This window comes from Coptis chinensis, chromosome 1 (genome assembly GCF_015680905.1).
Source record: "Coptis chinensis isolate HL-2020 chromosome 1, ASM1568090v1, whole genome shotgun sequence".
Classification (NCBI taxonomy): domain Eukaryota; kingdom Viridiplantae; phylum Streptophyta; class Magnoliopsida; order Ranunculales; family Ranunculaceae; genus Coptis; species Coptis chinensis.
Window position 1 is genome coordinate 17,546,743 of NC_141456.1, and position 72,089 is coordinate 17,618,831.

Consider the following 72,089-nt stretch of genomic DNA (forward strand, 5'->3'; position numbering starts at 1 on the left):
TTAATCTGTAATTTTCAAATGGAATTATCTTAAACTCGATCTAGTTTGTATAATAGTTTTATTAGATTTATGATGATTTAGTGTAAATCATCACCGCCATTTCGGCTTATGTACTAATGTGTACAAATCACTAAAACAGATTGATTGTTTCTATATCCTCAAAGAATATACTACTCCCACTTGAAAATATTTATCACATGAGCGTGTTCTACTGAGCGGGCCGTTATATTAAATTATTCTAAAAAAATATTAGAACTATGCATAGCTATGAGATATGAAAATTATATTAATTACTCATTTAAATTTTCTTGCACCACTCTCTATAAAAAAAAGCATCAAACTTTGATAAAACTCATCAACTTTTTTTTTGTTAGGTTTAACAATAGAAGTTTGATTGAAATTTTAATGAAAATGCCCATGTGGCAAAAATAATATTGAAGTTACTTAAGTAGCAAAACATTCTCAATCACAAGAAAAGAATTATGATAAACACTACTTAAAATGCAAAACTATATTTGTCGAGACATTTATTCCTATATATATAATACAAATATGTTTTAGGGTTATTAGTTCAATGCATTTGCATCAAGTTTATGATTTTCTATTAATTATTTTTTGAGGTTAGTTTAATATAGTATGTTGCATCCAGTTTCCAAATTCTCATAAATTATTGTTTGAGGTTAGTTCAATGCACTTGCATCAAGTTTCGATTTTTACATTAATTATCATTTGAGGTTAGTTCAGTGCAATTGCATTCACTTTATGATTTTCCGTTAATTATTCATTAAAATGTTAATTCAGTATAGTTGCATCTAGTTTTCGATGTTTCGTTAATTAGTGTTTGAGATTAGTTCATTGCATTTGCATCTAGGTTCCAATCTCCCATTAATTACTCTTTGAGGTTGGTTCAATACATCTGCATCCAGGTTTCGATTTCCGTTAATTGTTTTTCTAGGTTAGTTCGATAGTTTACAATTTCTATCACGGTTTGCATATATGTAAGAGTCTTTTTTTTATAAACTCACTCTTGTTTTGGGTTCCTAATTACTCGTAATTACTCATGTGAGGAGGCTAAAAAGTGAACATTTATGCTTTGAGGTCAGTGCAATGCAGTTACATCCAACTTTCGATTTCTAGTTAACTATTTGTTGAGGTTATTTCAATGCATTTGCATCCAATTTTGAATTTCTCGTTAGTTAATCTCTAATTTTAGTTTAATGCGGTTGCATCCATTTTTAGTTTTCCGTTAATTATTCTTTTTGAGATTAGTTCAATGCAGATTTGCATCCAATTTTCGATTTTATGTTAATTGTTCTTTGAGGTTAGTTCAATGCATTTGCATCAAGTTTCGATTTCCGTTAATTATTTTTTTGAGGTTAGTTCAATGCATTTACATCAAATTTATAATTTCCGTTAATTATTCATTTAGGTTAGTTCAATCAGTTTCATCCATTTTTTAATGTTTAGTTAATTAGTCTATGAGATTAGTTTATTGCATTTGGATCCGGTTTCCGATTTTCCATTAATAACTCTTTAAGGTTAGTTCAATACATCCGTGATCTAGTTTTTATTATTTATGCTTTTAGGTTAGTTCGATACAATTATATCCGGTTTCTGATGTCCCGTTAACTATTCTTTGAGGTTATTTCAATGCATTTTGCATTTAGTTTCGATTTCCCACCAATTATTCTATGAGGTTAGTTCAATGCAGTTGCATTCGATTTTTGATTTTCTGTTAATTATTTTTTGAGTTAAGTTCAATGCATTTGCATCCAGTTTCCGGTTTTCCATTAATTATTATTTGAGGTTTCTTTGATGTATTTGCATATCGTTTCCGATTTTCCATTAGATATTTTTCAAGGATTTGCATCCAATTTCTAAATTCCCGTTAGTTACTCTCTATCGTTAGTTTAATGCAATTTGCATAAAGTTTCTAATTTCCCATTGATTACTCTTTGAGCTCAGTTATGTATTTGAATCCAGTTTCTGATTTCCTTATAATTATCTAATGTGGTGTTCTATTGATCCATATGTAGTGTCCTTACAAACATGATGTAAAAAGTAAATTATGCTTAATTTACTATGTGCATGGGATCATCGAAGATTATTCAGTTCCCGATTTCTCGTTAATTATTTTTTAAATTATGCATGACTCACTACGTGGAATCTTCAAAGATTATCTACGAATGGGTGTTGTTATATTAATTATTCTGAAAAATATTTGCAAATATGCATAACTATTATATATTAATATTATATTAATTACTCAACCAAATTTCTTATAACGTGAAAACCTCACTCTCCATTAAAAAAAAAACTCACCTTTGATAAAATCCTTCAACTTCATTTTGTTGTTTAATAATAGAAATTTGATTGAAGTTTTGTGAGATTGCCTAATAAGGCGAAGTTCATATATATTGAAACTACTTGAATAGCAAGGAGTTCACAATCATACGGAAAGAGATAAGATAAATACCATTTTAAATGCAAAACTATACTTATCGAGACATTCCCACAACATATAACCCAACTATGTTTTGAGGTTAGTTCAATGCATTTGCATTCAGTTTCTGATTTTCTGTTATTTATATTTTGAGGTTAGTTCAATGCAGTTGCATCCAATTTCCAATTCCCGTTATTTATTTTTTGAGATCAGTTCAATGCAGTTGCATCTAGTTTCTGATTTCTTGTTAATTATTCTTTTCGGTTAGTTCAATACATTTGCATCCAATTTCCAATTTTTTGTTGTTAATTGTTATATTATTTGAGGTCAATTCAATGCATTTGCATCTAGTTTCTGATTTCCATTAATTATTTTGTAAGATTAGTTTAATGCATTTGCATCCATTTTTCGATTTCTCATTTATTATTTAATAAAGTTGCATTTTCATCTAGTTTCCGATTTTTCGTTAATTATTGTTTGAGGTTAGTTCAATGAGTTTGCATTCAGTTTCTGATTTTTCGTTAATTATTTTTGGAGGTTTTGCGTCCAATTTATTTTTTTTAGATTAGTTCAGGTGGCAGTTGCATCCGGTTTTCGATTTCCGTTAATTATTTTTTAAGATTAGTTCCACGCATTTGCATTATGTTTCCAATTTATAATTAATTTTTTTTTGAAGTTAGTTCAATGCAGCTGCGTCTAGTTTCTGATTCTCTGTTAATTTAATCTTTGAGGGTTAGCTCAATGCATTTGCATCCAATTTCCGATTTTCTGACAATTATTTTTTGATGTTAGTTTGATATATTTGCATCCAAGTTTTAATTTTCCGTTAATTATTCTTTGAGGTTAGTTTAATGCGGTTCTATCCATATTCCGATTTTCTATTATTTACTTTTTAAGATTAGTTTAATGCTTGCATTTGCATCCAGTTTTCGATTTCTCGTTAAATATTAGTTACGTTGAGGTTAGTTCGATGCATTTGCATCCAGTTTTCAGTTCCCCATTAATTATTTTTTTTTACATTAGTTTCAATCAATATTATATATATTTTAAAATATTTGTCATTATTGTTTTGCCGTTTTTTTTTTTTTTTCATTTTCTATTATATATTTTGTGATGTTATTTTTTGTATAATTGTTTTTAACTATGTTTTGAGCCATGTTAAGGATATATTTGAAATAAGTCGGTGTTTTATCATAGACACTAAAATTGTATGATTTGTAATAGGGAATTAGTTTTTATAAATCACTTATTTTTTTGCAATTTTTTTTATTTGATCAAATATATAATAATTGGAATACTAAAAGTGTTTGATTCGTAATAGGAAATTATTTTCTACACATCACCTATTTTTTTAGTAATTTTTTTTTATTTGGTCAAATATATAAGAATTGGAAATACACTCAAACTTTCTAAATACAAGAATTAGAAATACACTCAAACTGTATAAAGAGGTTCAATATACGTGGGATTATAGGCTATTAGAAAATATTATCTTTCATACTAAAGTGCTACATAGGATAGATAAAAAGCTAACTCTCATATTAGAGTGCCACATAGGAGAGAGAAAATTCTCCTTTAAAGGTCTCTGCTTTAGTATATAGATAGTAGACTAGTTTTTAGACCCAGGCATACGCCCGGCCTCGATCCAATATTATATTTTTTGAAATAAAATTTAAAAATTATTTTTGCTCATTATTATTATTATTATTCTTCTAAAATTTCATCATCATTTTATTATTTATTTATTTATTACATAATATTTATAACATACTAAAATTAATTATTCTTGAATTGAGTTATTTAGAGTTCCTTATCACTTAATTGTGCACACTCAAATTCAGATCCAAATAGATGGTGTCTAAGAAATTGTTGTTAGAAAATCCTATACCAAAAATCCTTCTTATTAATTTCCGAATTTAAATGTGTTTTGTGGTTGAGGATTAAGTTGGTTATAATAATAAGATATGTAAAGTTCCCCTTTCGAATGGGAATTGTAAGTTTTATGATAATGTTGGTAGAATTGCAAGAGATTGAACCAATAACTCCTAGTCGAATAAGTCAAAGCGATTTTGGTCATTTTTTCAAGAACGAGACTACACCGCGAATAGTGGTTGCAGCATTTGTTTTGATCCAGCAATATTGTGATTGTGACCAACACTCAGTAAACTTACTACACATCAATGCGAACGTGTTTGACAAATGTGAATGTTAGCTGCAGATACTCGGGTCAATTTTCAAAGTAATGTATAATACAAATAATAAAGAGTGTGTCTATGTTCCACTATATATACGGATTCGCTGGGATGGCTAGTACTCTTCAGAGTCACACTTGCTGCCTAGTGCTTCTGGCAGATTGACATGTTTTGGTAGATATGGTGTGGTTTGTACATATGTTTTGTCCCCTTTTTGTTAATTTATAATTCTACTTATGATCATGACTCATGAGTAGTTAGCTGTTTTTGTAATTTTGTCATCATTAAAACAGTTATAAAGACTTGATGGCTGTTCTCGGTGTTTACCTTGGCCACTTGCCTCTGAAGGTGGAATACCTACCCAGCACTCAAATAAACGAAATAAATGAACCCTCCAGCAAGGCCCAATGCAACCCCATTTTCCAGGCATACACAACAAAATGGTCTTGGAAATCAAGCTAGAAATAAAATTAAAGCATATATAGTTGTAAAGATTATCACTAAACATAGTTGTTAATCATATATGAAATTTAAACCACAAATTAAGGACGGATTCAATAGTGACAAACTTTCATAAATGAGAAGCAGTATTCATTGTGATGCTTTCATTTTCTTTATTTTCAAATCCTTCTTCTTGTCTTTGTTGCTAATATCTTTGCAACTAATTTTCTCATTTTCCTTCATCTCTTTAATGATTTCCTTGAGCTCAAAGATCTTGTCTTTGCTTTCTTTTTCTTCAATCATACAATCTAGCATAACGTTTTTGATGGTGTCTAGCTGAATTTGTTTTTCTTCAACTTGTTTTCTTTTCTTCAAGAGTTCTTTGAAATTGAAGTCTTCAATTTCTATTTCACGTTCATCTTTTATAAATTTGATAGCATTAAAAGCAGCCGAATCTTGTGCCTTTTCTATAGAATATGCAGGGCTTCTAAAGAATTCTTTAACTATGACATCTTCATTGTTAAAGAATATGTGTTTTGGTACATGTACTGTTACACTGCTGATGAATCGTCCGTTTTCTATTTTTGTGTTGTACACCGGATCTTGTTGAACATCAAGTTCTGCTTCTAGAATTTTCTTTAGCAACTTATTTTTACATAAATTGTAAATTTTGTATTCCATGACCCTGCAATATAATTTTGTATTATAGGAAAACATAATTAAATATATGAAACTTATAAGAAAAGATATTTGGATTAAATTGAATTATTTGCTATATAGGTAAACAATTTTGAAGAAGATAAAAAGAATTGTTTACCTTAACTGTTTGTTTACTATGTGTATGCTCTTGATCAATACACTTTAGTTTATGCAATGAGAAAGGCAGAATGATTGTAAATTTCTACATATATAGGTTTATTTATGTAAATTAATTAGGCTTTTCTACGTGATTAGAAGTTCAGTGTTTGTATGATTCTAACTTCATCTACTATCTAAAATTGGAAAGTAAGTTAGATCACGAATTGTGTATAGAAATTTCTGTTTGTACTATCGGGCCTAAGGTCCCAAATATAGTTAGTGATCTTAACTTGGGCTTCAAGCCCATTATATTTTGCAAGATTTGTACTAAAGAATTAACCAAGGATAGTCGCCCAGCTGCAGATGTCGACGATCTTCCTGGACTTGGAGGCTTCTCATCCTTGCCAATATCGATCACGATCTCAAATCCGTAGGCGTCTTGAGAGGGATCCCTTGTTGTTATGGCTGAAAGGTTAGAGAACTCACAAGCACCCTTCTGCTGATTTGCTGTTTGATAGTACACGATATCTACATATATCTTGGTAAAGTAATGAAGTTGAGATTTTTAGTGTTCTCTTATAATAACTGTGAGTTCATACTTCAATAACATATTAATAAAAATTAATATTTGCAATTTCAGACCTAATAATATGAAAGTAGTTGTTCAATCTGATAGATAATAAGTATGAGAACAATAACCAAAGAACTGTGCATGCAATTGCACTTGGTGCATGTGTAGAGAATTCCAAGTATTCAAAACAGGAACATTAAATAAGATCTGATATTTTATTATACATAAGGAACTAACAATGATATAAAAGATGATTGTGGATGCAATCTACTATCTATATACTTGTATCTCCTTGACTTTTCTTATGATTTTTTTAATCAGTATCGTAATAGGTTAGAGAATAGTAGAGAGAAAACATACCTTTTATCAGACAATCAATAATAGATAAGAATATGGCTGCTAGATATTGGAGATGAAATAAGTCGGAGGTCACAAAAGTTATAAGATACTACTTCTCCTTAATCCCTTTTATATAGGGGGCGATTGTGTTTTTTTCTCTAGATAAGTTTTTCTAATTTGATTTGTAATCTATTTCTAAATTTGCTTGGATTTATGTCCGGGAGTAATTTTATTATTAGTATGTATCTAATCTAAGTTGGACTCTTATAATTCCTAAAAAATAGGAAAGTTCTCATGCGTGTAATTCCGATGCTATCTTTCTGAATCCGCCCATGCGTGTAATTGCCTTTTCGATATCTATTCTTCCATGTAAACAGAGTTGCTTTCTCATAGGCATAATTAAGCATTCCTGCCCATACTTGGAAATAAATGTGAGTAGTTCATCTTTGAGAACCTCAATGTCCCTCTGCAGGCCTGGAACTCTTGGTCTTTGCCTCAATGGATTTGGGCATTTGAAATCAGGAACCTCATGAGCCGACTCACTATCCTTGGCATGTGTCGGGTGAGTCTTCTACCATGTTGTTCATTCCTACTACCTCTTCTAATTCTGCTTGAGCTTTTTTCATTACTTCTGGATGTTGCATCACCTCCGTTATAGCCCACTCTAAGGTTGTTGATGTCGTGTCCGTACAACCCACAACAATGTCCTGTATTACATCATTAAGGTAGAAAGCTCAAAATCATAGCAATAGAAGTTTACAAAATTGATAGCAATTAGAATTGGTAGAACGTACCATGAATAAGGCCTTAAGTTGCAGTGTGGTTAAAGGTGTTTTAGCATCTTGTTGCTCCTGGAGTTCCAAACGAAACTGTAAAAAATCCTTCTGGTTTTCTTGATGGGTGGAGTTTTGTTTGCAGGAGGAGCTTCTTGGTATAGTCTGAAATTCATTATTGGGTAACCCTAGCCCCCGGGTTATGGTGCTTGTTTCAGCTTGTTTCCGAAATAAGAACTGTGAGTTCCGAGCTATTGTGTTCAGACATGTAGGTCATGGGACTAACTTCATAGTTGAATGTCTAGCTATATCGGAAAGTGTGGAGTATTCTTTAGTACAAATTTTTGGTAACTTAAATAATTTCTAGTGATGTAAATGTGTTCTACACTTTTCTGTATTGGAAATATGGCCCGAACTATCCAATATTTGGAGAATATTGGTGCGATATATGGAATTTCATGTAACTGATAATGATATTTTCGATATGTATCCACCAATTTCTACTAAAATGTAATTTCTCACTGATAATCGTAGCCACTCAATGAATGGTCATAACTACCTTGTGCATTGAACTTGGTTTACCTTTGCTGTTTGAGCGTGTCAATGTTTGACAGTTGAGACTCCATCATAGAAGTTTGAGTATGGCCATGGCTGTTTTTCAACTGCGCCAAAATTCAACTTATGTTTCTTCTTTCAGGGAAAGATCGACACTCAGATTGAAGGATGAGCACATAGTGGATTTGGAAGAACAGGTATAGTATATTTGTAACCACCTCCAAACTTCTTCACGTACTTATTTAGTTAGAACTGTGTTTTATTTTAGAGTCTCATGTTAATGGTGCAGATTAGAGATCTTACGGTCTATGTTGAAGCTCAAAGAACACTTGATAAGATGAATGATTCTGATGACATTAGAGGAGGAACAATGTTACCAGTCCCATTGCAGCAATCTTCAACAGTTAACGCTAAAAGACGTTCAAAAACCAACAGATGGCGAAATTGACTGTTTACATTGGCCCTCGGTGTATTTTGTTTACTTCAGAGTTCATTCTTCGTATAACGTTTATAAAGTTGCCCTTGCACTGGTTTTTTCAGAGAGACAACTTCAACTGAAGATGATAGATCATGGAGTGCTGAATGTTTTAAAGAATTGGATTCAACCTTTACCTGATGGAAGCCTACCCGACGCGGCGTGATTCGAACCGAGATAATCGGAAATATTGGTGATTTTGAAATCGATTTAGTGGAACATAGTTGAGCGAGGTGAAGAAAGTTGGTCTTGGAAAGGTTGTTAAAAGTTTATTGAGATCGATGAAGAGACTACTGCTAATAAAAAGCTTGCTAAGGATTTGGTTTATAAGTGGCTCCAGTCAATTTTCTATGAGATCCGTCATGGATGAGGAAAGCGCGATTTATAGGTGGATGTTCAAAAGACCGGTAGCAACTCAAACTGGCTGGTAGAGAAGATGGTATTCAATTCGGGATGACAAACATTATAAGATTAATGGCAAAGCAAAAATGACGCTAGGCGTAAGGCTTTATGTATGGAGTTTGATGTGTGTCAATCGAGGAAGGATACAATTAGAGCGAGGGCAAAACTTATTGAGCGTGAATACGGCAAAAATGAAAACTAAGTTGAGCGCGGATGAAAGTTTTACAAAAGAAAAGTGCTTCATGACACAACTCTCGGCCGTGGAGCGTCTGAGTCGGGTCGTTCTAGATGTTGTAGTGAGAAATCTTGGGAATCATTTTGGGGATCTTAACATGTCAGCTATTCCAGATCCTGTGGGAAATCTTGGGAATCATTTTGGTGATCTTAAGATGTCCTAGAATCTTTTTTGAATACTTCTGATAAATATGTGTCTCTGGTTTTGAAGCAATATATATTGTAATAAATTTTTATATATATGCCTAGTAAAATTTGTTTGAAAAAAATGTATTCAATTATAATCTCTTAATTTGCAACCGATAGATATTAGGATTGTCAGGGTATGGCAATTCTTTTAGTTGCAGATCTCCTAGCTAGATACTCTGTTTGACTCTGTTTGTCTCCCTGTAGGCTGTAGCAATGTTTATATGTTAGCACCAGTTCAATTATCCTCTAGTCCCTTCATTTGCATCAGCGATATTAAGGTAACGCCATGGAGGGGGATATTACCATTTGCTCTCGCAGACCGCTATACGAATCAGACTACATCTGCACCCTTATACACCTATGCAACAAAAAACCAGCTATGCAGGCTTCAACGGTTTTCATTTCTTGATGCAGGATAGACCACTTTTCAGTTTCCACTTCTACCATTGCATAGAAAAATGGCTTTACCACTATGATCTCTGGCCATCCCTCCATAGCCACAAGCTGTTGCAGTTATGAAACCATCGGAATTTACTATAGAACCTCCATTTTCTGATCTTCCATGCACAGTCAATAGCTTGTTTACTACTATATATAAGCAGTAGACACTCCAATGTTGTGTGAAATCGATGCAGTTAATCGGGTCCTTTAATAGTGTCTCGAGTATATAACCTCATCTCGAGATGATCTTGGGGTCATCGCGGAGTTGTCCTCTTGCCTCTAAATCTTATGAGATTCCTCTCGCTCGAAATGGCGTTGATAGAATCCCAAAACTGCATCTCAGTATTGACATCGGATACTGCGTGTTATTGGCCTTACACGTCTCTCCGTTCAAGATTAGAGCTTAGAACCGAAGTTCCCAATCCCTCGAAATCTATTTAACTCTCAAAGAACACAGATTTGGAATATATAAAAAGAGAATATGTGCGTGGAGTTCTCCCTAGCAGCACCACATAGACAGCAAGAGGAGTTGGAATACCATGTCTAACTATCCAAACAAAAACCATGGTTTGCAAATGTGGTTCTTGGCAATGAATCACCATGGTTTGCAATGAGAATGAGTTAAAGGTTTATTCTGAAATCATCATAAAGATATAGGTACACTAACCTAACATCTCTCCTCCAACATGTCTCCCTAACCGACCAATGTGATTCTTGGCAATGGAAAGCATCAAAAGATGGAGGTTTTTCGGTTAAAACCTTTGCATACAGGGTCCTTGCTCAGCCACTTCCACTTCTTGGGGTTCACCCCTGGAGCATAGGCCGCATTGATTCTGGCATCAGTATATCAAGACCAAATTAATACTGTACTAAGCCCAAATTGGCTACTTTGATCTTTGTTATAACTTTTGCTTGCTTTAACTACACTTCATCTATCATTGCATACTTTCCACTTATGCATCTGATTGAAATAACAATAATATATACAGAAGAATAATTTTAGTAAAAAATAAAAAGGTAGAAACATTCTATTGCAATAACGGACTAATGTATGCTAATAATATCCATGTCTGTTGCATTGGCAAGTATAAATTAAAAATATAATTTTGCTAGTAAATTATTAATCTTGTTTGTCTTCACTTGTTTTGCAAACTTTCTTGTTTGGTGGTTGGTCGTCTTCTCCCTCGTTTGAATTTTCAGTGATGGTTGTGACACTTCCATCCAAATGCACTTTTGAACGATGTGAAATCTGTTGAAAAAAAAATAGTATAAAGATGTTGTATTGTTATATTATGTTACACAAAATAAAGCAAACTTAAACTGTAGTAATTGTTCTAATGACAGATATGGATTGTACCTTTGGATTTTCTTCTCCGTTGTAGTAGTCACTGTGAAGTGAAAAGACTTTAGAAATAGTGAGTGAATTATTGTTTCGTTCTTTGTTGAATTTTGTGACTCTTATCTGGAATATAGTCGTATGGCCAATCAACTTCCTAAATTCCTTTTCAGCAAACTCTGTTCCATTCTCCTATAAAGATATATCAACGACCAGTTAACATAATTTTGGATGTTATCTATATTAGTTGGCAATTTGTGTATAAATAATCTACCTTTGAATCCATTGTGATTAATTCCGCTGCGCTCTTTTTCATTAAAGTTGATGCCACTTCTTCAAATGCAGTTGCCCTTGCAGTGGATGTGTTGTCCTCAATATCAAACTTTAGGATGTACCTTGAAATTTAGTGTACGTTTAGTTGATATACCATGCTTCATATATTGTAAGTGATACTTGATCAAAGAGACTTACTTTTGAATTGGGTCCACGACACCATGTTTTGTGCAATCATATCCTCCTGCGTTCATATTCAACTTCTTTCCACAGTTGGGGTTTGGGCAAGCGTTGTAATACTAACCGTTTTCGTGCATCACTTTTGTTATGGATGCCTTGCATGTGAAGTACTTTTCCTGCAAAGTAATAAGTCATTAAACGTTGTATTGTTTTATTTTTTGTAAGTAGCTCATAAGAAGAAGTAACTTACGTCTGAAAAAAGATCTGTCACAGAATTTGTTATCTCGGACAAACACCTCCTGTTTTGGGTCATTACTTCTTCGGTAGTTTTCGATGTCTTCATTTGCTCTTCTTGTATTTTGACTTCCATTGGACTATTTTTTTTTTTTTTTTTTTTTTCCAGTTTTATTTCTATTAAACTGATTAATTATTACTTTGTGATAGTTCTATTTGATTGTACCTGTTTTTCAGAACGGTAAATTCTGGAATTTCTGAATCCTGGTATATTTTTGTCGTCGATGTTGTAGAAAGAGAATACATTCCTATCATATAAAGTTAATTTTAGATAATATTTCAGTTATAAACGAATAAATGTATTGATATAACGTACCGTTAAAGTAACTAATGGATGTTGAACTTATTATTAATACAGTTCTCCTTGAAGTGTTTTGAACTATCCAATCTTTGACATTGTTTGCATTCTCACCCCAAATAGTTACCGCTATAGAAGAGTTCCTGCAATAATCACTTAAACAATTTTTAGTTAGTACAAAGGCTGATTATGTTGTATAATAAGCTGTCAATTTGGAAGACTTACCATTCATCTATTAAATATATTTTCATCATGGTAGTTTTATTTTTATTTTTCTTCAGTTTTTCTATTGGTTGTGTCCACGTTTTGACTAATCCGATGACATCTGTAGACACTGAAATAGAATTGTGTTATGACATAGCAATTAAGTTGAGTACTTATTGTTTTAGTGAATGTAGATGTAGTATTTACCTGTTAGGTGTATGTTGTCTTTTCTTGATGACACTTCAGAAAAATTTGTGAAGTTAAATAGCTGTTTTGGAAACTGTATATCTACTTTTTTGGATGGCTTCAAGATCGTATTCCAATTGAGCATAATGATGTAGTCATGATTGACGGGACGGTATGTCACTTTTTCATATATTTTGAATGTAGAAAACTCTTCCATGTAGTAGATTTGCATCTCCTTCAGCTGTGGTTTATATTTGAGCACAAAGGAAATTGGGATTTTTGCATGTATCTGATCTCCCTGTTAGATTTTAAAATTGTCAGATCATAAAATTTCATGTATCTAATATTTGCAATTTTCTAAAATACTTGTACTTACATGCTCATCTATCGGCACCATGTCTAAACTTTTTTTGTATTGAAGTCGGTTTTTATCGTATTGAAGCACACTTCCAAAGAAAGATGGTTGCTTCCAATAGTCTAAGCAAGGGCCCAACTATAGGGACGATATAGCACACTTCCAGCAAAGATGGTGGAAAGTGAGAGCCATGTTCTAATTGAAGGCCAAGGCTGATGCAAATAGAGGGCCTCCCCCATTGCAACAAAAATCGGGACTGCTGACCTAAAGACAATGAATGTATCCACATTGGCATGAAGGAGTAGCTCACTGTTCGTAAAAAGCGATAGATAAAATATCATGGGAAGCAACCGACTTCAATACAGATAAAATGAAGGAGTAGCTCACTATATTGATGTTCCGTAGGAGCATAATCGGAACGCCTTTTTTTAACTCGAGGGCATGGTTTGGCATCCCAGACAGTTGCAGTGTGTTAAGGTATTCCGTGGGGAACAAAATGTCTTGGTTTCTTATTTTCCCATTGATTGGGCAAATTGAGTCCGCACTTAGATATTTCTTTGACTCTCCTGGTAGAGTTGAAAGAATGAACACATTCACTTCTTCTACGCAATCATTTGTTGGTGCCAAAAATACACTGTCCTTTAGGTACTTCATTCTTTGTAGTTTTGCAAGATATCGGGATAAGTGCTTGTCACAATTTGCTTTATTGGATCATCCCCTTCGGTATTAGGAACTCATCGGAATTTTTATCCAATTTGCCTCTTCCCATTCATTGATTGCTATGACCGGCAATTTGCCTTCTCCCACATCTAAAACCCATTGGGTGAATGGTGATATTGATTTCGACCTTTGTTGGATCAAGGTCTTTCTTTTTGAGGCGATATTTGTTGTCGCGACAAATGCGACAATAATCCCACGGATAAGATTTGTTTAGTGAAGCAGCCACCACTGTTCTCTTGTTGATCTCTCAATGACGGGAGTGTTTGTCTAAAATCCGCTCCTAAGAGCATGGTCTTCCCACCAAACAATTTCTCATTGGAATTCGACAGTGAATTGCATCGAGATCTCTTAATGTCTTATCTTTGCGAAAATGTTTTTATTATTCATTGGTGCCTCGTCCCACACAACCAAATCTGTTTCTTTCATTAGCTTGGCCAAATGTGTTCCTTGGCTGATGTCGCAGCATGAGTTCTCATCTGTGTTAATTGGAATTTTGAACCGTGAATGTGCAGTTCTCCCTCCAGGCAACAAAAGAGATGCTATTCCAGAAGATGCAACAGCTAAGACAATTTTCCCTTGAGATCTCAACCTTGCTAGAATTGTTTTCCAAAGAAATGTTTTTCCGGTTCCTCCACAGCCGTATACGAAAAATAACTCCCCTGACTTGTTTTCTACCGCCTCAATGACTGCATCAAAAATGAGTTTATGCTCTCTGTTTATGTCCTTGTGAAGTTCAAAGAATTCCTTCTCAAGCGCGACCCTATCGTAGCTCAACTCCTCATGTATCAACCTATTTTCAACGCCTTTGTTTAATGACATGTCAGGAAATGGGAAGCCTGAGTTCTTGAACTCCTTGAGTGATCTGTTATTCTTGTTCATTATCTTTTCTATCTCATAGAGAGCATCATTTCGTAGTTCACCATCAGTGAGCGTTAGTTCATTGTTGTTCATCCTTTGTCTTTTGCGGAATAGAATGTCTTCAGATAGCAACTTCCAGTGTTTGGTCCATAACTCTAATGGATTGGTGACTTCACAGAATGGTAGAATTGTGACGAATGTTTCTCTTATTGAGGGAGGTAATGCCCAGCGTGATGCCTCTACAATTGCATCGTGCCACTCTCCGTCGTCCTGAAGTAATCCTAGCGCCATGCATGCTGATTTGAAGCTTGGATGTACAATGCCGTCTACGGTATTTATTTCATCGTAGTTTCGTGGTCCCTTTACAATGTTCAAAAGCAAACGTAGATAAAACATTTCCCCTGCTGTTGGGTGGCAATAGTAAATTCTTCCGATTGTCTTCCCTGATTGTCTCCTTGTCCATGTTTTAAACTTCTTATTCCAGACCCATTTTGTTGGAAAGTCAACATATGTGAGTTGCCTTGCATCTTCGTTCTCCGCATTAATTCTCATCCATTCAGTGAATTTTGTCTTTTGCACGCCATCTGCATTGACTACCACAACAGGATTGTCTTTGTCATTGTATATTATGGGCTGCTCATTTTCAAGATGAAAAGAAAGGGGTTCTACTGCTGGGAATCTATATTGAATTGGAAATTCGTAAATTCTCCAACATGCTTTGGGAGCTGAAATGTATCGACAGTCTAAGTATCTTTTTATCTCATCGACTTCGGGAGCAGCTTGTTCTCCATTTGACTCTCCATTCTGATTTTTCTCTTCAATAACAAATGTTCCCCTGTCTCTCCCCTTGTTTATGTACTTGAACAAATACTTCACGGACCTCATTTGGTTACAGTACTCGACGTTGATGTGAGCTTGGTATTTTACAACCAAGTCAACATTATGAGGAACTACCCAACTGTTATCAACTTTAAACTGTTTTTGACGCTTTATCTTTATGGCCACCCTTTTGTCATCTTTTCTTCTATACACGGCATATCCGTTGATGTCAAATGTGGTTTGGCTGCAAAGTTCCTTCGGATAGAAGCTTTTGCACTTGTTGTTTACCATGCAAGGACATTTCTCATCTAGATGTCCACACGGACCATGTATCATAAATTGTAAAACTGCTTCGTAAGCAATGTGGTCACTTTTATTGGGCAACTCTGTTGATATAATTTTATTAATATCTGCTGCAGTCTTCGGTTTGTTTTCAAGGAACAACAAAATGTGAGCATGTGGTAGTCCCCTTTTTTGAAACTCAATCGTGTAGACAGCTGCAAATTAACAATAAATGAAATGAGGTGTTAGTATTTGCCAAAACACTTGGACTGTAGTAGAGCTACATGAATAGGAATATGAATTCAGATAGTGTACATACATAGAGTGTTATGCTTTGTTAATTTGTACTTTTTTGGTCTTTGCTTATCATTTCTTTATTGTTGCTCAATTTTTTTTTTTTTACATGTGGTCTGTAGAGGCGTGATGAAGTTGCTTTGCTATTAACTGGGGGATTTTATGATAATGCACAATTTCTCTTCTTTAGAATATTTCAGACGACGGTATGGTAAGTGTTCCATTGTTATGTAAACTTTAGCTAAATGTTTGAATCTAAATGCTATATTGTTGTATCTCAATTTGATATTTTCTAAGTATGTTTCCTTGTGTCATCTAAGGTAATGAAACAACTCTATTTACCTCCTGAAATTTCACTTCAAGATGGAAAAGGGGAATTGGACAGGGTAAGAAAGATGCTGGGATACTCTACCTAAGGACCACAAAATAGGGACACCAGAGCCTTTGTTCAAGTAACTGGTACATCCATTTTCTGCTATTGATTATTTATATTGCCTAATTATAGAACATTTTTTTATGCAGTAATGGTTCTTGATATCCTTGCAGTCACTATATAGTTTACTGTTAAGTATTCTTTTGATGCTAACATAATTTATAAATCAATTTTTATGTAGCGAAAAGCAAAACACAAAATCATGTTGTTAGTAGTCCTAAATCAGCTAAAATAGATTTAGTAAAACATAAATTTAAAAATGATATTACACCCAAACTTTTCCAAAGTGTTTTCTTTTGCACAAATCATCCATCGGGTTCATCCAATTTGATTTTGAAAGCCGGGCTACTATTTTCGTCTCTATTTTTAGTTGTTTGCCCAGTTTTCTTTGTGAACTCTTCAATCTCACGGCCATTTAAGTTTGCACGTAAAAGTGATGAAGAGGGTCGGTGATCAGAAATCTGGATGGCTAGCGATCTTGATAATTTTGTACCATATATCATTGGTCCTCCTGTGAATGTTGACGGTAAAACTACCCTCTTTCCTAGGAGATTTGGTGTTGTGTCTGTTGTGCAATAACGACATCTTTTAGGTTTTGGTACAACTTGGATCTTATTTTGTTTTGGTTTGATCTTATATAGGAAAACCTTTCCTCTTCTGTGCATGCATATAAGTCAACCAAATATTGTTTGAAGAGATGGTCACATAGAATTACAGTATGACCTTCATTTTCTCTTTGTTGAATTATGAATGCATAGAATTTCGCGATCTTTGATTCTCTTTTTTGACGTTCTTGTTCCTGGCACTTGATTGTGCTCAATGGCTGCTGAGTATCCGTCTTTGCCGTGTGGAAAGAGCAATGGATATTGCAAAGCCATGAAACTTGGTTGTAGCTGATGTATTCTCTATAACCCTTGTCCGACTCTGTCCACAATGACATCTCTTCCTCGATTATGCTCAAATCAAATGCGTCTACAATTAGGGGCAGCTACTTCAGATCCCGTTGGTAGATTATATTGTCTGCGTCGTCATACATTGCGTTCGATTAATCTTATCGCGACAGGGAACAAATTCAGATTCCTTAAATCTATCTTTTGCCATTCTGAAAACTTTTGTCAGATCATTCTCTTTGTCAAGCATTTTGATCAGTCCCTCAATTACTTCTCTATCTAAAGTTTTGCTTTTCTCGGCTTCGCTCAAGGCATTTATTCTGTTATCCACTTCATTTTGTGTGTCATAGATGTACAACTGTGCAAATTTTGGTTTGGTTCCAGGTATTGGTAGCAAAGATCCAATTTTATGGTGATTTTGGCCACCGAGTTTGAAAACGTAAGGTCCACCACCATTATTGATTTTTCTGTCAATTTTGCCACCCATTGATGTAAATGCAAACATCATATTATACGCCCTGATATTTTCTCTAAACTTTGCTGATCTAGGTCCCCCATTGTAGTCTAACAACTGTTTTAAAAATCTTGGAGTTTCTTTCAACAATGCCAATTTAACTTTTCCATCCTGACAACACAGAGAAAATTTTGGATTAAGCGGCCGCTTACTTCTTATGGTTCTTTCTTTGTACCACATTATAGCTCCACAATGTCTGCACACGCAAGTTGGTCCACCAAAATTCTAAGGTTCAAAAAACTTTCCTGAAAAAAGATATATTAGGTTAGACAAAATGCTTCACTGTAATTAATTAGTGTTATTTATGAATGTGTTATATGGAAATCTTACTTACTTGTGATAGTATCTTCACTGTTATCTCCATCGTCATTCATTTCTTCGTCTTGTGAACCTACATTTTCCTTATCTGTTACATAATAAGATTAATTAATATGTATATAACTGCAGTAAAAAAAAATTATAATAAATTGATAATTTTATTTACCACCACTTGAAATTTGATCATCGTAGTCTACGTACTCATTTTCGATGTCCATATCATCAACAACAGTTTCATGTTGATTTGTTTTTGTAGTAGTTTGCAAAGGCGTTGTGAAAGATTGGTATGGGAATTGATTTGCCGGATAATTTCCATAAGTAGTCCAATTCATCCATTGTGTATGTGTCCCACCTGTAGAAAATATAATATATAAACCATAATATATAGAAATTCACCTTTTATATACTTTTTTCTTTATGCATGTTTTTATTTCTCTAATAATATATTTGAAGCCAAGAACAACACACATAAGTAAGATACATTTGCATGTCCATTCGACTGAAGACTTCACCCCAATACTTGGAATACCTCTCCTGCTAAGGATTACCTTCAGTCCAAATTTCCTGAGGGCCAATGATAACTTGGGTGCTACAGGATGATCCTTTACAACCCTCGCTTGATAACAATAGATTTTGGAAGATGATAAAGTGAATTAGAAAGTATTTTAGTGTTCATACTTTTTCTTTTCTTGGATTATTTGTATAAGATGATATGTTTAGAACGGGCGTGCTTGCTGATTTGAGTGGGAATGCTAGAGTAGATTATTTTTGCAACTCCAGGAAGAGGCTTATAGTTATGTTGGTGCTGCCTTTAGGTCAGCAGTCCCGATTTTTGTTGCAATTGGGGAGGCCCTCTATTTGCATCAGCCTTGGCCTTCAATTAGAACATGGCTCTCACTTTCCACCATCTTGGTTGGAAGTGTGCTATACGTCCTAACAGACTATCAGTTCACTCTGACAACCTATAGCTGGGCCCTTGCTTACCTGATCAGCATGACTGTGGACTTCGTCTATATTAAACATGTGGTCATGACGGTTTGGACTTAGCCCTCCAGCAGTCCCACTTGACCATCTGCAGGTCATAACAGACCACTCCAGGGTCCCTCAACTGGCCACTACATCCACTGGATGAGCGAACAATGATCATGTATGTGTAACCACTTCTAGTTATTTCAGGAAGTAATCAGGTTCTCCGTAAGGATTGATAAAGAACCAGATTCATCTACCCTGAAAAAGAAGCCTGGCTTTCATGCAAGATTGACCCTTGGAAGTTAATTAAGATGAGCAGAGAGAAAACTCTAATGGCAGCAGAGATGGGAAAAGAGAGACTTATGAAACAAAAACTGGCAGGGTAGTTGAAGCCACCGCCATTGGAGACAAATGTGGGCCATTGGTGAATGCAGAGGAGAACACGGCATATGCTTCGGTGGTCGGGGACATCACCTCTAATGTCAAAGGGGTGGTTTCAAGGATCTTCACCATTTTTTTCAAGTCCTAGAAGGCAGTTTTCGGGGTCTCCTACCATGTTTCCGTCTACCATATTGTCGTCCAAAAAGGATTATCGGAGTAGTTTTGATTTGAAACTAACAGAAGTGTCAAGGGAACTTGGGAATCATATTTCGAAGCAGGCTGTTTGTTCAGTTTTGAAGCTAGAGGGGGATGAGGCATCCCCTTCATATCCAGGTGCTTGATTATTTAAAGTCCTCCAAGAATACATTAATTATTTACTTTTTTATTACCTTTTTTGTTTTGTTTTCACTCCTAGTTGCGACTACAATGTACAAATCCATATGTAACTGAAAACGCCATGAGTTTGAAGAGATCAACAATTGTAGCTATATAGGTTTATATACAGATGGTGTCGGCTTGAAAGAAAAAAAAAACTACCTCGAAGAAAAGAAAAGAAAAGCTTGTCTCGGAAAACAGAAGTGTCGAGGTAAGCTTAACTTTTCTCATTAGATCAAGTAGTGTCCAGGTAAACTGAAATTAGGAATATTGTTTTATATAGTAAACTTACCAAATGGTTGTGTGACAATATTTTGACATATGGAGTGAGAAGGCGTTGCAAAAGATTGGTTTGGCAACTGAGTATCTGTAGAAAATATATATAGTGACATAAATATGATTCTAATTCATCTATGTACTATCTATATAAATAACATAAAACTTGGTATGTAGAATTCACCAATTTTTTGTGTTACTGTGTTTGCTCGCATCATTGTAGAAGAGATTCTTTTGTTTTGTAGACATTGAATTCTCCATCTTCGTGATTCTTTTGAACTTTGCTTACTTGGAGTAGGAGTTGGAGCTATGTTAGAATTTTTTCGGCGTCGTTTTCGTCTTGTTGAGATTTCTTTACCGAAGTTGTCCATATTGTTTAGTCTGAAGAAAATAACTTGATCGTTGTTGGGAATTAGGAGAAGTGAGATATTGGAGATTAATCACGTAGGAGGTGACATAAGTTATAATAAATTGTTTATGCTTAGTGCCTTTTATATAGACCATTCAAGTAATCTTAAATCTATTAGGATTGTTGGTCGTAGAGTTATGTTACTATGATTTGGACTCTTTATATTTTTTTTTCTCATAGATAGTAGATATCTACTATGATTTGAATTTTTATATAATTCCTAAAAAATAGGCATTAGGATTGTTGGTCGTAGAGTTATGTTATTAGATAGTAGATATCAAACTTGAATAGGTAAGATCAAGATCACCATCTTACGATCAAGATCAAAATATTTTTTAGCAGGACTCTTATATAGTTCCTGAAAAATAGGTAAGCTTTCATAATTGGGTTCTAGTAGCTGATAGAGTTCTCATTTTATGTGAATGGAAAAGCTTCAAAATTCGTTCATTGCAATGCCTTTCAGGTCAGGAATTACATCTGCATGGACCAAATCTATGAATCGTACTCGATCGAGTTATCATCCACCAAGTCAGTTGCACATGAATGGAAAGACTTGTGCTCTGGCTCAAAAGATTGGAAGTAGAATGACAGAAGAGTTGCCTGACATTAACCGAGAATCACCATCTTCTGTAGCTGCAGAAAAAGCGATTGACAGCATTGAGTTAAGCACGTCAAAAACCGATAGTTTGGATGTGGAACACGTTCTCCATGCTGATCAAGCTGGGAACTCAAATTCTAGCCCTCAACAGTGTCTCCTTCCAGGCCTGGACCCAAGCTGCAGATGGGTTAAACATCTCAGACTAAATTTGTCAGATAATCATTCTCACAATACTAAGAATGCCGAAATTGGAGATACTGTTCAAACGGTTGTTCTTCCTTCTGGGTTCAGTTTGCTTGTTTCATACAGGAGATACTGTTCTCTTCTTTTTTCATAGGGTTCTCTCCTCTGGCTTTGCTCGAGTTTCTTTCGCTCCTTGGCAGTCCTAGAATCATCTTTTAGGTATTTTGCGTAGTAAAATCTCAATATTCAAACATTGTTTATGTATTGAAACACTTCTACTAAATAAACAATATACAACTCTTTGAAAAAATAAATTCTCTTAGAGTTTAGACTCCAAAAGTTAGTTTCCTTGTATGTGGAGATGGAACATGGATAGAGCTAGAACATAGTGTCTGGACTATTTTTGAATTTTTGGACAAACATACAATTTCTTTAATTGACTCCTGTTTTGTGTTTCGCTATTACTACTTGTGATTATGTGATATCGTGACTCACATGATATGTTATACAATTTTTCTAATTGACTCATTATGAAAGGCTTGGTAGCCACATACGCTAGGCAACACAACTTCGTTTGCTCAATTTTTGGTTCCGATGAAAAGATTACTTAACTTGCAATGCGGTTACTTGGCCATAACAATGATCTCATCTTCTTCAATTCCAATATTTAAAATCAAAATTTGTACCCATTAGTTTATAACAAAAGTGTTAAGAAAGTCATATTGGTATTGGTTTGTTTATGTTCAATTTGTAATAGCATAGAACAGTTTTGTATGAACTGTTCGTTCTATTGCAATCTTTGCTTTGAGCTGATTTGTTAGGGAGCAATTTCAAAAGCAGGGTTGCAAGGGCCTAGGCTTCAAGTTAAAATTCTACAGTGACCTTACTTTGTCATTCGTATGAATATAATGAAGACTGCATGAATTGTTACACAACTGTCTCTTAACAAAAATCTCATTCAAAGCTAGTGTTGATGTTAGTTCTTGAATACAACATACATACATAGCACTAACTTAATCTATGAAACTGGTATTCAGGGAAAGCACCAATGTGTTTGATCATGCATCTGCAGCTGTTATAATTGAGGTTATGTAACTATGTAAGAGGACCTTTTATAACTTAATATTGGGGGCACAATGCAGATTCAAGGATATGATCTTCTATAGCTTAGGTAGGATCAAGTTGTCATTTCTTCAGAATATAGATGAGAAGCAGAAGCAAATATTGAAATAAATAACTTGATCATGTGGGGAATTATGAGAAGCTAGCTAGAGCTATAGAAATTCCATTTAAATTACTTAACACCCAGGCAAACAACGGAGTTACTTCAACACAAAAAACAATAGTCAAAAAAATCAAAACAAGTCACTATAAAAAAATGACCTTAAGGTATACATCCTAGACTAATTAATAACGTCAAATTCATGGTCTTTGCTACTGAAGACATACATCCTAGACTAATAACGTCTAATACAGACCTTAATAATGCCTTATATAGTTTTGCTTTGTGTTTATTGTAAACAACTTTTACTTAGCATCCTCATCAAGCATTCAGGCTTCGTATATGAATCTCTTCCCATTCCACTTTTTGCTGCAAAATGATCAATTCAAAATTACGTTGGTTCCATCAGTTCCATGGATCTCAGCAGAAAGCATGTAAACATATCATGAAAGAAGAAGCTCTTTACTTATACAGGAATGCTTTTTAATATAGGTGCCATGATTCCATGTGAATACCAAATGGTGGACATATTTAACTTACTACCCTGTACATGAAGCCTCTTGAATACCATGCAGACATCATCACCCTCTAATTCCTCAAGGAGTCAAAGTTGACAATCATAATCACCATATATATGCACACACACACACACACACACACACACACACACACACACACACACCACCTGCCACCACCACACCACACACACAGACTACCAGCACCACCACCACCACCACCTACACACACACTCACCACACTACCAACACCACTCAGACACACATGGATCTCTAGTTTAGTATATAGATAGTAGATAGTAGTGTACGGTAATTGGTTGTTAGCATTCAAAGATTTTCCAGGTTCTCACCTATATAAAGTCTAATTGTTTTGGAAGTTCAACAAATTTAAGGAAGGGCAGGACTCTTCACATAGCATTCGAGTTGACTGATAATAGGAAACTGCTTGATAACTAAAATTGCACTTGCACTTGCAACCAAATTGTAAGTGATCCGCGTGGCAGAACCAAACATTGGGAAAGCCTATCTCTCATATTAGTTGTCCCTGTTGGCCTAGTAGTTCCTTAGTCTTGCAACTCAGCTCTTCGAACCTTAGGACAAACAGCTTTGAGAAGGGCACTTCAAGTCGATTTCTTCTAACTCAATTCCCTTATGGGAGGTCGGGACTCTGTTTCTTCTCTAGCTGGCATTCCGATCTGTTTCCGCGAGTGTTGTTGCTTTCAACCGGCCCCTGTGATCGTTGCATAAGAGAATATAGTTGCTGATAGATCTCCTAGTCCTTCTGCGCTTGGTAAAGAAAGCAGCTTAACCCCGGCCAGTTGAGCTCATTCTCAAATAACAGATCACATAACTTGATTAAATTCATATATTATAATATTCAATTTAATATAAAGTAGATCTTTTAGACCTATGTTTTAGCAGATTCGGACTTGTATTCCTTAATTAATTACATGTAGGAAGTGTTTCAATTAGTGTGGGAAGTGTTTCAATTAGAGATCCACGTGGCGTAGTAGACTCAAAAGCTTTGATATTAGAGTGCCACGTGGCATACCAGACTCAAAAGCTTTGATATTAGAGTGCCACCTAGGAAAGAGAAAAATCTAACCTAGAGGTCTCTGCTTTAGCATATAGCGTAGTAGACTCAAAAGCTTTGATATTAGAGTGCCACCTAGGAAAGAGAAAAATCTAACCTAGAGGTCTCTGCTTTAGTATATAGATAGTAGATTTTAGTGATTTTAAGTGATTTGATGGGTGGGTGGAAATATACCACATATTATCTTAGAGATGAGCAGATGTAAATTAACGGTCACGAACGCATTTGCGGTTTTGAAGCATTGATATTCGTAAAATTATGATGGATGGTTTACATTAACAGGGAGTGACTCTCAAGGACAAAATTGCCGAAAAAGTAACTCTCAATGACACTTTTTTTTTTGTAACTCACAAGGATCGGGTAGATGACCGGGTAGATGAAAAGTTAAGTATACATTTGACGCGAAATAAAAAATGGATTGGGTAGATGAAATGTCAAGTATACCCCTGACACGAAATAATTAACGGGCCAACCCAGACTAAACGACCCGGTGTATTTAGTATAAACATTGAATGTTCATAGTCTTTGGGTATGAACATTGATTGTGTATGAACATTCGATGTTCATAGTTTTTTGGGTATGAACATTCAATGTTCATAGTTGGGTATGAACATTGATTGGGTATGCACATTCAAAGTTCATAGTCCTTTGGGTATGAACATTGATTGAGTATGAACATTCGATGTTCATAGTCCTTTGGGTATGAATATTCAATGTTCATAGTCCTTTTGGTATGAACATTCAATGTCCATACATCAATATATTGTATGAGGTACATTCACCTATTTGGATATGAACAATCATTGTTCATACACCAGCAGAAGGTATGAACACTCATTGTTCATAGTAAAATGACAGAAAGGGTAAAATCGGAAAATATTTATTTTAAATCCGGGTCATTTGTCCTTGAGAGTTATTTTCACAGAAGGGTATAACTGACATTTAAAAAAAGTAAAAGGGTCGTGAGTTACTTTTCCCCAAAATTTGTCCTTGTGAGTTACTTATAAAAAACAGTGTCCTCTAGAGTTACTTTTTCCCCAAATTGGTCTTCTGGACTATTTTCTTGTTACATTAACATTGTTCATATTTTTATTACCAAAAAAATATTTTTAATAAGAAAAACGTGAGATTAAGATTAAAACCTACAAAAACATAAAAAAAAAACGTATTAAACCATCATCAAAACTAACAAGGTTTTGGTAAAAAATAACAAGATAAAAATCATGAATTAAAATGTACCCATATATTAAACCATCATCAAAGGATAAAAACATAAACAAAATCTACGCATCATCAACAAAACATGTTCTGGTTCCACAACTATCAACAACAAAAGGAACAAAATCTCTAGAAACTTGGACAAGACATAAACACATAACATAATAGAAACTTGACCACAAAACCTACACATTAATCTTCCTAGTCGTCGTCCTCATCCTCGTCCTCATCTTCCTCCTCATCATCCTCATCGCCATCATCACCATCGCTACCATCACTCGAACTGGAAGTACGTACCATCAGCCATGTCTTGGTCCTCCCACATATAATCAGTTGCATCTCCATCATAATAAGGGTCCCACATCCCTTCATCATCGTCTTCTTCTTCTTCGTCTGTATAGTCATCAGTGGAATAAGTATCCCACATTTCCTCCTCGTCATCACTTGAATAGTCAGTGGTTTCACCGCCTGACAAATTAGGGAATCTATGAAGAGGCATGTTGATAAAAAAAAAATTAAAGAGAAATTTTTTGATTGCTTGATTGTTGCTAACAGTAAGCAGATTACAATGTGAGAGAGATAAAATTTTAGATGACTGTTACACACTGTTATTTTCGGAGTGGTTTTAAAGATAAAACCATTGCAGGAAACAAGACAACGTAATTATGTGGGATGGTTAGTTTTCTTAATATACCGTAAATGGTGATCATGACACAGAAAAACCAAGAGTCAGCCAAAGACCAATTGAAAAATGAAGCGAATTTTGACCCTTTGTCCAATGTAATTCGTAACAATTTGCTGTCATGCATATTAGAGGACATACAAGTATGTAGAATTTTAACCCTTTGTCAAATGTAATTCATAACAATTTGTTGCCATGCATATTAGAGGACATCCAAGCATGCAACCCTTGGTCAATAAATTGAATGAATAAATAATTATCAATGTACAGGAAAGTTACTGATAGTCCTAAGGCCATAAATAGTTATTAATTGGATAGAGGAATATGAACATCATTATTTTGGCGGGAAATTTGAAAATTGACATGTGTCCCCTATTTATTTTCAAATGTTTATTTCATGGTATTTAGTGGCAACCATGTTTCGGCATGTTTCACCATTCATGATATTTAATGGAAAGCAACAACCTAGTTATTTCCTTTTTTTTTTTTTTAATCTTATTTGAATTAATTATTTAGACAATATATAGAAGAGTTGCTGATATTACTAGGGTCGGACTATGTTTATTCCCTGGATAGAGGAATCAACATGGACATCACTATTTTGGCGGGAAATTAAGTTGGGTACCCAATGAAGTTTGACATGTAGTGGCGGGAAATGACCTTGGCACGTGTCACAGTAACCGAAACTTAAAGAAATCAATTGGGAGTTAGAGGGGAAAAAAGACCTAGTGAACCTCAATTTGGAAACCCTAACTGACCCTGATTTTTAGTTTCACTTTAATTTCCATATTCTAACCCTCATTTACAGTTTGAATTATTGGTGGAGAAATGAGGAAGCTTAACTTGACAGGTAGAATGTCATTAGATAAAATGCAAAAATTATTTGGTGGATTTAGTAAGGAAGAAATTGAGGATTTTAAGAAGTCCTATTTTCGAAGTTTTTGCAAATCCAAAAAAACATGCACGCAGCAACTACACTTGTTTGTGCCATAGTTAGCCACAAAGTTGGCAGACTTTGTTATCGGATTGGTAACAAAGATTTGGTGTTCAAGAAAAGTGATGTTGCATTGATTATGGGTCTTAATGTAAACTCTGTTGCTAACTCATTCTACACCACTGATGTGAAGAACAACACTTCGGAATTTCGTGTTAGGTTTTTTAAAGGAAGCACTGTTAGTGAGACAGAAATATTAGATGCTTCAGTGGTGGTGCAATCCAGTGGTAGTGAAGATAAAAGTGATATATTTAGGCTCAATAGATTGTATGTGTTGCTCCAAGTTGTGCTTCCTGGATCTTCTAGGACTGTAGATGGAAGGTATGTTGATCTTGCAGAGGACCTAGTTGCTTTTGATCAGTTTCCATGGGGCACACCTTGCTTTGAGATGTTGGAATACTGTTTGGATGATATTTACAAAAATGTGTTAGCTGAGAAGGACTCCTTTGCAGTTTATGGTTGTGTTATTTGTTCTGATATTTGGGCATACATTCACATCCCCTCTCTTGGTGGCTCGTAGGGCATTGAATGGTAAATTCCCAAGAATACTTGATTGGGTTCAGTTGCCTCCCAAGAACTTACATCTCCAGACCTGGAAGAAGAAACTCGAGGCTCTTAAGGGTAAGGTTGTTGCCTTTGACACTTTGGATATTGAAGAAGAATAAATGAATGAAGATGTAATGAAGGTGGCTTTCAACCAACAGGCCACACAAAGTGCTGCATCTATTTCAGCGGAGATGCTTTAGAGACGGGCAGACCTACTGAAAAGCCTTGTAAGCATATCATTCAAACTCTGCATTATTTATTATTTGACATATGTTGTATGTATCATAAACTCTACTTTGTTGATTATATATTCTTCAACTGGATACATCAGCATTGCATTATTAATAGTTTGACATTTGTTGCATTCATAAGAAATGTTCTTAAACTGAATATATCAGGAAGTATATGTTAGTTTTGTGTTAACTCACAAGATAGGTTCTTAAACTTGATATATCAGGAACTCTATGTTAGTTTTGTGTTGACTCATAAGATAGGTTCTTAGACTTGATATATCAGGAACTCTATGTTAGTTTTGTGTTAACTCATAAGATAGGTTCTTAAACTTGATATATCGGGGATATGTTAGTTTTGGGAACTCTATAAGATAGGAGATATATCGGGAACTCTATGTGAGTTACTGACTCGTAAGATACATCAGCAATTATACATTAGTTTATACATATGTTTACTTATTCAAACTAACTTTTGAATAAAGGTTAGGGTGGCTTGGAATGAGATCATCAAGTCTGAAATTAGGACATGTATGGAGACAATACTACAAGGGGTTTTACAGGGTGGGAAGAAAAGTGGATTGGGTGAATTGTCATCATCTCAGGGGGTTGTGAAGGGACCTAGAACAAAGAAAACGAGGGGAAAGATATCAAGCTCTTCCAATGTTGATGCTGTTGTCAAAAAACCTACTACAAGGTTTGTTAAGAAGAAGGTTGAAGCAGTTGTGGAACAAGCTGTGTCTACACCACCTTATAAGAGGAAGTCATCGATCATCCCCACCTTCTAAGAGGAAGTTATCATCCTCTAAGAAAGTTATATTTGATCTTTCACATGAGGTTGGAGAAAATAGAAAAGGAGGAGCGGATGTTATACCCCTCAGGAAAGTTTTTGAGAATAATACAATACCTGCGGGGTTTAAAATGGTAAGGAGGAGGGGTGAAGAGAAACAGAGTATGCAGTAAGTGAGAGTCCAGTCACCAAGGTCAAGTAAAGTAGAGGCTGTAAATGCTAGCAAAAGGTAAACAATTTTGAAAAGATGTCAAGTCAGTGAGAAAAGAAAAGAAATGGAGGCTAAGAGCAAGGAAGCTAACAAACCTAAAAGAAGAATAAATTTGATTGGTTTAGGTGAGGAAGAAGAAGATGAAAATGTTGTTCAAGAATATGAAAAAGACAGAGGGCCGGGAGAGGGTAGTGAAAACTGATCTTGTTGCAGCAGCTGATGTTTTGAGAGATATTAGTGAAGAGTTACCCAAGACTCCTCATGATGACCAGGTGATGGGGGAAGACCATGTACATGATTTTTTCCAAGAACCTGAGCTTGAACATGAAGGCCCTTATGATAATGATGAGGGTGCTCCAGAGTTTGTTGTTGAGGAGGTTGAAGAGAGGGCTATTTTTGAGAATGTGGGGGAAGGATTCAATGAGCATACTGTGGTTGGTGAAAGTCCCCTAGTCCTAGTCCATACTACAGCTGTTGTTGAGCATGTACCACTTAGTAGTCTCTTGGTCATTGCTGCTAGTAATGGTCCCTTGCCTATACCTTATGGTGATGTTCCCTCCAATAATGATGTAGATATTGATAGGGAAGAAGTCCTTAATTCTGAAATGGAGAAGGTCACATTTTCTACTTTACTTTTTGCAAATAGTGACATAACTCAGTTGCCTGTATTGTCACCCACAACTGCAGAAGTTGTTGAGGTGGATAGTCAGCAAGAAACTATTGTTGTGTAATATAAAGATGATGCATCTAAAGATGATGCTGTGATGTTGGGAGTACATGATAATGATGTAGATGATGATGATGCTGTGGAGGGGGAAATGGTGGTCCCTGATGTGGTGCGCATACAAAGTCAATTAGCAAGTGAAATGGAAAAGAAAACTGAAGAAACACATGAAAGAAGAAAGAAGAGAATGCAAGGGACGCAAGGTCAGTCATGGGAAGAAAAAATTGGACAGGAAGGTGATGAACTGATCAAGTTTTCCCTGGCCAAAACATTTATCAAGAAAACTACCACCAAAGGTGACCTCCTCGTACTATAGTACTATTGGAAGATATTCACAAGGTCGCAGAATCTATAAAACTGTTTAGAAGTTAGAGTGTTTGGATACAACCAGTCCATTTCAGTGCACAACTTCCAATCATTGCATGGAAGATAGTGGGTAGATGGTGAGGTCAGTACACAACTAACATATTTTTCTACATTAACTATCAGCAAAACTATCCAATATCGTAACATAATAATGTTTAAAATTCTATGACTTTGGTGATCACCGTATATGTGAAGTTGTTGATCAGGTGGTACATCCAACATTGTAAGGAAAATGACATTCCATAAGAACAAGTATATACTATCATTAAGGATGTATACTTTTCTGTAAGTTATATCTCATTGGTTTATGAAATTTGTTTTGTATTGTTCACCTTACTGATAAACTACTTCATGATTTTGTTGATGTAGAAATTTATGAACAGAGAGTATACGAACTTTAAGAAGAAGATGGAAGACCAAACATTCAGTGGTGCAACTCCTGATGACATAGTATATAGTGGTGCATATCATCCACATGAAATTATTAAAGAGTACTTAGATCCTTATGAAGGAAGGATTATAAATCAAGCACACCCATCCAGGGAAAAGGGTCTTATCATTCCTCTTCAAGTTGAAGGTAGCCACTGGGTTCTTGAAGTCTATAATTTTTCAAAGAGACAAATCTACACATATGATTCTCTTGGTCTGAAGAAAGTTTCTGAGGAGCAACTTACTATAGAGACTTGTCTTACTTATGTCATGAGGTGTGCTGATCTATCGTCACCTCATGATTTGGGAGCCCCTTGGGCTCGTGAGTTTGTGGTTGTTACTCAACAACCAGATACAAATAGTTATGGCCTTTTTTGCCTAGCTTATCTAGACTGCCTTCTGAGGGGTGTGCCTAAGGAAGTAAACAATATAAAAATGCAACCCCATTGAATGAGGAAGAGGATTGGAATGGATATAATTAATTGTGGGTTGAATCCAGATACTGTTTCAAAAAGCAGACAAGAACAATTGGAGAAGAGTTTGGTGGATGCTAAAGAAGACGGTAAGTGAGCAAGGAAATCACTATGAAATAGTTTGGTTAATGCTAAAGAAGATGGTGGATGCTAGCTACTTCTTCTATTTTGTGTTTAGTGAAACAGATAACTTTTTTGTGTGGTGTTGTTTCTGGCATAAATGCTGATAAATGCTGATAAATGTTGATAGTTGTCTAATTTTAGTATGTTAGTTCCAACATTGTTATTTCAAATTTTTTATGGAATTCGTTGTTTATGGAATTTGTTGTTGATAGTTCGTGCAATGCAATATGGCCATTGGAATATTTTGTTTCATCAAACCTTTGTGTATAGTTTTTAGTGAAGCGTTTTTTATGGAATTTGTTGCTGATAGTTCCTACAATGCAATATGGTTATTGGAATATTTTGTTTCATCAAACCTTTGTGTATAGTTTAGGCGGGAAATTTTTTGGGCGGGAATAGTTGCTCATAGATGCACAAGAAGAACACACAATCTATACCTCAAACCATCTGAAAGGTACAAGGGATATTGTTCATAATGTTGATCCTTAAACAAATTACTTGTCATATAGGTATTATACTAAAATTAAAGCTCATAAACTACCAATGACCTAACAAAATTGTGTCACAATACTATGAGGTTACTCTTTATTAAATATTTTTTTTCTCGATGAGAAACTCAATTTTGTTGATGTTAAAAAATAGAAGAAGCTCTTTTGCTAAGATTGTAAACCTAATTTCGTTTACTTTTCTAACGGATTGAAATGCCCATATGAGATGAATGTTACTTCATAACATCTAAACCAAATGGGTGGATTTTGTGCCTATGAGGGAATATGCAAGCAATCTTTCACGTTCTTACATGAGGGAAAACATAGAATTATCTTTTCTGCCTCATATGGATTTTGATGGATATTGGAAGGGCGACTTCCAAGGTAATATTGTTGTGATCATATTACAAAATATCAAGATATGGGTGTTTATCGATACTCAATTTTTTTTATATGTATTGTGGATATATCTCCCTTTTTAGGGATATTTTGCATTGTTTGATATGCAAATATCGTTGATATATTTAAAATATTGACAAGTCAGTCATGGTCGATCCAATAGCCTCCCTCTATGGCTTCAACGGATCACGAGCCGACCTAATATGTGACATCATTCTACCTATATCAGTGGGGTCACATGAAGACAAGGTCAGCATCAACACGCGCTTCAGCATTTTGGATGTCGACTCGTCCTATACTGCTATATTAGAATGTCGTTAGTTCCACAAGATGCAAGCAGTTCCATCAACACTTGTGTTGCGTTTCCCCGACCCCAGAGGTATGATGGAGCTCTGAAGCAACCAACTCGATGCTCACAACTGTAATCAAATCCTCTCAGTTAGCAATCCCGCTGGGGCTTCACTCAAAAACAAGGGAGATATCACCAAAACCAAGCAGGCAGACGACTTCATCTCTGAGGTCAAGACCTTGCCCAAGACCCCCCGAAGCGAACTAACAAAGGAGAACACTGGGGGCTCAATCCAAAATGCCCCTCCCCTTCCAATCAAGGAGACACCGCCAGATACTAAGTCCCCAGATCAAGTTGCTCAGCCCACCGAGGCGACTGCTCAGACCGAGCTGAAGGAAAAGGTCAACCTATGAACTGAGGATGACCCTAACACGGACCAAACACGTGCTAAAGTCATCTCTAACATGGAGAACGATCTCTACGAGCAAGACGCTCATTCAAGCCCACATGCTACATAGCCTTAACATTTCTTACTAGTTGAAGCCTACAACACTAGATGCAACTTAGTGACGAACGCACTACAAGAGCAAGACGTTTACTCGAGCTCAAAGGCTACATAGCCTGAACGCTTTTTTGGAACCTACAACGCTAGACAAGTGCAATAACATCAGGCAATTTGCATTCAAGACATCAAGAAAAAGATCAAGGAGAATAAACATGCAGTTCATATACGTAAAAGTACAAACTGCCAGAACAGGCTCAGGAAACCAGTTCGTCTACTAATCGATCGGCTGGGACATCCTAGAAAACCAACTCGGTTAGTAAGCATTCACCATATACCGAACTGCCCAGAACAATTCGGGAAACCAGTTCGTTATATTCTTAAACAATACCCATTGAAGAAGCGAACTGCCCAGGTTTCCTTAGGTAACCAACTCTAATGTTTCAGGCTTAAAGCCAATCACAGGAAGGTTACTCATACAAAGTTTTTAAACAATATGCTGAAAAGATTCAACCTAAAGCGGATCCAGCTCAACAGTGGAAAAAGGTTCGGTTGAAGTCGCCGCAGGCGTGACTACAAAATTTGTTCCCAGGACGTCATCAACAGGAGGGTCAGCAACAGAAGGAGTGATAACATCAGGCACCATGACAAGAGCAGCACTGGCATCTACAAGCGAGGGAGCCTCCCTCCCACTGGCAACTAGACGAGCATGCTCCTTTTCGAGCCGCTCATACTTCTGCTCCAACTCCTCTAGTTCGCTGCACATCAAATCATACGCCTCCTTGGCCTATAGGGTCACTACTTTGCACTTCTCAGCAAAGTCATTGACTGTGGCCATCTTCCCCTTCATATCACTCAGCTCGTTAACCGCGAGCGTTCTCTCCAAGGTCACAGAAATGAGCTGAGCTTTTAGATCGGCCAACTCCTTTTGCTCAGATTGCTGCACCACCCGAACTGTTTCTAGCTCATCCTTCACTCTTGCGAGCTCGCCTTTCTCCATCTCTGCGATTTGGGCCGCAGTCTTCAGTTTTTGATAGCCAGCTATAAGCTGCACCCAATCACACAAGGTTACAGACCCAACACACATCATGTACAAGTAAAAAAATCATTCAAGCAACAAAAAACCTTGGTACTTACCAAACAGTGGGCCAGGTCCATCGTCCTCAGATTCTCCTCTAGGTCTTTTGAGTCCACGTCCCTCCTGTCCCCATCCAGGTCATCCCTTCTAACAGGCAGGCCGCTATGGGTGCAGACTTGTAACTATAGTCCGACCTCTTAACAAGTCGCTCCTTCCCTGTGCCCTCATCTAAGTACACCAAGTTGCGTTCCAGGTCATCTTTCCCCTTAACAGAATGACCCTTACCAGCAGCCAATTTCTCCCTCCCCTTACCACCAGCAGAGCCCCTACAATGGCAAATGTCCCAGCCTCAATGCCCCCAGAACCCAGGACACTAAAATTGATCTGGGCCCTTGACCTTGGGACACGAGCTGTCTTCCCCATGGCTTGGTCCACACTACCGGCACTCGAGCTGCTCCCAACACCGTGCCCATACCCTTTAGCAACCTTCAGAGCTAGCTCGCCCTTCAGACTCCTCAGCCTTCCTCTTCAGCGTATTCTTCTACTCATGAAGGCTAGCGGTGATGTCATCCAGGTCGAAAGGGGCATCCTCATGCCCTCTCCCCCTTGCAGCGACCTCAAACCTATCACCATCAGGTCGCCTCACCGACCTATTACCACCATCCCCACTGTCAGGCCGCTCCTGAGCAGACCGACTCTTCTTCCTAGCCTCCCTGCTGATTATATCACCATCTTCACGCTCCATGCTTGAACCACTTGATGAGGGAATCATGTTCTGACCTCTAGACCTCTTCTTCTGATGCTTCCTCTTTGCCCTGATCCCGCGTCCTCATCTTTCAACAAAGTAACTGACCACTTCAGGCAACTTTTCTCGCTTTTTAACACCAGTTAGACGAGCAAACTTCTCTATCACACCACGTCCTTTCTTTATAGCAATAGCGACCTCTGTAACATAAGAAGGTCAAAGGTTAGTTCGTTATAACACATACAATTCAACATACAAAATAGAGACATGTATCAACCAAACAACCTAGTACGTACCAGTAAAATTACAAACCCTAGTCTCCACACTAAACCCATAGATGTAATAATTCCCAACTATTAGAAACGGCCTCATCTCCCAAGGTTCGTTACTAACCCCATCCAGAACGCTAGACTTTCCAGTCAAAGTCTGTAAGCTAAAATTGTTAGCTCTAGATCGTTTCACAACAAGGTGCTCAGCAATATCCACAACACCAATGTTGTATTTTCCACTCTCATTTAAAAGATCGAATACCCTAAGCAAACGTCATGTATTCCCAACGAACTGGCAGGGTACTTTCTCACAAAAATTAAAAAACTCACATGTCAACCTAGAAAACGGTAATCTCACCCTCGCTCTCAGTTGCCCCTCGCAGATAACCACACCATAATTACGGGGGACGAACGCGTTACTAAAAACGTTAGCGTCCTCACCCAGTTCGTGAATATCCAGATCACTTACACGAATATCATAAGTACGCCTCAATTCACCAAAGCTTTTTAGAGCTCGCTTATCTACTACCCTGGGAGGCAACCCACTAGAGGATGATGCACCAGAACTGCTCGCCACCGTGACCACAGATTCAGAACCAACCTCCTTTATCTCCTTACTCAGTGAAACCTCTCGAATCTCATCAAATCGAGTATTATCTGAATCAGACATACTTCTTCTTCTTTAACAAGTTATCAACAACAACTAGACAACTACAAACGACCTCACAACCCAACAGAAAAAGCAAAATGGCAAAAAGAAATCGCAAAACAAATATGACAGAAAAGAAACTAACCTTACGCTCTCGTTCTCAGTAAGGTGCAAAGTGATGAAACCCTCAGTTCTCTAGGCATATATCGAAAGCTACCGGTTCGTTTCCCGAAGAAGTGTAATCATTTTATTTAGGCCTAGCGTGCCACGTATCCCCACAAAATGAGGCAGTTTAGTTGCAACCTTTCAAATCAGCCGTCCCACGTGCCAACTTAAATCTCTCACCAGATCGCTACAAAAAATAAATAAATAAATGACGTGCTAAGAGGGGGCTGTGTGAGGGAGTAATATACACAACCAATGTATATTAAGCACGCGTCCAGCACAACAAGACGACCACACTCATCCATACGTCCAACTCGCTTATGATCAGCTTACAAGTCAAGCGACCTCATCAGCACCAGAACGACAATATCCAGAACGATAGGCGTCCAGAACGCTCACATCAGCCAGCACCACAACGACTAGTAACGTATGGCCTAGTTGCCACCTTAAAGTCTGGAGCTTCAGATATGCACACTAGTACTCCACCGCAGGAAGCCTTCATGGCTCATTAAATGTCATCAAGTTTAGAACTTGACCTGACACGGGAGAGAAGGAAGTGCGGGCATCTTTGCTTATATAAAGAAGAGAAGGAACTACGTCTGACCTGATTCAAATTCCCCCCGAGAGAGAACTTGATACGTAGGCAGTTCATTCATACGAACTCGGTCAAACCCAATCAATTAATCAATCTCCTCCTAGTTACCTTCTCCAGTAAAGTTAGACGAAATATAATATTTACAAATAGTGTGCAATCATATGAAAGTTTGTTCCAGAACCTCCATATCAATATCAAGTTAGTATCAAGTAAGACGCATGAAATGATTATGAAACATAAAACTACTAGAAATGGTTATATCATTAATCCATTGCTACATGGAAATGGTCTTTTGAAGAGTTATTTAAACACAATGTATCTTGAGTGCCGACTGGCAAAAGCATAGCTTAATATTCATAAGCAAACTGTTGATATGGCCGAGTTGGTCTAAGGCGCCAGATGAAGGTTCTGGTTCCTAAACCAAGGTTCAAAATATCGATATCGATGAATATATCGGTGTTAAAAACCGATATATATCGGATATATTAAGGTTTTTTTTGGTGATCGGTCCAAACTATTTAAAATATCGAAATATCGGATATAGAAATATAATATCGGAAATATATTGGAAATATCGGATTTATATTAAAAATGGTCAAAAGTCAAACATATATATCGTAAAACGGATATATCGATTATATCCGATATAAACTTTTATATCCGATATATATGGAAAAAAGTGGGTACTATACGGTGGATATATGTCTCGAATACCAAAAACCGATATATATCGGCGATATATCGGATATATCGTGATATTTTGAACCTTGTCCTAAACAACGAAGCAAGATAAGTTATACAACAAGTATACCAGCAGAAAACATTAACAGCCGCCCATAATAGGAAAATTAACAGCTAATCAAACAATAAGTAAGTATGATTTTCCCACGCTTGTCAGGCTTTAAAGTTTGAAGATATTCTCTCTCTCTTTTCCTCTTCTCTCATTCTAAAACCGATCCGATTTGAAATGGCAACGAATATTGGAATGATGGATGGAGCTTATTTCGTTGGAAGAAATGAAATTCTTACTTGGATTAATGCTACACTTGAACTTAATTTATCCAGAATTGAAGAGGTAATTTTTTACTATATTTTCAGAGTTAAAATTAGAATAACTGCGTAGAGGAGTTATTGATTAATCTTTTGGCAGGCTGCATCTGGCGCTGTTCAGTGTCAAATGATGGATATGACCCACCCAGGTGTTGTTCCAATGCACAAGGTTCTTCCCTGTCTACAATCTCGTGTGTCATTTCTTCGTTTCTTCCCTTTATTCGTGCTTTTTTTGTTTATTAGGTCAACTTTGATGCAAAATCAGAATATGACATGATCCAGAATTACAAACTTCTGCAAGAAGTGTTTACCAAGTTGAAGCTAGAGAAGGTAAAACTGGTTAGCCTGGTTATGTACTAATCTCTTCACATGTGTCAATGATGTAACTGCCACTTTGACAGCACATTGAAGTCAACAGGCTAGTCAAAGGACGACCTTTGGATAACTTGGAGTTCTTACAATGGCTGAAACGTTATTGCGATTCCATAAATGGTGGCATCACGAATGAGTATGTTACTTATCTTCTTCGTTAACTTTACTCTTCAGTAGTTCATTCCGTAGACAAAGAGCTAAGCATATTGCAATACTGCAGAGATTTCAGGAGTTAGCATAAAAATATCCAGTCCCATAATTCAGTATTGATATGTTGAGACTTATGACTCAGCCAAGATAAGAAAATGCAATCAGCTGACACAATAGTAAAAACATTAACAAATTGGGATCAAAAGTTGGACGATATCTGCACTATGTTGTATGATTTACTCGTGCAATGTGTGTTTAATTTGCAGTTTTGAAAATAAGTAGTTGACAATAATGGATGTATAGTGTCTTGGCACTGCAACTTACATGTGTTCGAATCAATTACGTAATTCCTAATCTCTTTCTTTTGTATCTAGGAATTATAACCCAGTAGAACGAAGATGCAAGGGTGGCAAGGAGCGGAATTCTAAGGGATCTCAGAAAGTCACAAAATCACTGCATGTAAACAATGCGGCTAATTTTGGTTCGAGCAATGGTACAGGCTTTAATAGGACCTCTGGTCTTCTCTCATTAAGGAATATGTCTATTCACGTGCATGGACTCTTTTGAGGTACTAATTGCTATATCATTCAACACTGATGATGTAGGGACAAAACAAGGGAAGGTTGGGGGTTCCATGTCTGATGGGGCTTATTCTACTAGCAGCATTCAAGCATTGACAGATCAGGTATTGAGGCTTGACACTAGATGCTCCTTTACCCTTCTCAAATTAATAATCGTAAAAGAAAAGGTCGTGCAATATCTGGTTGTTGAAGCAACTGTTTTTAAGGATAGTAGCTTAGGAGCTAGTATTTGGGATAGTGACTTTAGGAGCTGGTTAATCGTGCAACAAGTCTTCAAAATCTGGTTATTTAGTGACTTTATATCTACATTTCTACATTTTATAAGGGAAAAGAAGCATTTATATTTGGATTGAATATGGAGTATTGTCTTGATTCAATCTCTTTTGACAGTTCACATGAATTCCCATTGACCACAACTTGTGGTTATACTTGTGATTAATTTTAAATTTTCTGTTGATCAAAATATAAAGTATGAGATTGAGGATGTAAAACCTCAAATGATGGTATTATTATGCTTCCATACAGATTGCAGATCTTAAACTTTCAGTGGACCACTTGGAGAAAGAAAGAGATTTTTACTTTGCTAAGTTACGAGATATTGAAATTCTATGTCAGAGTCCCGAGTTGGAAAATCTTCCGGTAAGAGTTTTTTTACAGTAAAAAGCATTATATTTAGGACTGTGTTTGCTTGTTGCACCATATCTACTTCCTTTTTGATTTCCTCATTGCCAGATGCATGATTATATTCTGATATGCACATCCAGAAATGTGTGATAATGTATTGCTTGGCTGTGTTCTATCCTTAACCTTTTTGGGTTGTATTGTACCAGTGGATTAACTGATATGTTATTACGTCCAAGAACCATAAGTTAAAAGTAGAAATTCTATCAGACGATTACATTGAGTTCAACAAATATAAGTACTGTACACGGGATATGTCTTAGGAGTTGGAGTACTACTGAACTAAGAAGACATTTGTCTTGACCATGTCTATGTGTCTGACAGGGTGACACCACAATCCTAGAAATGCAACCTTTTGATGTAACATACAATGGCTATTCAACCCCCACAAGTTTTGCATATAAACTATACGTTCTTTTATTTGTGGTTCAAAGTTCCTTGCAAGTCAGACATTTAGGGAAAATAGTTACATTCTCCTTTCTGAATAAAGATTTTTCAAAGATTCATGTGCCAGTCTTTTGATTGCAAAGGTGGCAATTAAGCCTTTAATTACTTTAAATACACTGCAACTATGCCTGAAATGTAGTTTGCTCTTCTTTTAGGACTTCAGTAGTTTGGGGTATTTTACATATCTTTCTTTCCTTTGTTTCGGTAAAAGAACAATAGTTCTAAATTGGTAGTTTTGACGAAAAGACTACCTGGTGGATGATGGAACATGTCCAGTACTTGTATGTGATTTGCTACAGATATAAACTGATGATTTGACATAATGCAGGTGGCGGCAGCTTTTAAGAAGATATTATATGCAGCAGATGCAAAGGAATCAGCTCTTCCGGAAGCTCAAGAACTCTTGACCATTGCTAAGGATGCTGGTACAACTGAAGATGAGACTGAAACATAGACACAAAAGGTCCTGCTTGATAGGTGGTCTTCACGTCAAACTCAATTACCCCTTTTAGTCCTCAGTCCTCACTAGGGTGAAAGTGTGAAACCATTTCATGTCGCCTTGGAAATTTCTTCCCTTAAATCTTGTTATTCTTCATAATCTAGCATTTTCCGTTTCTTTTGCAATGAAATGATATTGAGTCGCCTGAACAACTTTGATATTCAATGTTCTTTGCAAATTCAGTTTCTGTGCACTTACACCACAGTTTGTGTTTCTATGATCCAGATTATGGATGTTTCTTTGGAGTCCGCCTTTTTAATACTCTGAAACTCAACTTCGTAGTCAACCCATGGTTATTTACTTTGTATGATTGCAATGCAAGAAAAAAACATTGATGGTAACTCTTTTTTATTGAAACATTAATGGTAACTTGATAAGCAATTGTACTTGTTATACTAAACAAAATTCGCTTAAATTCGTTAAGACGAGACCCACTAGATTCAACAGTTAAATTGCAGAGGCCTGAGGCAAAATCAAAGACCATTAATACTGAGTAGTTGAGAATACGGATTCCATTGACCCACGGACCCTTTTTATCTCGGTGAACACATCAGATTTTATCTAAAAATGAATTCGCCCTTTTTTGGCGATTTTAATTGTTCGTAGCCCAAAATACATAAAAACCCAAAATAGATAAGTAGATAAAAATCTCTTTCTTAAATCTTATCTCCATTCTTAAATCTTATCTCTTCTCTTCAAACTTCTCTCTTATTCTTCTAGATTCTTACGAACCGGATCCGGTTTATTTTTTTATTTAGTTTTCAAATGCATGCATTTTTTTTTATTCTCTTTTTATCTGTAGTCTTTCAGCTTTAGGTATATTTCCGTTGTCATGTTCTTATGTTTTCTTGCAATTGATTTTATATCTTGTGGATACTTCTTTTTTATCATCTTGCTCTTCGCATAATTTTTTATTCTTTTTATGTTTGTGGCATGCATGATGTGAAAGTTTTGAGTGGATTGGCTTGGCTCTAATCTGAGCCACTATGACAAATCTTAGTTCGGTATAGTAGGTTGTGTCATTCACATGATTACTCTTTGATCTCTGTTACTGTTTGGTTGAAACTCAATTGATTTTTTGTAAATGAAGTGCTTCTGACAGGACATCGATAAAAAATTTCAGGCTTCCAGTTTTGTTTGTTATAATATAGTGAAGATATTGTTTTTAAATGTGGTAATACTAGCTAAAGGAATTTTTTGTTGTGTGTTTTTGTTGTATGGATCAAAATTTCTTAAAGTTTCGAATTTTATTACCATAGTTGAAAAACTTGGATGCCGTGATAATAACAAGTATTTTTTATCATCTTGCTCTTCGCATAATTTTTTATTCTTTTTATGTTTGTGGCATGCATGATGTGAAAGTTTTGAGTGGATTGGCTTGGCTCTAATCTGAGCCACTATGACAAATCTTAGTTCGGTATAGTAGGTTGTGTCATTCACATGATTACTCTTTGATCTCTGTTACTGTTTGGTTGAAACTCAATTGATTTTTTGTAAATGAAGTGCTTATGACAGGACATCGATAAAAAATTTCAGGCTTCCAGTTTTGTTTGTTATAATATAGTGAAGATATTGTTTTTAAATGTGGTAATACTAGCTAAAGGAATTTTTTGTTGTGTGTTTTTGTTGTATGGATCAAAATTTCTTAAAGTTTCGAATTTTATTACCATAGTTGAAAAACTTGGATGCCGTGATAACAACAAGTATAACTATATTTGCAGAAAGACCAAAAGTCTGTCCGAAATTTTAGAGTGGTGTAGAGATTTTGATTTTGATTTTTAAATTCTGAAAATTCATCCATTTCCCTCACATCAGATATTCGTAGATCACTTCATCCAACTGATTGCATATGGTTTCGGAAAGCCTTTTCATCTTTATGTCAATCTCTGTTAACATATTGATCTCTTTGTTTTAGAAAGGCAACAATGTTTTATGCTATAATTCCCAAGTTGAAATATTCGCAATGCAGATGGAGTTACAATCAAATCATATCGTTAAAGAAGAAGAGATAAAAAGATTGAAGTGATTATTAAGACAACAGTGTTTTATGCTATAATTCCCAAGTTGAAAAAAGAATGCAAAGATTACAATCAAATCATATCGTTAAAGAAGAAGAGATAAAAAGATTGAAGTGATTATTAATTTGGAATTTGACTGATAAATTGGTTGTAAACTTCTTCGTTGAGGAACCTTAGCAGAAATCTCGTGAAAAATGAAAATTTGGGTTTCTTGTAGAGACTAGAGTTAATGAAAGTGTTGTAGTTAAGAGGAGAAAAAGGGAGTTGAAAGTATTCTGGTCAAGAGTTTTATCATAGTAAGGAACTAAGGATCACCAAAACCTCAAGATATCTCACCAGATTACAAATCATGTGTTTATTGTAGCCATTTATTTATTTGTTTTCTGTCTTGATGTTAAGTTTAGTTGTTATTTTTAGTGATTGTTGCTTCCAGAATACATGATCGGAGATGGTTCATATTCATATTTATGTTTTTAGACTTTCCAATTGTGATTGTATGATATTAATTTTCATATGTGGACCATTGACAAAAATGGGATTTGTTTTGCACTATCGGACCACCTGTCTTGAGGGAATACCGCCAAATCAGTATATAAATAGAGTAAATAAGTTTGAAATCATTCTCATTTGAATTGTCGATAGAGAACATTTGAATGTTTAAGTTTCATCTTTCCAGTTTGGTTTTATTTGACTTGATTATCATGATATGCTACAAGCATGCGAAAGTGATGAACAATATAGGTTAATGTCAAGAGAAGAGTGACAAATTAATGACAAAAAGAGTGACAAATTACCTTTGGGACATCTAGATCGGACTACTGTAATATTGCCAAGTATCTCAATTCTTAGGTAACTATTTATTTTCAACTGGGATCAATTTCGATTTTAACTTGCCCTGCTGAAACATAAAAAGTGGAGGATATCTCCGGTTTGAAAGGGATCCGCGAGGTTGATTATCTTCAAATTTGTTTCTCTTAGTGCCTAACTATTCACTATTCACTAATCTCTGAACTTCATGCTTTAATTCACGTGTAATGATTTCAAAATGGTGACGATATGTCCACAAGAGAATGTCGATGGGGTTGTCATTCGAAAAAGATCCTTCAAGAATTTTACTCTGTTTAGTTAAGCATTTTTGATAATTTGTTTCATTGTCATTTTTTTTTTCTTTTTTTTAGTGAAGGTAAACTAACTTTCTTAATTATAAGAAGAATGTGACTTACCATTTCCAAACTGATGCAAGAAAAGGAAAAATATGGAGTTTCAAACCAGATATCAAGGTGATTTGCTTGAAACAGATGATCTCCTGTTGTGATGTACTTGAATCTCTATACATATATATCCAACACAATATTTTGAGTCAACAAGCATCAGTAGTAAGTTTTTGTGAAGTCCACCTTTTCCAAAGATTCTCCAAGGCAGCCTTGCTGGCCCATTTGGACCATGTGACCAGCATCATGGACCTGTTTTTGTAGTCACACAAATTAGTATCATAATATTGCCTATATCAAGGGAAATAGGTTAGAAAAATCAGGAGTAGTAATAGCTAATATTTTAAGGGTAAAATGTGGAACTTTAGGAAACCGGATTAGCGGGAGTTTTGCTTTTCAACCATCCCGCTATAAGCACCATGAACTAGAATTGGAATAGAGTGATCCAAAAAACTTTTTCTGATTAGACTATACATGATCTGATAAAACTTCTCTTATGGGGAATTATTTTGCAAGGTAATCTATGGAAGAAATTTAGAAATAAAAGTTATGCACGAAATATTTCTTATTGTTAACTTTTTTGGCTTTTTTCTAACACAACTTTCTATATGATTGAAGGTGGCTACTCTCATGCTCGACGACCTCTCTTATGGAATTGACATGAAGCAAATCCATTGGCTGGCATTCAAACAGTTTGCTAACCCTTTTTTTTTGTTCATATTTTAGAAAAACAAAACATGAAAGCCAGATGGAACTAAGGGTAAATTTTAACTTGGGATGTACTAGACCCATAACATGCAACGACACAAGTTTGGGTTGAGTTAGCAATCCTACTCCATCCTACGATTCTAAATGCATGATTTGATCCAGATCGGTAACTAGGCTTGGGCCTTTCTACCAATTGATCATAACAAGAGCTATCTAATTTCTTAGCCGATTGTCCGATTCAAATAATTTCTCAAGAATTCAGGTTATTTTACTGCAGAGAATTGCTTTGGTATATACTTGATTGTCGCTCTAATAGAGACTTTCACTACAAAGGTCAGACCTACAAGACTTAAATCGGGACATTTCTCCATTTTGTTGCATATCGTTGGCAATGGTGAGCAATATAAGATGCAAAAAGATAAAATATAAGAAGTCTTCATCGTAAGAATGCAAAACTTTAATGGCTTATTATCAATGTTCAGTGCTTGGAGGGTTTATCGCCTTTCCCATTTATATGATCACAACATTCTCATTTGCGTATGTCCCCGATTGGACTTTACGAGTTTGATGAGGATCATTGGATCAAGAAGTATATAATTCGGTATATTCCCTCGCTCTCCTATGTGTTACATAATTTGTTATCATTATCAAAAAAAAAAAACATAATTTGTTACCATTGTTGACATTATCATGAATTGAGATGCCATAATACATAAGAGAACAGTAAATTTTGTTTCATTGAAATGGTATTGTATATGTCTTGATTTGGAGTTTTGGAGAGCTTCAACCCGATTTAACGCCCTTTTTACCAATGTTAATATGTTTTGCATGCGTGTGTAATGACTAATGAGAGTAAATGAGTAGTGGTACACTACTTAGTAGTTTGAAACAAGATTCAAATGATATTGGCGTAAGAATTTCTAACTAGCAGGATTTAAGTCAATTAATAACTATTTATGGTATTTGTGTTAATGGACAACTTTATTTTTTGTTCGATGATTAGTATTTCCATTTTTATCGCATTTGATGATTTTGAAAACCAATAATTCTCAAGTTTGGTGAGAATGCTCCCAAGAAGCCACATCACCCCGATCTATCAATATAAATATATTATTTATTCAAGTGAATTTTAGGCTTTTGAGTCTTTAGCTATCTATGTAAAAACCGCCATAGGATGGCTAAAATGGCTAGTATTGTGTATGTATTGGAGATTTGGAGATACGGATTCCATTGCAGGACGAAATTTAGGCCTTTAACACAAGGCTCAAAATATCGAATTCGGTGAATATTTTGATGTACCAAAAGACCGATATATATCGGAAATATCTATTTTTTGTTGACCAGCCAAAATTTTGTTTTGTATGTCGATATATCATAAATATCATTGATTATATTGGAAATATTGTCAATATATCGGTCAAAGTTAACAATATTTAGTCAAAATCAATAATATCGGTCAAAATCAACAATTTATATCGGATATATCATATATATATCGGTCGATATATATCGTTATATCAGAAATTATGATATATATCGGGAAAAAAAAGATTCAATATTCGGTTGAGATATATCAAATATATCCATATCGGTGTACCAAAAAAACGATATATATCGGCGATATTTTGGGCCTTGCTTTAACATACGAGCCTCAATTTCACTACCAACCAAACGAACCAGGATTATCCATGCTCAGTTTGTGTAGGGTTATGGAAAATCCGACCAGAACCGATAAGAAACTTGGGAACCTGAAACCAAACTAAAATGCTAATATTATATGTCATCCGAAATTGAATCAAACCAACCCGAACCGAAAACTATTAAATTAATTAAATTCTAAATTAAATCAATTAATTTCAACCACACAATTGATAAACATATAAAAAATTAATTATAAATATTACTAAAATGTCATCTTATTGGTTCGGTGGAGAGAAAACCCGAAAGGTTGAAACCAAACCAATATCTTATCAATTCGGTCCGGTTTGGTTTCGGGTCAGTGAATAACAAACCAAAGATTCGGGTCGGTTATCGAAGCCTATTGACACCCCTACCACGCCCCTTGAGCCCATAAAACCTTAACCTAGCCCGTTTCTCACAAAAAACTAAGGGTGTGTTTGGCAACCGTGATTTTAGGGTGGAATTCATAATATATTTCAAAAATTAAGAGTCAAATTGCTTGGCAACTTTTTTTGTTTGGAATAGAAACCTCAAATCCCCAAAATCAAAGAATTGTAAGTTTCTATAGGGGGTAGAAACTTGAGATTTCCATATATTCGTGAATTTTAACTACTTAAAACCAGAAGTTTTGGAATTATATTTTCAATTCCAATTCCAAAGGAAAAATCTTCCAAACTTTTTGACAGAGGGCAAGCCGTCGGCCATTATGAAAAATATGATATAGAAAGGAAAGGAAAAAATAAAAATGGTCCACCTTTTCCATTTTTTTATCGCGTTTGTTTACCCAGTGGAACCATGCATTTCCATATGGAAACAAATGGAAAAGGTTTTGCCTTTAACTAACCCCTAATAAAATTTTGTGGGTTAAAAGAAAGGAAATGAAGATAGATAAATAGGAATTTACTACTAATACACTTCAACAATACAATTATTCATTTCCATAAGTTTGAAAAACAAACATGATTATACAAAGCATTTTTAATTTTTAGTTTGAAGATGTCCATGTATTTCATTCTTAACATACCATTTAAAATTATTTCCTTTCCATTCCATTCCATAGTGGACCACCCATTTTATTTCCTAGTTAAAATTTAACAAACACACCCTAAAAATAACAAGTAGGTTTTCTCCTTATTATAAAAACCAAACTAGCCTCTCACTGTCTCACACTCCCTCCGGCCTCCTCAACTCTCTCACTCCTTGGGAAATCTCAAAACAAAGCACAACGATAAACAACATCTCTTTTTCTCTCTTTGTTTTATACTTTTGCAACGTTTCATGTTTAATCTCATTTCTATATTTCTTTTTTGACAGATGGAAACACATTTAAGAAGCCACGTCGCCCCTACGAAAAATGGTTTACGTTCAAAAAGAGAACTATATATATATGCATTGAGTAGGATTAGAAACAATGCAAGAAATCTATTAACATTAGATTAGAAAAATCAACGTAGGATATTATTTGGTACGAGGAATGTGTGAACGGGAAATTAGCTAATGATCCAAGAGAGTTAATGAGACCATGTTGTAGTTATTTTTTAGTCATTGAGGAATTATTGCTTTTGATAGGCGTTGCGTTCTGGTGGAATTTCAATCATGATGAACGTGTCAACGAAAGCGTATATAAACAAGTTTTACTTTGTGCATATCATACTATAGAAGTCTTCATTCAAGTGAAGAAACAACTACAAGGCATCTATTTTTCTGTAGTTGTTAAGTGGTCTGCTCTGACATTTTCACATTTTAATTATTTTTAGTGATGTTGTTGCTTCATGGTGATCTCCTATGTAAAATACAATGAAGGATGATTCAATTCCATAGCATATATTGATATTTATTACCATTATTAAACAACATTGTGTATTTTGTATTGCACTTTGTTACCTGTCTTCTGGTACAATAGTCTATTTTTTAGCATTTGATATTTTTCATTTTAAGGGATGATAAGAAACATTTTGCAGAGTTTTACAAGAGAAGATGTTGTTTCCTTTAGGAATAGACAAAAACATTGCCATCACTCTCAGTCTCTTTGCCTCAATCAACAGCAAGGTTCATTATTAATGTAGGATTCGGTTTTGATAGGCATTTCGTTTGTCAGGAATTTCTCTTATGACGGATGCATCAACCAAAGTGTAAAGAACAAAGTTTAATTTTGAGCATAGCTGACTGATCTGCTACATTCAATTGAAGAAACAACTACTAAGCGTTTACTTATACGTAGTTGATGCTCAACTTAGTTTTATGTAGTGATTTGGTTGTTGTGACTGAAGTTGTTGCTTCATAATGGTGAACTCCTTGTTACACCGATATAGAATTAGGGGCTGAGCCAAGGGTGGCGAAAATATGGTAGTTAATGTCATATATTCATATGATAAAATTATAGCACACATTTATATACTATTTCTGATGATTTACTGATGCTATTCATGGATCCGTGCATATTCTGATTGCTCAGTAAATTCTGGATAGAGGATTTGCTTGAACTGCATGTCTTCTCCTGTTCTGCCTGTCTCTGGTAAATTCAATCATTTAACACCCAAATGATTGAGAAAGAATCAAAGAGTGTTTTCCCATAACCAGAGAAGTATTATTTCCTTTTGTCCTATCTTCTCACTTTTCAGAAGCTATTAATCTTTGCGTGAAGCTTTTTCAAGAGCTAAAACAGTGAATACAAAGAGAGTACAAAGACAACCAAGTTTGAAGAGAAAAGAAGAGGGTTGGATTCACTGAACTTGCCTTTAACTGGCCGTTTTTAAAGGAATAGGTGGAGAATAATCAGGAGGTTGGAGAATGATCTGTCGAGGCTAAGATATTTTGATCAAATACAAACTTATTAGCGGACGTCAGTGAGGTGAACTCCATCCCACCTATAAGCAAATTGATTGATCTTTGCATGAGCTCCGAAGTAAGATTTGTGTGCCATTCACTGTAAGCTTCTTTCACATTCAGTGTCTGTTGTAGTTATACTTCCCACCATGTCCACAACAAACTCTCAAAGGGTTCTCAAATCCTGCAGATGTATAGCATATTAGTAGATGACCACAAGCTTGCAATATTTACCGAAACAATGAGAGCTAAGACTTTCTCTTCACAAAACGAATTTTGCAAAGTTCAAATGAACACTTTGATCGAATTTATGCCTTGTGGTTACGCGAAATGGGTTAACGTGTACTTGACTGATAAGTGAATACTTTATTATACATCAACATTTGTTATTCCTGCCAATGGAAGATCTTTCCTTAGATGAAAAACGGCGAGCTTAAATTATGAGTTAAAATACAGAGCGACAGCAATGAAAGGGCCAACTCTATCAACCAAAGACGTATGGTAAGCAGGCAGGCAGCCAACTGGACCTGTGTTGTGGATCCAAAACGATCTTCCTCCTTCATCATAGACACCTTTGTGACTTAGTGCGCTGCACAAAGTCCAATCTCTGTAATGGTTAGATCCTTGATAAATACTGAAAGACTGAACAACATATTTTGTCTAAAAAATATAAATATAAATTCAGTGCTTTTTGGTGTTTTACTGTCGAAAATCGAAATAGACTAAGTCTTTAAGCTGCAGGTGTCCCTGGGCAATATGTTTGTTTTCAGGTATATTTCTTGGATCAAGCCCCAGTATTAATTCAGAGCAATCCAGCATCAGAATGTAAAGAAATTAGCCCATTATGGTTGTCTGTGGCTTTGCAAAGGGGAATCTATTTATTGTCCATTTTCTATTATCGCCAAGGGAACAGTGAACTTTTTTTTCGATAGTCAAGGGAACAATGAACTAACTCTAAGAGTCTAAGGTAGAATGGGCGATGTATCCCCAACTTGACCTCAACTGCGCAGCTTTACCGCTCATACATAACCTATGCTTGATGTTTCAATTCCAATAACTCAAGAGAACAGATAACTAATGAGGATTAGGCAAATTGGACATTTAAACAATTGTTCTTGTCATCGTTTCGTGTTGAGTAAAACTATATGTAAATTGGAAGTCACTCGCATGCGAATTTGCAATGTAAAATCATGCTTCGAAATGTAAGAGCTTCTGTTTAGAGACGCAGTGAGGACGACTTAGTTTACAAACCTTAAATAGATCACAGTATTAAACACTACCAAGAAATCGAATCACAACTCATCATTCAACTAGTCAACTACTCAAGTTCTCTATACCACAGTAGAGATGGCCACACATTTTACCCATTCTCATCAGGGTGATTACTTTATTCGTGCTCTTGAACTCTCTTCTGCATGTTAAAGGCAAATCATCAGATGGTCCTAAGCAATGCGTGATACAGTGCAGAATGGAGGAATTCACATGCCTAAAAAGCTGCAACGGACAATCCGTCCGCGCTTGCGCTGTTAAATGTGTCGCGGAGAACTTTCAGTGCATCCACAAATGTTTCGGTGGTGGTGGAAAACACCACCAGGCCCAAATCCGCCAAGTCCAAAATCGCCTGGTCCAAAACCACCAAGTCCAAAACCTCTAAGTAAGCGACATTTGCAGAGTCTAGCAGTAAATCAGTGACGCAGAATGTTATGCTATACTCTTCATGGTTGAATGCCTACTCTGTTTGCTAATTGTATGTTTTAATTTTGGTAAAGTGACATTATAACATAGGAGAAAAGTCACAATACTGATAGGTCTATAAGCTGAATTGTATGTTTTTTACAACAACCGACAAGATTTGATTATTTATGGACTAAATAAAAAAAAAATAGTATCCTCTATTTATTGCGATGATATCTAAGTTCCTTTGCAGTTTTATACTTTGCAGTTTGCAGTTTGCAGTTTGCAGTTTGCAGTTTGCACATATATTAATACTGAATAGACATCAAAAAAAAAATTCAACCAGACCTAATCCAGTTTTAAGATTCAAACACTCTTCTTTGAAGTTTGAAGACATTTTAATAGCAGAAGTTATAAATCATCTGCCAATTTGATTGTCACGTTTTTTAAGTCAATAAATATAAATATATAATATATTATTAGAATATAGAAAAAGATCTACTGTATCTGTCTGTAGGTGAGTTGAGAGTTGAGACACTCATACACTTCTGTCGATATCAGTATATGGTGGATCCTTTAAGGCGGTACACTAAAAGCAGATATGGAGAGCAATAAGAGCCACTTTACTTTTTGAAGGCAAATTTTGCAACTTGCAAATGAGGTGATAGGCATGGGCCCAAAGGACAACGTTCTTCACTTCTAGAAAAAGAAAAATGAAAAAAATGAACTGCCACATTGTCCACGCTACACTCACCTTTGCCTTCCGTACACGTCTTCTTTTAGCTTATCCCAATTCTTTTGTCGATCAACGACACCTACGGCCAGTATTCATAGTGTTCGTATTATTTGAGTATTTCTGCCGTTGATCACTGTATCTAATTGAGTCATATTGGGCCATGTTGTCTATTGTCATTATCAACAACTATTTGACTAATGAAGTTTCTTGAGTATCTATCTAAATTACAGGCCTACAAAACTATCCACACTTGGTGTTTGAGGTTTGGTTAGAATTTTTCCAAGTGTTTGGAGTTTGGACAAAGTCGGAACCAAATAAGACTTAAGTCGCCCCACGAAATTCACTGAAAATGGTGTGTTGGATGACTTATAGATCAGGTGTGTGATATTGTGGACTTGGGAATTTAATTATTAATACAAGGACTTGACCATCAATATTTGCAAATGAACTACTACTAGTCTAATTACAACAACCGGTACGCCAAGGCTAGCAATTTGACGTCTCATTCGAAATTTGACTAATAGAGATCACTACAAGGAGAATTAGCTTAATTAACACGGTATTTTGATGGTTTTTCCTCACTTCAAAGTAGCCTCTCGACTGGCCGACGACTAGGTTGTCAATGGGTTTGATAATCCGATGACCGATTCGAACTAAACCAATAAAAAATAGTTTGGATTTTGAAAATTTAGTTTATTCTTCACTGAATTGATATGATGTAATTTTAATAATATGTATGGTAATTTTAATAATATTTATAATTAATTTTTATATAGATTTTATCAATTGTGTGTTAAAAATTAATTGATTTGATTTAGAATTTAATTGATTTTATAGTTTTGATTTTAATGGGTTTGGTTTCGGATAAAATATAATATTATTTGTTTGGTTTCGAATCCAATTTCTTTATTGCTTCAGTTTCAGAATTTTTAGCGTCGGACCCAATCGATCCATTGCCGACGGGCGACGACTACAAAACTGCGAGATTAGACAATTTGCTTAACCATCTTATGTGGTTCTTGTATTTTATGACGCAGACTTTCCAACAACGTCGGTATCGCATGATTAAATAGTTCATTTGGTTCAAGTTCCGAAGTACCTATACGGAATGAAGGCTGTTTTGGGTTAGACTTAACCATGGGCTATACCAGAAACCGGACCCACAGTGGCACAACCCTATTTGGTCAAACTTTCATGTATGATGCATTACCATTTAGCTTGAATGGATAAAACCGTGGTCTCACAACTCGCAATTAACGTCACAGTGTTGAAGCCGTTACTCTGCGTATGGTGTCATGATTCAGCCATACAGTGCAGCAGTGTACTGTTAATCCAGGTTTCGTACATACATCGGATAATGTGGCTATGCCTGTTCCTATTTCTTTACTACTCTGGAGAAAGAACCTACTACTCTGGAGAAAGAACTGAGCTTTTAGTGCATCATAGAGTTCGGAATCTTTTAGACTTTAACCAATTAAAGAAAGTGCACCAGTGTTCGATATTTATGACTTTATCACTCCAACGATGTCCACTGCTCAGCTGTTCTTACACCTCTACGCTACCACAGAGGCACAGACCACATAATGGTCAAACACGCCAAAATTAGGTGCAAAATCTGTTCTGAACTTCTGATACCATAAATCAATGAGCGCTCATAAATCGATTCCGTCGCCACTGGACAACATGCATCATTGTGAAGATCAGTTGCTGCTCCAGGAGACCATGAACATATAAGATGTCATCGAGCCCGTGTTCGTGATTCCGAACTAAACCCCGGAATTCCGCCCAATATTTTGGTTTTTTAAAAAACCAGAATTTCAAATATAGAGTTGAAATATTGATTATTTTGAAATTAATCTAAATTCTAAATATGATAGAAGTCGAAATTTAATGAATTTCAATTTTTAAATTTGTCGAAATTCCAAAAATTCCAAAATCCATAACTATGCATGGAGCATGGTTAACCAAAATTAAGCGATCTTCTAATATGGAGAAGAATATCGCTTCTCTCAAAAGTTGAAATTGTGAGAAATCTCAACACTCATACAGTCCTACTACTTAGAAATCACTACTAAAATGCATAACTAGTAAATTCGTGGACGGCAAAAATTTGATACGGAAATTATTTGTCAAAATTTTGAAATTTTGAATAATAATACGTTTAAAATTCGACAAAAAAAAAACGAAAAAAACGCCAAATATACAATTCGTCTTATATACACATATAATATGAAAAAAAATCGGATACACTTTCTTGCATTACAAGTTTAAAATATAATAATTTGTCAGAATTGCTCATTAACTACACATACATAACTCAATTTTTAATTTATATTTACTTGTTAATACTTTAGTTCTTCGATATTATTTAGGTATGAAAGGTTCTAACTTAAGTGGATTTTCAAAACCTTCAATTTTGAAGTTGCATCATACCTTTTATAGTACGTTTTTTTTCATTTGAAAAATACGAACCTTATATTATTCAGCAATTATAAGCTTGGATCATAGAATTCGTGTATTAATTCCTAGGTTTGAAACGTTCGCCTTATTATTCATATTATACGTAAAAATATATAAAACGTGTATAAAATGGATATTAAACGCGAATTTACTAGCTATGCTAAAATGTAAACAGAATAAGTGTGTGGACATGCAACTGTTTGCTGTCCACAAGACCTCAGCTGTTGATTGGTAAAGTGGCTGCCCGAAAAATCTATTTTACTGCCCAAAAAAACTGTTAAACTGTCCGAAAATAGATTTGACCAATAGAAATGTATTGTTTGTGGACAAATCTGTCCACAAATTCGGACTCAAATGTAAACAAAGGATAAAAAATACCAATGTATTTCGAGTGAATATTTATGGTGCATGATTCATCACATATCAAATTTATATTTATTCGTTATAATACCATACAAAACATTTACTATAACTAGTATGCTATTTTGTTTATGGTTGACTGCGTAATTGCATTCGAGTGTTGATGCCCGCAATTCCCTTATTGTCCATACATCTCTAACAAGTTACTTCATATCAGATTTTATCGAGACTTTAATAGATTGATATTTGGGAAAATGAATTTGTATGCTTCTAACTTTAGTCCAATTTACAAAAAGTGCATACAATTTTTTTGAACAAAATGGGTATCATAGATTTCAATTGTTACAATATGGGTACTCTGTCTACCATTCAAATTAACTAACAGATCAGTACAATTTCTTTAATTGGTCTAAAGTTTTTTGTGAATTGGTCTAAAGTTGGATGTCTATATATTCATTTTTTTTTTTTTCTTTTGTTTTTTTTTTTTTTTTTTTTTTTTTTTTTTTTTTTTTTTTTTTTTTTTTTAATTTTTCTTTTCGTACTAATTTTTTTTTGTCCAAGACAGAGTGCCTACATTGTTACAATTGAAATCGAGATGCCCGTTTTACTAAAAAAAGAAGTTATATGCTCTTTTTGTGAATTGGCCTAAAGTTAGATGCCTATATATTCATTTTTTATATTGATATATTTTGAGCATGCATGGAGTATAAGAGAAACAACAAACTCAGAGAGTCAAGAAAGTCAATGAAGACTCAGCAGAATTGGACAGCTCAACTTAAGTTAGTTAGTCTGTTTAGATTATGTTAAGATTTAGTTATTTAGTTTTGTTTAAGAATATGACAATAGTCAATTGTAAGAAAATACTATATAAGAGAACTCTGTAACAGTTTTACATAATGAAATAAAATCATTTAAATTTTCTATTCTCAAATCTCATTATGGTATCAGAGCCATTCTTGTTTAACAGCAAATCACCATTAATGCTTCGATTCAAATCTTTCACTTCCGCAATAAAGTTCTTTTCTCATTCTTTATAAGCATCATCATTTAATCATTGTTCTTTGATTGAGGTACTCAATTTCACGTTCTTTCAGTCAATTTGATCAAATTTATCAATTTTGTTGCACTATTTTTTTAATATTAAATCATTTCATTAGTTTCTACCAATTCAAAACTTCATATCATCTGCTCTTCATTCAATTTGATATTCAAATCATGGATGTTGTAACAATCGAAACACTCACCGCACAAATTACCCAATTACAAGCTCAACTTCAATCCCAAATTCAACAACAAGCTATAAACTTACCATCTCCTACCTCAAATTAGTAATCTTGTTCCTGTGAAGTTGAATCATGAAAATTATCTTGTCTGGAAACAATTGTTCTTACTAGTTGTGAAAAACAATAACCTTCTTGGTTTTATTGATGGTACAAATGAATGCTCATCAAAATATACACTTGATGATGGTGGAAATGAGACCTTGACTATAAATCCATTATATGTGGAATGGAACAAGAAAGATCAAGTAGTCTTGATTTGGCTCGATGCAACCATCTCAGAGAGTTTACTGCCTTACATTGTTGGTTTGCCAACTGTAAGAGTTTAGAGAAAATATTTTCAGTGTTTTCAAGAGCTTAAATTCATTAATTGAAATCAAACTTTGAGAAGACAACAAAAGGAAACAAGAGCATGACTGACTATTTGGCTCAAGTAAAGCTTCAAGCAGATGGACTTGCAGCTGCTGGAGCTCATATAAATGATGGTGAGCTTGTGTATCAAATCTTAAAATGGTTAATTGAAGACTATAAACCATTCACTACATCTATCAGGGTGAGAAATGATGGTATTAATCCAGATGAACTACATGGTTTATTGTTAAGTGAGGACTTAGCTTTGGATGATAGTCAAAAAGTTGTTAGTTCATAACCAACCACTCATGCTTTCTTTTCAATGAAGATTCCATCTTACAATCACTATACTCAGAATTATTAGAACAACAACAAAGCTTTAACAAGTCAGAATTATCAAAGGGGCAGAGGTAATGGTAATTGTAATATAGGAAGGAATTGTGGTAGAATTGGTTATAGAGGAAATTATGGCAACAGTAATGGAAATCACAACTCATCATATTATGGAAATGGATCAAATTACAACAATGGATCAAATTATAACAATGCAAGTTCTTCTTCATCAAATGAGAATTTCAGTTATAGTGGCAACTCTTTCAATGGAAATGGTAACAGACTTATATGTCAGATCTGCAGTAAAGTGTGCCATTTAGTTGTTGACTGCTATAATAGAAATGAATTATGCTTTCTTTGGAACAATCCCTCCACCACGACTTGCAGCCATGGCAACCTCTTCATATCAGTATAATGATCAAGTTTGGATTGCTTATTCAAGAGCTACAAATAACATGACCTCAAACTTATCTAATCTTTCCTTGCACTCAGATTACAATGGAACTGACAAAGTGCTCGTTGGCAATGGTGAATGTAAGCAAATCAAACACACTGGTTTTACTTTTATACACACACCATTATCTAGTTTCTAGTTAAAAGACATATTACATGTTCCTAGTATAGCACACAATCTATTATTTGTTCACAAATTTGTCATAGATAATCATTGCTCTATCACATTTACTCCCACATCTTTCTTTGTGAAGGATCTTACATCACAAAGGATTCTTTTCGAAGGACACACTAAGGGTGGCCTCTATCCTATCTCTTTCAAGTCATGCATAAAAAATAATCAAATTCCTACAACTTTCATTTGCAATAAAACATCTTCTTCACTGTGGCACATGAGATTGGGACATCTTGCTCAGCCAAGTTCTAAATGCACACAAGCTCACTTTTGGAGGCCCTCCACAGCTTTCAAATTTCTGCTCCTTTTGCCAACTTGGCAAGAGTCACAAGCTTCCATTTGTCAACTCTCAACTTGTGGGGACCTTCTCCCATTTCATTTGTTTCAGGATTTAAGTTTTATATTAGTCTTGTTGATGACTGGTTTAGGTTATGTTGGTTTTACCCCATTTGTAATAAATCTCAATTTTCAGATGTTTTCTCTGTGTTAAAAAACAATGTACAAAACTTCTTTGACACAAGAATAAAGTCTATTAGAACTAATTTTGGTGGTGAATTCATAAGTCATAGATTTGAACATTTTCTTCAATCATGTGGAATAACACACCTCTTTTCATGCCCACACACTCCACAACAAAATGGGGTGGTTGAAAGAAAACACTGCCACATTGTAGAGACAACAAGATCCTTAATGGCTCATTCTGGTGTTCCCATGGTGTATTGGGTTAAAAATTTTCAAATTACTATTTACTTAATAAACATACTTTCTTCTAAAACCTTACAAAACATGTCTCCCTACCAAAAACTTTACAACCAACAACCAAACTATCCTTTTCTAAAAGCTTTTGGTTGCACCTGTTATCCATGGCTCAAGCCATATGTCAAAAACAAACTTGAATTCAAATCCAAACCCTATGTTTTTTTAGGGTATATCACTACATCAAAAGGATACAAATGCTTAGACCTTACTAATAACAGAATATCTCTCTCAAGACATGTCATCTTTAATGAAGATGAAGTCCTATTCAAAACCCAATCACTCACAAAAACAACTCAAAATCCAACTCAATCCTCATTAGCAGTTAACATTCCTTTGTTCTACTCTTCACCTATTTCCTCTACAACTAATTCTTCTATACCTCCACCATCTTCTACTCCTCTGGAAAACCAACAACATGAATTCCCAAATAATTTTTCACCTATTACTTTTGATCAACCATCACCCCTGTCTCCAACAATAATAACAACACCTATTCATCAAACTCAAAATCAATCTAGCTCCCTTAAATATTTCTTTGTCAGACCATCAAACTACTTCAAATGAAATTCATTCTCCTTCCCATTATCTCTTTTCTGACAATGCTTAAGAGTCAGGGAGTAGAGAAACAATAGAATCTCTCCAAGTTACACAACATCCACCTATGCCAATAACTCATTCTATGACAACAAGGTCTCGAAATGGTATTTCTAAACCCAAGGTCATTTTTACTCCCTCAAAACCCTCAAAATATCCTTTACCAACATCTCTCATCATTGAACTAGAAACACTACCAACTACACCTACATGAACCTTGTTGGAAATAAATAGGTGTTTAGGATCAAATACAAACCTGACAGTACCATTGATAAACACAAAGCTAGACTTGTAGCTAAGGGGTATCATCAACAAAAATGCATATACTTCTAAGAAACCTTTAGCCTTGTGGCCAAACCTGCAACAATCAAGATCATCTTATCCATTGCTCTTCAATATGATTGGCCACTGAAACAACTTGATGTTAGTAATGTTTTTCTTCATGGAAATCTAAAAATACATGGTCCAACCTCTTGGTTTTGTTGATCCCACTAAACCACATTATGTTTGCAAACTTCACAAGTCTCTTTATGGTCTGAAACAAGCACCTCGTGCTTGGTATGAAAAACTCACATGCATTCTATGGTCTTGGTTTTCATTTTTCTAAAGCTGACTTCTCTCTTTTCATAAAAAAAAAAAAAAAAAAAAAAAAAAAAAAAAAATCCACTATCATTCTTCTTCTTGTTTATGTTGATGACAAAATAATTACTGGAAATTCTATTTCTGCCTGTAATCATGTCATTGCTGAATTAAAATCATCATTCACCATGAAAGAACTTGGTGACCTAAACTACTTTCTAGGTCTTGAAATTCATAGAGACAAAACGTCCATGTTCATATCCTAAACAAAATATACTTTTGATCTTCTCAAGAAAACAAATATGAAAGATGCAAAACCCTACAACTCAGCTTGTTCCACAACAAAACTTGATCCTCTTTCTACTCCACTTCTTGCTGATCCCAGTGAATACAAATCTATAGTAGGTGCATTGCAATTTGCAATATTTAACTTAGACTAGACCAAACATATCTTTTAGTGTGAATCAGGTGTGTTAGTATATGCATTCTCCTAGAGTTCAACGCTTAACTGTAGCCAAGAGAAGTCTGAGGTATTTGAAGGGAACAATACATGATGGTCTTATTTTCAAGAAGAGTTTCACAAGAGATTTGTGCATACACAGATGTAGATTAGGCTGGGTGCCCAGTTGATAGATGGTCTACTACAAGTTTATGTATTTACATGGGGTCTAATATTATTAGTTGGTGTGCTAAGAAACAACAAACTGTAGCCAGATCTTCAACAGAAGCTGAATACCGAGCCCTTGCTCAAACTGCTACAGAAATTTCATGGATGTGCATTTTGCTCAGGGATCTCAATTACACACTACACAAACCTCCACTTGTCTTTTGTGGAAATATCAGTGCAATAGCACTCTCTGCAAATCCAATTTATCATGCAAGAACTAAGCATGTAGAAGTGGATTATCATTTTGTCCAGGAAATGGTAACTACTAAGTTACTTGATATATGTTAGATATCTCTACACCTTGGATCAATTAGCTGATATTTTTACAAAAGTTTTGTCTTTTACAATATTCAAACTACTTAAAGAAAAACTGTCATTCCAATCCTCTCCCTTCAGTTTGAGGGGGTGTATAAGAGAAACAACAAACTCAAAGAGTCATGAAGGTCAATGAATCCTCAACAGAATTGGACAGCTCAGCTTAAGTTAATTAGTCTGTTTAGATTATGTTATTTAGTTTTGTTCAAAAATATGAAAGCAGTCAATTGTAAAATATTATATAAGAGAACTTTGTAATAGTTTTACACAATGAAATAAAATCATTTTAATTTTCGATCCTCAAATCTCATTATGGAGGACCATAGACATAGACAGTGGCGGAGCCAGGGTACACCCTGGCATACCCTCAACATTCTATAAAAAAAATTATAAATAGTTATCACTTGAGATTTAATCATTGTACTCAACCCCAAAAAAAAAAAGGCCCAAACAAACAATAAAAAAAATAAATAAATAAACACACACACACAACAATTTGTCGTTGATCACTCTGGATTTCTACTAAGCCACTAGCTTACTCGTGTGTTTTTTTTCAAACAATTAACATCATTACACGATTTTATTTTCAGTTTTCTTTCATCTCAGTAAAGATTTTCCTAGCGTAAATTATATTCTTATTGAAGGGGTCATTACAAAACGTAGTAACTATTAGGGCCACAGTTTATTAGCATATATACTATATTTGTGAAAACGGTTTTAGGTTTTGAAGTCTGTTTTAATGAGAATCTCTCTTATTTTGGTGTGTTGGTCGTGGAGTTTCATATGTAATTTTTTTTAATCCATATGCATGATTGTTATTCTCAGGTGATCTCAAGTTTGGTGTATATAACCTCAGCTTGTATTAATCCAAGCTTACTCACTGTTAGTTGATTCTTTCCAGTTGGATACTTAGATTTGTAGAACCAAAGGATTCAATTTAATTCAGTGTATATTTACTTGATTGAATTCTAAAGAAATTACAATTGTTTATATAGAGTTTACAAAATAGGAAACAACACAATTCAGTGGCTTGAGAAACACGGGGCGAGGGTCGCGCTCAATCTACTGGACATCCCGAACGTCTGAGAACGGGTCGTGCTCTATACTCACTATATCGGTCGCAATTCTATACAATAAAGCCGAGAATACTGACTTTCACTCCCTAAAGTTGGTGCATAGATGTCAATCATGCCCAACTTGTCAACTGAGCTGTCAAACACCTTGTGGGATACACCTTTGGTAAGAACATCAGATAATTGCTCCTCAGAGGTTACAAACAGAAAATGAATAACCTTCCTATCAAGATTTTCTTTAATAAAATGACGATCAACCTCCACATGTTTTGTCCTATCATGCTGAACTGGATTATGTGCAATTTGAATGGCGGCTTTATTATCACAAAGTAAATCCATAGGTTTTTAAAGTTCGAAGCCCAATTCCATAAAGACAAGATTTAATCCATAACAATTCACATACTCCCCGTGCCATACCTCGAAATTGAAAACCGACTCGATCGGCAACAACTTTACGCTTCTTTACTACGCCAAGTGACAAGATTTCCACCGACAAAAGTGAAATATCTTGATGTAGACCGTCTATCATTTTTATCACCCTAATCTGCAGACGTGTATCCAACAATATCCAATGCATCATACTTTCCAAATAGTAAACCTTTGCGGTGCTTTTTTCAAAACTTCAAGATATCTGAAAAGATGCATCCATATGTTCTTCACTAGGACAATGCATAAATTGACTAACCACACTCACAAAGATAAACAATATCAGGTCTAGTATGAGATAGATAGATAAACCTTCCTACAAGACGCCGATACCGCTTTTATCAAGTAGGAACTTGGTCGAATGAATGGCGAAGCTCGTGATTCATCTCAATGGGTGTCTCCCCATCGGGTTTGCAATCCAACATCCCGGTTTCAGCAAGCAAATCAAGGACATACTTCCTCTGTGAGAGTGAAATCCCCTTTTTAAACCTTGTAACTTCAATACCCAGAAAATACTTCAGTTGTCCTAGATCCTTCATTTCAAATTCCTTCGACAAATACTTCTGCAATTCATTTATTTCCTTCGGATCATCTCCTGTAACGATCATATCATTAACATACACAATTAGAGATGTAATCTTACCATCCTTGTGTTTGATAAACAAGGTATGGTCAGAATTGCTCTGTTTGTACCCAAAAACTTTCATTGACTATGTAAGTCTTCCAAACCAAGCTCTTGGAGACTGTTTCAGGCCATACAAAGCCTTCTTCAGTTTATACACCTTTCTAACATCTTTAGGATGGTTCTTCACACCTGGAGGCATATCCATGTATACTTCCTCCTCCAAGTTCCCATTCAGGAATGCATTCTTCACATCAAGTTGGTGCAAGGGCCAATCTCTATTTGCTGCAAGTGAAATTAAAATCCGGACTGTATTGTTTTTCGCTACAGGTGCGAAAGTCTCCTCGTAATCAATTCCATAACGCTGTGTGTATCCCTTGGCAACCAATCTCACCTTATATCTATCAATAGTTCTATCTGCATTAAGCTTCACGGTAAACACCCAACGACATCCAACAGTCTTTATTCCAACAAGCATATCAACTACCTCCCATGTTACATTCTTTTGAAGGCCTTCCAATTCTTCATTCATTGTTTTTTTCCATTTTAAATCTTTCAAAGCATCCTACACGTTACTAGGAATATATACAGTAGACAATTGATTTATGACAAGTGTATGGGTTTCAGAAAGGCTATGGTTAGACATAGAGTTAGCTATAGGGTATTTAGCATTGGCTTTGATGTCTGGTTCATATTGTTTCTTAGGAACTCCCTTACTAACTCTTTGTGATTGTCTAGGTTCAAGACTTTCTACCCCAACAGACTCATTAAAGGTTATAGGAGGTACTTGAGGCGGAGCATTCTGATCGAGATATTCAGTTATTGATGTAGAAGGGGAAATGTCGTGTACTACAGTTTCAGATACATCCGGATCATGTGCTTTCGTCTCTCTCTTGCATGTGGATCAATTTCTCGCCGCCAGAACTTCAAATCGTTCCTCCAAGTGTTCCGATTCTCCAAAGACATCATGATTCCCTTCACCGCCACTCTCCCCTTGAAGGGAAGTCTGGGAAACTCTCCCTGAGTAATATGGGTCTGATTCATAGAATGAGACATCAAGAGATATATACATCTTGGCATTAATCGGATCATAACACCTATACCCCTTCTGAAACTCAGTATAACCCACAAAAATACACTTCTTTGCATGAGGATCAAGTTTACTTCATTCTGGTTGTGGGATATGAATATAAGTTGTACATCCAAACACCCTAGGCTCCAAGTTAGGCATAGATGGGATGAACAAAAGTGTATGGAGTTTCTGATAAAGATCCTAGAACTCAATTACCCGTGAGGGAGTACGGTTGATAACATAGGCTATTGATTTCACTACTTCACCCCAATGGGATCGAGGTACATTTATGCCAAACAAGGAAGCACGAACAACCTCCAACAATTGCATGTTCTTCCGTTCGGCTAAACTATTTTGTTGGGGGGGTACCAGAATTGGAGGTTTGATGACGAATTCCAATTAATCGGCAAAATTCAGACATTAGGCCATTCACAAATTCTCCACTATTATTAGACTGAAAGACCCTGATAGATTGTTGATACTGCGTCGCCACCATTTTGTAAAAATCAGTAAATATCCCATATACATCACTTTTGTTTTTCAGTAACGACACCCACGTCATGCGAGTGCAATCATCAATAAAAGTCACATAATATCTAGTTCTAGAAAATGAAGAAACTTTGGCAGGACCATAAACATCAGAATGAATTTTCATAAAAGGAACATGACATCTATTAATACTTGGTGAATATGAAATACGGTGGCTCTTGGCCAGTTCACAAATGTCACAATGAAACTCAGACTCACTAACAACTGAAAATAATTGAGGTTGCAACCTCTTCAAATAACTAAAAGATAGATGACCTAACCTACGATGCCATAACCACACAACTTCTTTTGCATTCTCGACCCTATTAACCTGATTAGCTTGACCCAGAAAATTCTTTTGTTTCTCGCCAGTTTCTGTCAAGTCCAAGTAGTACAATTTCCCCTTTCTAATGCCATAACCAAGAATCTGTCGAGTCAGAATGTCCTAAAAAACACAGAAAGATGGATAGAATGTCACAGTACATGCAAGTGCGAGGATAATTTGACAAACAAACAATAGGTTATAAGCAAGGGATGGAACAACTAAGACATATTCAAGAGTGAGGGTTTTAGATAACTCAATAGACCCTTCTTCGCTAACCGGAGTTGGAGTACCATCAGCAGTAGAAACAGCGGTCTGAGGTGAAGGTCTAAGACTTTTCACAAGGTTAGGGTCATTTGTCATATGGTCAGATGCACCTGAATCAATTATCCATGTATTATTCGAAATAACCTTACCATTCATATTTGATTGCGCGACATTAGCCAAAGCATTGTCTCCATTCACAACATTAGCAATGGCGGCCTTGCTTAAATTCTTTTGTGGCCTCTTTGAGAAGTCCCACCAATCAGGATAACCAAATCACTTCATAACATCTCTCTTTGCTATGACCCAAATCTCCGCAAACACCACACTTTTTATCTGCCCATAGATTTGATTTACCTTTAGGATGGCGTGGAGGACCAGAAAAAATTAGAGGAGTTGTCTTGCTATGAACTGCCAAGACAGATGATCCAGTTGATACAGAGCGCCCCATAGCCTGTTTCTAAGATTGTACCTTACGAATGTAAGCATAGCTTTATTCCAAGGAAAATTTAGGTTCTTTCCGAAGGATCTCTCCACGCACCTGATCATACTCCTAATCTAGGCCACGTAAAAACATATGAACACATAATTCTGGACATCATGGACGTTTCATGGACTACAGCTTCAACACTGTTATTCTGGGGGGTCACCCTCTGATCAATCTCCTGGAACATAGCCACCAATTCGTTGTAATTGGAAGGAATAAGTCTCCCATTCTGCTTCGCTTCAAAACACTTTGTATTCAATTCAAAAATTTGAGTTTCATCAGAGTCATCATAGAAGGTCTTCTCCATAGCCTCCCAAATATCTTTTGCAGTAGGAAGACGAATATAATAGTTCATAAGAGAAATTTCCATAGAATCAATAAGTCAGCTTTTTACCTTTTCATTATTTGTTGCCCAAACTTCATATTCGGACGAATTCATAAGCGGTTCAACCTTTGCACCAGTCAAATAACCAAGCTTTCCCATTGCTCCAATCCGCATCCGCATGAGAGGAGCCCTGATGGTATAGTTGGACTCATCTAATGGAACAGTTTTTGGGAACGCTGAGTTGTCTTGTGGGGTGTAGTGGTGATGAATGATGCTTGAAGAATTGTTGTCAGATTCAGCCATTGAAGAAAAAAAACAAACAATTTAGGTTTTTGAAGAAAATAAAAAATAAAACTTTGTGAGAGGGGTTTAAGATTTAAGGATTCAATAATGGGTTTAAGATTTAAGGATTCAATATAGCGGATTTCAATGGTTTGGCTCGGATACCATGTAGAACCAGAGAATTCAATTTAATTCAGTGTATATTTACTTGATTGAATTCTAAAAAAATTACAATTGTTTATATAAAGTTTACAAAATAGAAAACAACACAATTCGGTGGCTTGAGAAATACGGAATGGTCGGGTCAAGGCTGGACATCAATCTCTGGACATTCTATACACACTGGACATCCCTATACACAAAAACAAAAAAACAAAATCTGACTTTCTACAAAATTCCTCCAAAGTACTTACTATATATACAGTTTAAACACTGAAGCTGTTTTCATTTAAAGGGAAATAGAACTGAATTTCATTATTGTTGCTTGTGTACACAGGTGAAGCATGTTAAATACTAAATACAATGAGTTATATCAAAAATTTTACTTTTGAAATTAGGATTTTGTACATCTGTGTATAGCAAATCAAGTTTTAGTCTTGAGAAGTAATAATATTATTTTTTTTAAAAGACTGGTAATATTGATTGTATTCGAATTGTTATTTTTTTTTCTTAGTCATATATATATATATATACTAGAATGGTGCACGTGCTATGCACGTTTTTCTATCTCCTCTCATCCTATCATTTCTCTTTTCCACATGTCCATGTATCCCAACAACTTTTTCTTTTTAGATCTTGAAATTAGGTAAATAAATAAAAAATAGAGGGGCAAATAACAAATGACGAAGTAACCAAGAGTTACATAAAAAATTAATAAACTACTGTTGTGGGACGGTAGCTAACAGTCGCGTTCTTTAAAGTATTTTAGATATGGTTCTCTACGTGTGATTTGTGTTGGACAAAGAATGTAAATATGGTGGGTCGGGGTTGGCTCTACTGACTCAATTTCCTGGCTCCGCCGCTGAAACATAGATTCTTATATATATTGGAACCAGCAATACCAACTTAATTTTAAATGTCCTGAATTCTTGTTCACTTTTGAAATCTTTAATTTAATGATGGTCCAGACTCCAGAGTATCCAGTATCCACTATGAGTGTATGAGAGATCATGCAATGTATGTATGTGTGAAATTTGATGGCCGACATGAATCTGTATCACGAAGGGCGACAGTAACTTGGAGGGTTGGAGCATTCAGTGAGTATGAGACAGAGGGGACCGAACGAGGCAGCACGGATGTCGAGCTAAGGTGGGACCTTATTACCCGTATCTCTGAGTATTATAGGGCATAATGACGTTGGATACTATGTATCTTTCTTTTCTGCGGAAAGACTGAAAACTGCTTTATTTTTCTGTCCATTACAAACCTTGGGGTTATACAGTTATAGTAATACAGTATTTATGCAGGGGTTTTCGGTAAAAGTGATCTCTATAATAATTTCTCATCTTGAATATTTTAATGAGTTGGTGTTATTTCTACACTCGTCTTAAAATTCTATTGTTTAGTTCAATTCTTTTTCACTCAAAATCTTAAATATAGGGTGATGTCGGATCGGATTGGATAGATGGTTTTCAGAAAAATTTTCAATTATTTTTAGACGGTAATATTCTTTTCAAATCCAATTTAATTATTTTTTGGATGATAATTTTTTTTTCGAATTCAAAAAATTCAGAAAATTAGAATTTTTTTGAAAATTTCAAAATCTGCAAAATACAGAAATAAATTAGAAATTTAAATTATATAATCGGATTTTCTTTTAGGATAATTATTTTTTATCCAGTTAATATATTCATTTAGCATCATTTTAAAAATGTATTAATTCAGTAAACAAGTTAGACTTTTTAACACGTTTATTCAACAAGTTTTTTATTCATGTTAATGCAGTAAATAAAAAGATGGAAAAAATTAAACATGTACTAGAATGACAATATTGATTTTTTGAAATTATGAGAGACAATATTCTATTTCTCTAAGATTTTTATTTGGCTTGTAAACTATCTATAGTTTTAATTTAGTAACGATATAAAATAGACCACTATATATTAAAAATTCAGAAATTAATCGAAAATCGAATCGGATCGGATTTTGAAAACACATCCAAATCCAATTATTTTTTAATAAAATTAGATATCGGAATACAAATATCACGGCCAAATTTAGAAAAATATTGAATTAGAATTCGGAAAAATCTACTTAAATCTCAATAATCTCAATGAATGAACTATAAGTGATAAAGTTAAACATTATTTTTCATAAATCAAAAGACTCCCTTGACCCCTTCAAACATCCCAAAATACCTGCCCCTTTCTCCAAGTTAATAGACAGCCTAGCTATTGGTTTACGTCTATCGTTGTTGAAGATGTGAAGGACTGAAGGGCCTCTTACATCTTAAGTGTGGAATCATTCGTATGTCGTTTTCACAAGAAAAGCTTGATTGTCCAAAGGAAGATCTGTTTTCTACCTCTTTAATAAAATAAAACGGTCTCCAATAGGTAAAAAACGTTTGTCCATTACCAAATGTATAACGCCATTGTCGAAACGCCCAAAGATTGCCCAACATATCCCCTTTTTAACTTGTTCAGTTGTTTGGCAATGCCAAAATATATGATCATATCGGATCAATTACTTCTGATTTACAAATTAAAGGTTTCGTAGTTTTGGCTAACCGTGGAATTTTGACACAGGACCAATTTATGATCTTTACCCAGCAGAGCTTCTGACTTTCTAAGGTTCAATAAGAAATGAAGGTGAATATAAATCCACAGTTGACTTTTAGAAGTAAATGTAATTATGTAGATCCTAAAATCCAGGCCAAATCTATAAAGCGTAAAGGGTTAAACAGCAAAAGAGTTTGCTCCACTCCAAAGTGTGATATCACTAGTATGCCCCACTTCAATGTCCGAGTGTATTGTAATTTCACTAATTTGTATTACACTAAAAAATCTGCAAATAAGGTGGGCGAAATTTGAACAAATACACAGTAAGTTGAGTGGGTATTAAACAAGCACTAATGCACCATAACGTTTGAAGAATTGAAGATTTACTTTCCTTTCCAAAATGTCAATTAACTAACGGAACAAAAGGGAGTTCTGATATTTTTACAAAATGAAAATAGAAAAAACCAAAATTCCTACAAAACTCCCTTCATTTTCTCCTAATTTCCTTTTCCCTCCCTAAAGTTTTCATAATATTTCCCTCCAACCCTCCCATTAACACTTTGAGCTAAAGAAACAGTTCAGACTGTAACAAAGTATAATAGTTAGCAGTTTCATCCTCAAATTCCCACAACCCATCGCACAAAGCAAACTCAAAACTCCCGCTACCACCATCAACCCCATAACATTCTTCTTCTTCTTCATTTACTCTGACGTCATCACTATTTGGAATACCAAGCTCATCATCAGAAGCTTCAAGTAAATGTCTAATAACCCTTTCTTTCTCTCCTTCATCTTCTGAAGAAGAATCTTTGAAAGAAGGTGAAACACTTAAGCTAGTAGGGGTGGTAGTTTCTAAATTTTGTTCGGTAACATGGTCAGAAGAAATTTCTTGCTGAAGAGTGGTTATAAGAGAAGAAAGATCTTGGGTTGGCTCTTCTTCATCTTCTTCAAGAAGTGAAAGAATTTGGTTATAACTAGAAGAAGAGGAAGAAGAGTTATGTCTCTTGGACTCAACTTCTTCTTCATCATCATCTTCTCTAAGGCGTTTTAGTGATATGGTTTCTGCCATAATAATGGACGTGGAGAAAGAAAAGTATAGTACTAGTAAAAGAGTAGAAAGACGAAAGGGTGCCTTGAGGAAAGAGAGTGGGGGTGACAAAGGGATTATATAGAGGGAGAAGTATGGGGGGATGGGAGTGCACCGGTCAAAACAAAGAGATAAAGAATGAGAGAGAAGGAAAAGGTCTATTCATTCATTATTAATTTATGAGGGAGAGAGATCCGGAATGGTGCCGAACGAAATTTAAAGAAAAAGCTAAAAAATTGGATGAGGCTAGGCACAAAAAAGAAAGGTTTAAAAATAAAGTTGATGTGGAGCCAAACCCGAGGTGGTGCGTTTCACAATCAATGGACAGTGGGTGCTGCCCATTTCTCTCATTTTTATCTTCTCGTGAGATATTTGAGGCAGTCGTAGTCATTGATGGTTGGGTAGTCACGGGTCTTTTGTGAAGGTAGATATCTTGGGAAAACGACACAAGGGATTTTTGGGTTTTGAGATAATGTCTAAAACTGGGATGAGAAATTGGTCACTTGGATTGGAGGGAATATAGGGGGCCGATATATCGGGGATTTGGAGCTACCTGCTCAACTGGCCTGCTACACCTAACCCTATTTAAGATCTTGTATAGGTGCTACACGAGTTTGGAAAGAAACAGCCTTTGGGATGGTAAATTTAGTCATTTTTCAACAGCTTCTGTTTTTGTATCTACTATTCTACTTCACAACAAAATTATGATTTTGCCGACGTGGTATTATGGAGAAAGAATCCTTTTATTGTTGTGGAATAAATTGATTCGGTGGCAGTATGGCACGCTTGCTAAAGCTACAACAAATGACATGTGCTAAATTTAAATAGGAAAAATTTGTGCCATACCCTAACGACGACTGCCTGTCCTACAGACCTCCATGGCATTGGATTTAATTAGGCCTTGGCACAAGAATTTGATATTTTACTACGCTGACTAAGAGTGCCTTTGTTTTTTTTTTTGAAAATTCAATTTTTCTAAATTTCATAATCATTCAACTCTTTGTTAAATATTTTCAATTAAAATATTTTTTGAATTTAATTTGACAATAATATTTTATATTCCGATATTTGAAATTTTGATATCCAAAGTTCATAACTTATTTTTCAATTTCTTTTCTCACTTAAAAAATTAATTTTTTTCACAAACGTCTAAAATTGGATTTGTTTTCAAAATCGGATCCATTTATAATCTCAAATTCCATCACTTGTTCAAAAGCCAATATTTTCATTTCCATATACAAAGTTCTCAATCACTTATATTCATATAATATTAATTTGTTTAAATCTATTGGGGATAATTTATGATATTACAACCTTTTAACAACTCCAAATTTTTAACCAAAACTATTATGTTTCTTCTTTATAAAATGAACTTCTTCCTTTAAAAACGATAATATAAAATGAACTAAGGACTAATTTTTTTTGTGGATGGAAGAACAAATTCAATGATGGTGGAGCAAGATTTTAAATTTTGACTTATACAAAAATTATTACTCAGGTTTGAATATGTCTGAGTTTTAAACTGATGTAAAAAAAAGAAAAATAAAAATTGTATCGGTCGGTCGGCTTGAGAAATTAAAAAAACGGCCGGATCGAGGGTTTTGGATAATTTCATAACTTTCTAAATGATTTTTGATGAGTGGTTTTCTTTGATAAATTTTTTTTTTTTTGAAAATTCAATTTTTCTAAATTTCGTTCGGATATTTTTTCGAATTTGACAATAATATTTGTATTCCGATATTTGAAATTTTGATATCCGATTTTTCCAAAAAATAATTTAAACGGAATTGGATTTGTTTTCAAAATCAAAATCGGATCCTATCCGATTTCCGATTAATTTTCGAATTTTTAATATATAGCTAGCGGTCTATTTCATATAGTTACTAAATTAAAACTATATATAGTTTAAAGACCAAATAAAAACTCTAGAGAAATAGAACATTCTTTCTTTCACAACTTCAAGAAATTAATATTGTCATTCTAGTACATGTATAAATTTATCCCACATTCCTATTTACTGAATTAATGCATTAACATAAAGAATTTTTTTTCTGAATGAACGTGTTAAAAGGTCTAAGTTGTTTACTGAATTAATATATTTCAAAATGATTGCTAAATGAATGTATTAATTGGATAAAAATTTGTTATTCTAAAAAAGAATCCAATTATATAATTCAAATTTCCGATTTACTTCTATATTTTGCGGATTATGAAATTTCTGAAAATTTTCTGATTTTTCAAATTTTTTTGAATTTGAAAAAATGATTAGATTGGATTTGAAAAAGATATTGCCATCGAAAAAAAAATTGGAAATTTTTCCGTAAACCCTTTATCCGATCCGAAGTCACCACTAACGCTGAGAATATAGTATGATACTGTGACCTGACGATAGTTTGTGATTTGGAACGGAATCTTAGAATTCTGCTGAATATTTTGGTTCTTAAAGAACTTAAAACAATTACGTAAGGGTAAAAATTATACAAATTTCAAATTTTGTTCGAAATTTGGAATTCCAGTAATTTCAAACTCCTAAACTATAGACCCGATTAATCATTAGTTTAGTCCTTCATACCGTTTATGATTAATGATTAATCAGTGGGAACTCATGTGTAAGAAGGATGCTCCCGCACATTGAATTTTATTTTAGAAGTATGATATTATAGAAGGGGAGGGATAGAGGCACATTTTTATGCGCACATTATAGTCATATTGTAAATTAATCCAAGTAAAATCATGGACTTAAAAGTTGAATTAAGGGCTTATTTTTTGTAGATATGATTTCCCCACCATGGAAAATATGCTCACAAAAATTCAACTAATTCAAAGAAGTCTAATATTAAAATATGCTCACAAAACTTTTAGACCGTTAGATGAAAAATTCAAAAATGAATACAAATGAACACTAATTTTTACATGGTTAGATATATCCAAATATTATTATTTTTTGCGAGAATGATCTTTATGGTGGGGAGATAATTTCCACAAAAAACTAAGCCTTAAGTCATTTGTATGTTGAAAATATGGCTATAATATGCGCATAATGAATGTGCCTCTATCCTTCTCCATTATAGAAAGTCCATATTGTTTAGCAAAAAAAAAAAAAAAAATAATAGAAAGTCCCTATCCCTAATGTTTTTCTTTTCTCTTTCCAGAGAATTGGCACATATCTCATATTTCCTACTAGATAGATGATATATTTTTTTTATCTATTTACTTTTAGGATTCTACAAGTTAAGATAGCTTGGAATGCTGAACAGTAGATTTTGATGGTTATTTTTTTTTCGATAATTGACTTCCTTTTTTAGATGGTTAAATGTCTCCTGTTAAACACGAGTGGGTCTAAAGAAAGACAACATAGAATAGTATGTAACACCCAAAGATGTACATTCTTATATTCTTCGTTTAATGAATACACTAATTATATGGAGATTGACTCGTATAGTTTGAATAAATCAAAAGAAGAAGGAAAAAAAGCTGAATTAACAAACGTGGATGGAGGACATGTTCAAGGCTTTTGGTTCTTGGGATTTAAAGAAATTTAAAGAAAGTAAGAACGCATAAGAAACGATGCTATCACGTTCTTGGTTCCTTGCCCACCCTCGTCTTTTTCCGATTTTGGGTCTAAAACACCCACAACCCGTTCATTAAAAGCTTTATTGGATGGTGCGCATTTCTCCCACGTGATAGAGTCATTGATGCGTGCACTATGGGTAGATGCGTCTTGTTTGCTATCCTTTTTGTACTAAAAAATCACCTAACCTTTAATGCATGAACATGCCGTTCAAGATAGTTTTTGTTAATTTTATTCTTTAGGAAAAATGTCTCAATTCTA

At 35.1% G+C, this 72,089-nt stretch overlaps 3 protein-coding genes, 1 long non-coding RNA gene and 1 other non-coding gene across 5 annotated transcripts; 2 read left to right on the top strand and 3 right to left on the bottom strand.

Moving 5' to 3' along the window:
- Positions 1 to 14,047: 14,047 nt before the first annotated feature.
- Positions 14,048 to 15,667, bottom strand: LOC147522613 (uncharacterized). Its single transcript, XM_086568129.1, has one exon. It carries the CDS (start codon positions 15,665 to 15,667, stop codon positions 14,048 to 14,050), a length of 1,620 nt encoding a protein of 539 aa, XP_086424255.1.
- A 21,200-nt stretch (positions 15,668 to 36,867) lies between these two features.
- Positions 36,868 to 40,055, top strand: LOC147522614 (microtubule-associated protein RP/EB family member 1B-like). The gene is made up of 8 exons (XM_086594362.1): positions 36,868 to 37,168; positions 37,244 to 37,312; positions 37,387 to 37,473; positions 37,545 to 37,651; positions 38,040 to 38,158; positions 38,271 to 38,350; positions 38,772 to 38,885; positions 39,703 to 40,055. Exons 1-8 carry the CDS (start codon positions 37,061 to 37,063, stop codon positions 39,826 to 39,828), a joined length of 810 nt encoding a protein of 269 aa, XP_086450488.1. The 5' UTR covers positions 36,868 to 37,060; the 3' UTR covers positions 39,829 to 40,055.
- Positions 40,056 to 47,251: 7,196 nt separating this feature from the next.
- On the top strand, positions 47,252 to 47,392 carry LOC147522615 (small nucleolar RNA snoR137). The gene has a single exon (XR_015206384.1). It is a non-coding gene; the product is annotated as a small nucleolar RNA snoR137 (small nucleolar RNA).
- Positions 47,393 to 47,823: 431 nt separating this feature from the next.
- On the bottom strand, positions 47,824 to 50,159 carry LOC147522616 (uncharacterized). Its single transcript, XR_015195473.1, has 2 exons — positions 48,844 to 50,159; positions 47,824 to 48,500 (listed from the first exon to the last, which is right to left on the bottom strand). It is a non-coding gene; the product is annotated as an uncharacterized LOC147522616 (long non-coding RNA).
- Positions 50,160 to 67,536: 17,377 nt separating this feature from the next.
- LOC147522617 (uncharacterized) lies at positions 67,537 to 68,967 on the bottom strand. Its single transcript, XM_086594382.1, has one exon. It carries the CDS (start codon positions 68,237 to 68,239, stop codon positions 67,736 to 67,738), a length of 504 nt encoding a protein of 167 aa, XP_086450508.1. The 5' UTR covers positions 68,240 to 68,967; the 3' UTR covers positions 67,537 to 67,735.
- Positions 68,968 to 72,089: the final 3,122 nt, after the last annotated feature.

Bases quoted from the DNA above. Each gene is read 5' to 3' on its own strand.
- LOC147522614 (XM_086594362.1), top strand. From the start codon at position 37,061: ATGGCAACGAATATTGGAATGATGGATGGAGCTTATTTCGTTGGAAGA. The intron at 37,169-37,243 runs GTAATTTTTTAC...ATCTTTTGGCAG, and splicing joins ATTTATCCAGAATTGAAGAG to GCTGCATCTGGCGCTGTTCA. The intron at 38,886-39,702 runs GTAAGAGTTTTT...GACATAATGCAG, and splicing joins CCGAGTTGGAAAATCTTCCG to GTGGCGGCAGCTTTTAAGAA.
- LOC147522613 (XM_086568129.1), bottom strand. From the start codon at position 15,667: ATGGTAAACAACAAGTGCAAAAGCTTCTATCCGAAGGAACTTTGCAGC.
- LOC147522617 (XM_086594382.1), bottom strand. From the start codon at position 68,239: ATGGCAGAAACCATATCACTAAAACGCCTTAGAGAAGATGATGATGAA.